The sequence below is a fragment of the Pongo abelii genome, chromosome 3 (genome assembly GCF_028885655.2).
Source record: "Pongo abelii isolate AG06213 chromosome 3, NHGRI_mPonAbe1-v2.0_pri, whole genome shotgun sequence".
NCBI classification, from domain to species: domain Eukaryota; kingdom Metazoa; phylum Chordata; class Mammalia; order Primates; family Hominidae; genus Pongo; species Pongo abelii.
Genome location: NC_071988.2, coordinates 147,486,691 through 147,558,779, shown reverse-complemented (window position 1 = coordinate 147,558,779; position 72,089 = coordinate 147,486,691).

Genomic DNA, 72,089 nt, shown 5'->3' with positions numbered 1-72,089 from the left:
TTTGATAGCTAATGAGCAAATGTGACTGCTTTTCTAGCATGTGATTTAAAAGTTAAAAACCAAATATATTCTGGATAAATACAGAAAATAAGAACTAGTGATTTTAGGGAGTTGTGGGGAAAATAAATAATTGGTTCTTATTCTATATAACATAACTTTTCTCTTTATAAGCAATTTTAAGAACAAGGTACTCTCCTTGGGACCATAAACATACCTTGTATACATAATTCTTGAGAAATCTGACTTTTTTCTTTTTCTAATGGTCAGATTGCAAAGCTATCCTTTGGTAATTCATTTGGTTACCTTGTTCACAGAAGTAATTTTTATACTCTGTATGGAGATAGGTATGAATGAGTATTGTTCTATTTTTTATAGTTTTGCTCATATTTTCCTTTCTCCCCCTAATGTTCAGTTTCGTCCTATCTCTCACAAGGAGTTGTTTAAGAGGAGAAATCAGGGACTACCTTAAAGTTTCTCTAAATCTCACTATGTTTTGTCACTTTTGGGATTTGAAACAAATCAGCGAAACTTGCTGATTAAATTTGATGTTATGATTTTAAAATTCACCTCCAAAACATTGCCATCTTTAAGATTCAATTGTGAATCAATTATGATTAGTTGTGTACATTAGTTATTAAGCTATTTTTATGCATTTTTAACCCATCTTTCTACAAAATGATTTATGATCCTGGAGCTGGGACTCTGTAAACCACAATCCATTGTTAGTTGGACTCCTCTTAGGATCTACTAATACAGAGAGTTAAAAAGAGAATGAGGGGCTGAAATTATTCCTCTCTCTGCTTTCTTTGACTTCCTTTTCCATTCAGTGGTGCACGGCTTTGCTTCTTCAGATCAGCAGTGGTGATTCATTTCAGTTACAACAATTTGGAGTTTTTTCAGTACTTGCATTGGTGACCTCTCAATGACACTGGCAGGAGCCAGCCAGCATTCCTTCCTCCAAAGTCTGAGTCCTAGCCTCTTAGGGCACCCTCTCTCAAGCTCTGAGATATTCCTGCTAGCCAAACAGTGACTCTGGGAGGCTAGAGTTCCATTTACCAGGACAGGGCCCCCTTCTCCAGACTTTAAAGCTTTAGTGTTCCCAGCCTCTTCCTTTCGTTCTCCAAGTTCTAGGGGTGACATATGCTTCCAACAGTTACTTCCAGCGTGGTTCCTTATTTTCTCTTTTATAATGTTTCCATTTTTACTAGCTACTTACATATTTTTTATGTTAGGTTCTCTTTGTTAAAAGAATTGGCGTAATTGATACCTCTTAACTGGAGTGTGACTGATCTGAGAGTCCTTTGGTGTAATCTTTACTTCTTTCTGGATTTTGCTGAATGTCTCTTTAAGGTATTATTATAATAAACTTTAGCAATATTTAAAGGAATAGACAGACAAAAGAGTAGGAGAACACTCTTTTCTGGTGTCCTGCTCAATGAGAATTTTATGTGATCTTTATTGCATTTTAGACTATAAAAGTTATATCTATTTTTAAATTACAAGCCGTAAGCATCTCCTATGTAACTTATTACATTTATTCTAAATTTGTAATAACTACAAAAAATGAAACAATACATCTTTTCACAGTAGATATCTAAATTAAATAGTACTTTATTGTTTTACTCTGTTTCACGGTGTCCACATTTCATATGTCTCTCTCATTCTCATTCCACAACTACATGCTGAAATATCACTAGAAACTCATTTCTGAATATCTACTCTGAAGGAGCAAAGATAGGACAATAATATACATGGTATATATCACTATTATTATCATAGATAGAGTGCCCTTGGAACAAACTGGTTTTAATAAATAAACTGAAATTAGGTTATGCTCTTTCCTAGGTAAAACTACATAAGAATACATTTTCCAATATTGACCCAGAGGGCTTAATTAAAGTCAGAAACACACAAACAAAAATATTTTTTGATAGAAGAATCTGTAACCAAATGATTAATATCTTAAAAGGAATCTGAAAGTTTATTCTGGGAAAGTTCAATTAAGAATACAGCAGAAAATAATGAAGTTCAAAATGTCCCCACTTCCTTTGTAAGAGATCTCTGTCTTCTACTGTTTCAAAAGCAATTACATTTCAATGACATTTCTCTAGGTTAATGCATTCAGTAATTTTCAATAAGTAACCATCTCCTGTATGTTCAAAGGATGATCTTCACTGGTCAATGACAGTCTATCTGCTTATGAAGAATATGTCCAATACACCACAAAATTAAATCATTCTAAAAGATTTTAACGTCTGATTTGTTCTTTGCTAATTCCCATTGAAAGATACTCATGTTAAGGAAACCTTACATCAATATCAACTTATAAACTATATTGATATATAAATTAACTTCATTTCTCCTTGTGATAGTTCATAAAGCATCCATTAGGAAAAATGAAACCATCTTTCACTTTTTTTTTTTTTTTTTGAAATGGAGTCTCACTATGTCCCCCCAGCTGGAGTGCAGTGGTGAGATCTCGGCTCACTGAGGGCTCTGCCTCCCGGGTTCATGGCATTCTCCTGCCTTAGCCTCCCAAGTAGCTGGGACTACAGGCGCCCGCCACCACGCCCAGCTAATTTTTTGTATTTTTAGTAGAGACGGGGTTTCACCATGTTAGCCAGGCTGGTCTCGATCTCCTGAACTTGTGATCTGCCTGCCTCAGCCTCCCAAAGTTCTGGGATTACAAGCGTGAGCCACCATGCTCGACCCATCTTTCACTTTTTAAGACTCTCCTTCATAATTGCCAGGAAATAAACATACATAGTTTACCTGGGTCAGGTATTTCAAACATGCAATAAAAGAAGCAACGATATTTCTTAAAGTTAATAACTACCAAAAAAAATTGTTTGACAACTCAGTTATTGACTGATGGTTAAAATGGGTGACATTTGGCTGGGGTAGAGTACATACTTTTGGGACCCAGATTTTTTTCCTTCAGTGCTTCCTAATTTTATATCTTCAGAACATATTTCAATTAATGAGCGGCAATAAGACATAGACAAGAGATTTCGAAAATCAAACTGGAAAATGAAGAAAGCATTTTTCGAACTTATGCTATAAAATATTTTATTTAAATATCAGTTGAGTTATATGGCAACGTAAGATTTTAGGAGAGAAATCTGTTGAATTCTAGGGATGATAGGCTGACATACTGAAATATATTGAAAATATGGGAACACACAAAATGAGAGCATAGATATAATTACAAGGCAAAGCAAAACACCACAGGGAACACTAATATTTACAAGGTGAGCAGAGAAGGGAAATTATAAAACACAATGAAAAAGGGTAGTTAAGAAGGTAGAAGCACCAGGAGAGGATGTTAATTACACGCTAATTGGTAAGATAATTGTAGGAAGGAATTATAAAGTGTTAAGTATTATAAGGAAGCAAATTTCCAAGAAAACCAATAACTAGTCAATTAGTAATTTAAATCTTTATCAGCAGTCTTTACTAAAATTATATTAGGAGAATTTTTATGGTATATAGTACAATTGGATAATTAAAATGGAAAAAATAAAATATAATGATAATTAAATATTTTTAGGCAAAGAATATAGATTTGAAACAAGAACATATGTAGATAATGCAGTAATATTGTGTTCAAAATGGTTTAAAGAGAGCATGTTGAATACTTAAGATTTTTTCCCTTGAATAAAAAAGTCTCCAAATTGAACATTGAGACATAAGAAAATCCTGAATAGATTGGAATTATTAATAGTCTCAGTCCTTTGGACACTCTTGTATTCACTTCTGTTTAGTGTCTTAAGTGCTAGAGGCTAGTAGAATTACCGTAACAAAAAATGGAGCTGCTGGGGGTATAATACCCGAGAGCACTAAAAGTGCTATTTATTGTCAAGTCTCTTGTATTTTCATCTTGGAATTGGTTATAGTGATGGTGGATAAAGGCATTAAAAGAACTCTGATAATCTTTATTTTTATCTCCCAAAAGTAATGTTAAAAAGATATAGTATAAAAACACATGAAAACTAATGCTTGCTAATACGGCTATAAAGCTATGCCTGGGATCCAACCCCATGCTGAAATTAAACAATTGTATTTGCTGGCTAACCTCATTTTAAATAACAGTTTTTCCTTCCCTAAGGGAGGCATATATGAAATATAATCATCTTTTCATTATGGGCTTTCAGGTTTTATGTCTTATGGATCCCTAGTATAAGTATTCTCAAGCCCTATATTAGAGATAACTAATTGGAATATTTTTACTCATGATAACTTTCTCTCTCTTCTTTAATCTCTTTTCAGTAAGGGTGGTAAGGATTCTCTTTTGCCAGTCTTTGAAAAGAATTGCTGCTCTAGTATGAATATCACTTAAAAAAAGAATGCTACATTTATCATCTACTTTATTACTTCTTAGTTTTTAAGTTTTCCATACTCTTTCAAAACACTATATTTAGGAATGTCTGGCCTTCAAATCTGCTTGCTTCTTTGTGGTATTATTGAACCTCTTGAGTATTCCTTTATAGCTTTTATCACACATATTATGGTTTTTCTTTACTTGTTTTTCACTGCCATGGCTTAGGAACAAAACTGTAAACTGTTCATATTTGTATCTTTATGAGCTACCACAAACCCTGGTAGATATTGAAGACAATGTAAATGTAGAAATAAATTGTGGGTTGAGATACAGCTCTCACGTTTAAAGAAAATTTTATAAATAAAATTTACTTTTGAGCAAAACATACAGTTTTATAAAGCCCACAAATGACTGAAAAACACACACAAGGTGTTTAGCATTTTTCTTAGAGAACTGCAACTACTCCATTTACTTTTTGGAATGAATATTCTTAGAGTTAAGATGTGGAATAGCCTTTCTACATCTGTTCTTGTTAATTAAAGAAACGCTCTGGAAGGCTACAAGGAAGGCAATATTATAACCAACTATTCAATTAGCTAAACTAAATTACCTTTGACAATAAACAAGTTGACGAATGTACCCACGAATAAAAATTTATTGAGTAGATGATATTTCAAACTACAGTAAAACTCTCACAGTACCAAAATACAGATTATGTGGTATTGGTAAATAGTGCCAATATTCTGGCCATTTCAAGTTCTCAAAAAGAGGCAGGGCAAGTGAAAGCTAATTTCTTCTTGGTAGTGATGGGGGAAGTAGAAAAAAGCATTAAGAAGTGACTGTCTCCTGATCATGTGAGGAATTCTGAGTTCAGTATAAGGGGTGTACTTTCTTTATAATTATCAGTCCTCTTTCTGCTTGGTCTGATAAATAAAAACAAATAAACAAGGTATTTTCCCCTTTCCCTTTACAACATAGTAACTAAAAAAACAACTAAAAAAGTATTGGTTTTTGTTAACCTTGTAATACCACTACCCTACATTTTGTACAATTGAATATTTGAAACTTATTCAATTATGGCAGAGTCTCACCATTTACCCAATTTAAAGTAAATTTTAATCATTGGAAATACCTACTTATTTCATGGGTAAGCTATGTTTTATCTTGCAATCCTGTCTTTGCAAATTACAAAAATTTCATATCATCCTGAATGTCTTAGACATAAACAATACAATGATTGAAACAACCTTTAACAAATTGAAACTTAAGCAAGTATTTCTACCAGAAACAAACATTGGTTTGAGTGAATGTACCCAAATATAATTTTGGTTTACTTAAACAAATATTTTAATTCACAAATATTTTCCAGGGCACATGTGGTCATATAGTAATTAACATATAACATGGTTCTTCATAACGAGGACTTCTTTTCAATAAATATATTACTGGAAGAGTAAGAATTTAAAAATCTAATTTTATATGAGAATTTGAAAAATAAATTTCAGAAGTATTAAATCCACATATCAGCATGGAAGAGTGAATGATAAAAACTTTAATTCCATCCTTGAAGATCCTTCATTAAAGGAAAATAAACCAATGGGCAGGTGAAAATATACAGGTGAGTATTTTTTCTACATAAGCAAATTTTTTTTTATTATTCTTTTATCACATATTAGTTCCACATTTAAAATTTTTGTTCCAAATGTAAACTGCTATTATAGTTTCAGTATGTATAAAACAACATTGATTGATTGGTGTGATAGAACTGCATTACAACATTTGCCCAGGTACTGAATGGGTAAATTATTTAATATGTTTGCAACAAAAGCTTAAATTATCTTAAGACATCTCAAATGAATTTCATGTTCATTTTTATTTTTTACATAAACTGTAAAAAACAATTTATTATTTAAAAAATAATTTGTGTCTTCAAGTTTGCTTTGAGATTCAGTTTTACATATGCGGTTATCACAACAAAAGGAAAGCACAAGAGAAATCTAAGCTAACAATATTTTTAGTTATACCAATTCAAAAAATTCCTTCCTAAGCAAAGACCTGTGTAAAATTAGCTACTGACGAAGCAGAAACTTATGCAGAGAGCACAGCTTTTGTGTATTTAGGGGAAAATATTTTTGACTGGATTTGGAATGTTTTTCCGGGCAACCATTACAATTAAGCATATTAAACTCTTTCTCCTTTTTTGTCCAAGTTAATTTCTATTTCACTTCAAAAAACATCTTTATAGTTAAATACAACTTTATGAAAGTCAATGCTATTGCTTAGTCATTTGTTTTTATACAGAAAATGTCTTACTTCAACAACATTACACTGTTGAAAAGTCAGCTGTGTTCCTTTTTAATAAAGGGAGTTTTTCCATCATAACATGAAAATATTCAGATTCACAGATTTGGAAAATATCTTGATCTCTGTCTCTAAAACTTGAAACATCTTCTTCAGTTTGTTCTCTCTCTTGTTCTCTGTCATCTCACTGGAAATTTTGGTTAGCATCCTTTGTGGATCCACCTCAACATTTCAACATCTAATTACTGGATTAACTCTAAATATTGTTTCCATCCTTACCTTTCTTGTTTTATCTTGTCACTTCTGTCCAGTTCTTCGAGTGCAAAGATTTCCAAATTTAATTTTACGGCCCTAATGTCCCCACTAACCATACACATCTAACTCTATACTTGATATCTACTCAGAAATATTGTATAGCTCAAACTTACGCCCAAACAAAATTTTTCTGTTCCCCACCCTTCAAATTCACTCTTTTCACTTCAGAAAAATGGTTCACCATTCACGCATTTATTCTGGTTAAAAAAAAAAAAGAGGACATAATCTGTCAACTACTGTTTCTAGTTGCACATCTTTATGACTAAAGATCAGAAAATTCCCTCAGCTCTACCTTCAAAACATATCCACATTCTGACCACTTCCCTACCCTCTCCAGTGTTACTATCCTAGTTATAGACATGTTAGATCCACCACATGGAACCCAGTTCAAGGAAAGACTTTCTTCTTAATGTCAGGTAGGACAATCAGGAGCTTCAGGGTCTACCTCCACTGCAGTGAGCCACTGCCTTACAGATACTCCCTTCCCAGAGCAGCTCACTTTCTTATCAGTGGACTGAGCAAGTTGGGGGCATAAAGCCTAAAGATCGGCCTTCTAATATTAATGCAGAATGCTTAGATACATGCACTCCAGATCATTATTACTTAGACTATATGTAGAATAATAAATAATGAAATGTAAAGCACCCATTTTTGTTCTCTATATTATCCAAATTCTGATGAAAGTTAAGAGTGTGAGTATTGTATAGTCTCCTGCGAGTTTCTTCCATGAGTATATAAGTTTTTAACAAGAAGCTAATTTTACTTTAGTGTTGTATTGCATTCTACGATTTGAAAATTTTATGATAACCACTAATAATAGAAATATCACTGCTACCGTAATTCCTAGAAGCTTTATTTTCTGGCAATTCTGAAAGATTCATCAGTACAAAACAAGAGAAATATATCATGTGATGGTTTTGTAAAATGATTTTCAGTTTGAAAAATCATTATTCAAGTACCTTCATTTGCATAAATTCTTTGTAGTTGTCTCAAAAATTATAAAGCATTTGGGTTGTCTCTTATTTGTTCCGTAAATTTTTCTTCCTTGCAAACTATTATAATTAAAAACCCCATGGGCTTAAATTTCTGAAAATAAACTGTCGAATAGAATAGTTAATCGTTTTCTTCTTGTTTGAAGGTCTAAATTTTTATTTCCTACAGCTACCTCTTTTAATCCAACATGCTTGCATAGCTACAATGTCATACCAGAAGGGAAAACCAACTACATCTAGAACAGGAGAATATGATAAAAACTGTCTACTTTTCTACATGAATTTTCTAAATTTAGATTTAAACACCTATAAGGAACAGATATAAACAAGAACAGAATTATAATTAATTGTGTGAGCTTTTTACAAGTATTTGTTAAATATTTCTTTAACATCATGTGGCTTTCACTCTTAGAAATTTCCACTTATTATTGTGGAAAAATAAATTATTTAGAAAAAGCAAATTATCAAATAGATGAATTATTATCCTATCATTTCAGCCAGTTCAGCAAATGAGCAATATACTGTCATAATTACGGTATCTCACATAATCAATGTATTCCAAAATCAATGTTCTTATTGTTATTTGGTGTCTGACGCATTGCTTTATACGTTATACATATACCAGCTTAATTTTATTTCTGCACATATCTCTTAAATCAATTTAACAACATATTTACCTCTTGAGTTCAATACGATTGTTGGAAGCTGGCAGGAAGTACATGAAGGAGATGACTTCCCTAAATTAATTTTTGTGGACGTTTTAGGTGTTGCTAGGATTTTTATTAGCTCATTTACAATAATATAAAGACACCTATGTGAAGCCACCTGTATACTTCAAGGTTATTCTTTCTTGGGGGGAATGTCCTGCAAGGTTACCCTATAGAGAGACCCTGCTGGAAGGATTCCAAAAACATAGATTGCAAATGATTCTAACTTTTATTTAGCCACAGAATATTTCTACAGTGGCTATGGGATTTATTCCTAACTCCCACCCTCTAAGTGGGAGAGAACATTCTTTCTGTCATCCCAACCCTCCTTCCCAGTCTACACCCCAGACTGATGGATTCCCTCTGTAGGCAATTTCTGCTGCCAGGGGAAAGATGAAGTTCAACATGTGTACCTCCAGTGGTGTCACAGTGACATATTTGTCTTATCATAAAATATTAAATTGCTTATGTCTATTCAGAGCTAGGTTGTTCAGATGTTTGGGTTTCTAGAAAAGCAGTTTTCCTTATTAATGACTTCAGTTTCTTTTGTTAACTAGATACTTTGTCATTTATAAAATGGTATCTTGGAAACTACCACAGTGAGAGAACAGTTTACTCTCTATATATACAAGGCATAAATCAGAACTAATGATTGTTTTAAACCACTTAAGGATATGTATCACAAAAAAAGGAAAAAAAAGCCCAGCTCCAAATGCTATGTAGTTTTTAAAAAATGTGCTCTTTGTTTCCACTAGGATATTAGAAGGGCTTTAAAACAATATAGTTTAAAGCCAGTCAATATATGATGTACTTTGATGGGGTGATTTAAAAATGGGAAGTATATACAAAATACACAATTATTCCATGCAATACTGTGAAGCGGGTGCTATTCACATAGGCATCCTCTCCTGTACTCCACTGTATTGACATTGAATGTAGAGGTGGACAAAGTCTTACTAAAGGGGTTCTATGGTGCAATGGTTAGCACTCTAGCCTCTGCAGATGCCTTAGCATTTATCTTTTTATGTATAATAAGAGTTCCAAATGATGATATCGTAGTCCAGTGATGTAAATTTTCCAAGATTATTTTTAGGTAACTAAAAGTCTGGATTAAAATTCAAATGTCCCAATATTATTTTCTGAGCTCTCATTCAGCACAACCATGCTGGGTCTACCCTACACAAACTTGCCCAGCCTTCTTCGATTCCTCACTTTCAGATTTCCTCTCAGCTCTGTAGAATTCGGTTTTTCTTCTATATAATGCGAACCTTTCAGCTCAGCTGGTTGTAGTCATTAACTCTTCCTTACTTCATCATTATCTCAGTCCTTCTGTTTCACCTTTATCAATCCAAATTTTGTATAAAGATTTTTTCTTTAAATCCTTAAGTAGGACACCACAAAATCTTCTGTTCCCTGTGAACCTTTCCTCAGAAAAATTTTCTAAGAGCCACTTTCTTATCCTCTTGCTTATGAGGACAAGAAATTCTCAAAAAAGTCTCTGCAGACAATGCTTTCTCCCACAAGCATAGATAATTTCAATCTATTTCTTCCTTTCTGGAGTCACATCATCTGGAATTCCATTTCGCTTTCTCCTTTGTTTTTCACTACAGCCACAGGCAAGTTCCAACCACTGTACCTTAAAAGTGTGAGTCCAGAAGTCTAGGCCACCTCTGGGAAAAAGGTGGGGCATTTTCAAAGTGTTTACAAGGGAATTTTATAAAAAGAAAATTTGATAACATGCTAAGTATACTTACAATGTGATAATGGAAGACACGCTTGCTTTACCTTTTTTTTTTTTTTTTTTCGTAACCCTCCTGTACTCGTTATAACTAGTAACCTAAAAAGGGCTGGTTGAAAGGCTATAGAGAAAAAAATTTATAATCAAGAACAATTTTAAAAACTGTCAGATTACATTGGGTCCTTATGAATATCTACAAAACCTCAAAACAGAAGGCTAAATGAGTCAATAACAGTTTATTCTTGCAGCACAATCTGGCCCATTTTAAAATAATATTTTCTCTGATTATCTTTTATCTTAGTGGTCACATGCATCCAACAGGAATAGCAGTTTCTAGCTTATTTGAAACAAACTGCAGATAGTCTACAAAGTAAATCAGGAAAAATATCATGCAGAGATACATATGAAATATCCCACAAATGAAAAATAAACAGATGGCTGAAAAAGAGCCATAGAATAAATGGGACTTAAAGTCGTAAAAGATTAGAGTTCTTTATGTAAAAAGTAAAACAAAAGAAAAGCATTTTTTACCATGTTATCTTTGAAATTACCTAGACATTTTATTCAAGGTAAACATATGGTCTCTGAGAAAATTTGACGCACCCTTGATATAATCCAATGCAATTTTTCTTTCAATCCATATTCATTATTTTCATTCGAATATTTTTCAAAAATTTAATTGCTTTATTATAACAGACTAAAAAATTTTTCTAATGTATTTATCAAGCAATTTAGAAAATAAAGTTCTTTTATAAGTGGAATTAAAATTTTGCTGTAACAACGACTGTCTCTTACAGAGGTCCTATTTAAGTCATCCTAATTAGTCCAATAGTTTTCATTTATCAGAATGTTAGATTTTTTGTTAGGTTCTGAAATTGGAACATGACATAAGTGTTCCATGTCAGAACATTTAATACATACTCTGTTCTACTTCATAGAGTACCTGTTTTTTTAGAATGCCAAGAAGAGTACTGGATATATTCTACAGTGTGTTACATGTTAATATTATGACTGAAACTAGTAGTTAAATTTAGTTCTGATCTGTAGTTTCTTGGCTGAAACTTGAAATAGTAGACTGTATTGTCTCGTATGGCATTTTAGAACTTTTTCTTTTTCCTGGTTTGTTCATTACATTTAGAAAGGGTTTATTTTTCAATTGTATTTAAACTTCATGTGTTGTCTCCTTTCTTTTTATTAATTATCAATATTTTATCTAATGAATTGTTTATAGTTGGTAATTTTCTAAAACTACTGTAAGTTCTTTATTTACTGGCTTAAAACACACTGTGTGGGTGGGCAAAATAATATTTTAGAGCCGCCACCATGCCAGCTGGCCACCTCAGTGTCTCACGGTGGGTGTTCAGCTCTGTTTTGTTGCTGTATGACATGAAACAGGGCTTTGACCCTCGCGGCCCTTTGCTTGTAAAAGTGAGCTAGGCTATAAAAATTGCGATGATTTCATCAACAGTAGATCCTCCAATGATACATTCCATGCTTTCGATTATTTACTGTACACGGTCAGCAGACTAATGCCCTGTCAAAGTTAGTAGTTGGAGAAATATTTAAAAGGACTGGAAGTCAGTTATGGTTGCTGAAGATTTTCTTAAGACATTACAGATAGAAAGTCATTATTAATTATCATATCTTATAATGCATCCTAGACCAATTTGCTATTTATTATAAGTCTCCTTTAGATTTCAAATGATGCCCTTCCTCACTGTGAGAGATTTCATAAAGCTCTTTCTAGAATCTTACAGTTATTAGAATATACAGGATACCTGTATGCAGGTATATGGATACAGAATATCCATTACCAGGATAAAATTTTGTAGTCTGGATATTGGTTTTATTCTTTTTTCCTTCTCTGTACCATATTTTCAAGCAATGTCAATTCAAATAATGCATCCTGAGAGTTTACGTGGAATTATACTAATAATCGCAGTATTGATGTTCTAGGAATTAATTCTTCTCCTTGTTTTGTCTAGGGATCTACGTGTGCAGACTCATAAAGAGCAGATGGAAAGCAGTTAGGGCAAGAATATGGTGATACTAGCTTATTCAAGAAGGGCTGGTAACCTTTTGTTTTTTCCAACCAGTACAAAGTAGATATTCTAATGGCCTTCTGGTGAAATGAAAACAAATACAAAATATTCCTTTATAATAGCACAGAGAAAAATTGTTATACTACAAAAGCCTGTTTAGACACTTTAAAATATAATTCTGATTTAGATGTGAAAACAGTATGCTAATAAAAGGACACACAGATGCAGTGGGAGAATAGTATATGTGGTAATGCAGCACGAAACTGAATCTCCACCCGAGGGGTGGAATAAAATGGCCTTCAGTGTCTCTTCAGGTGTTGTTCATATATGTTCTTAGGATTTGATGACAGTAGATAAAATATTTTACATTTTACTATCAGTCTCAAGAGATTCCTAGTCTTTCTGCATTTTTAATATGTGATTTTCTAAACAGTAAGAGTCTATTTATTGGCAAGGAAACAAAACCAGAGAAATAGAAATCTGCTTGAGTCTGCCGTGGTAGAACAGGTACTGGCATCTTTCCATTTCTTTTCCCAAGATGCATATTTTCTCATTGTACTCAGAAGATTTAAGTCAATGAAATCTCTACATTTAACTCACAAATAGTCTATTTTCAATAAGCTCCTTCAGCTCGAGCGCCTATGTTACTTAGCCTAGTCATTCCAAATTTTAGTGGACCAGTTAGAATTTAAAAGTACACTGAATGCCTTAATAAGGAATAATAGGCTTTTGTTACGCCGAGTAAGAACACCAATAAATCCATTACATTCTCAACTTGATACACAGTTTTTTTTTTGTTTATTCTGTTTGGTTTGGTTTTATTAATAGTTCTCTGTGGATTAATACAAAGAACACCAAGGGAACTTATGTCAAAAGTTTCAGAAAATTTTACATATGTGTATATATACATACACATGTATGTAACATACACATACACATATATGCATACACATACACATGTATATAGAATTCTCTGAACCATTAAATATAATTTTATATATATATAAAACTTCATATATACATATTTTATATGTATACTCTGTGTGGAAAGTTCCTCACATTTGTGGAATCTGAGCCATGAAATTTACACAGGAATTCTTTGTGCTGATATTGCCATAAGTCTAATTATTTCAAAATAAAATGTTGAAAGAATAAATACAAAGTTAGTCTCAAAATTCATAATTGACAATTGACTTTGCTTGTGCTTTATTTCCTAAATAAACAAATAACTGTTTATTCATACAAAGTGAGAATAAGCCAGTCATAGTTCTTATTTTTCAAGTGAAAATTACAAATAAGCATATCTAAAATGTCCAATACATCAGTGTGTAAGCTCTTACCTGCTTAACCCCATTGTCACTATTTTCTGTGTGTTTCCAGTCTTGACCCCCTTCAGACCCCCAGCAAGACGGAAATACCCCCTGGCTACTGTACACCAAGCCCAAATGCACCAGAAATATGCTGACCTGAGGAGGTTGGTGAACATGCTGAATACCTTGTACCTGACCTTTTCAAACAGGCGTTGTGGTGCCTTAGGGATAGGCTTAGAAAATTTGCAACGATAGTATCAGATAGTACACATCTCTCTAAGACATCATATTTATTCTCAAATTAGGTCAATATTTTTTAAAATACATGTTGCCATATCTTGGTCTTAAAATGTTACTTAACATCTATCTTTAAAGATGGTGCCATATTACTGACAAAAGAAATATAAAGACTCAAAAGACATAATGAGTTTAAGAGTTTACTGCCTTTGAATCAGGGAAAATGTGATTCAAGAAAAACAGATTATTTTGCTCTATACCAAAAGATTGTCAGATTAACATCAAATAATAACTCAGGAGGCTTGCTTAAATTATGCTCTCATCTGTACCTATAGATGAGACAAAGGAATCCATGTGAAGATGATGTTAGACCAAACACAAGGATGAGGCTTAGGCTCAGAAACACAAAAGCTGCATGTTTTTCAGGGGAAAACGAATAGTTAAAGCAAACAAGTCTCTGCTATATTTAGAACTGGTTGCTATAGCATTGCTTGGTGTGACATTTTTGAATAAGTAGATAAAATCTAGCACTATAATTGTCACTTAAGAAGAGAAAGAACTATAAGGGGAAAAAAGAAAGCAGTAAACAACAACCCCCCACCAAAGAAAAACTAAAACTAGAGCAAACCGAACCAAACAAACAAGAATCACAAAATGAAGTTTAAAGAAAAATGCCAAATGCATTGATCTTTAAGATTCTAGAATACGCAAAAAACACCATAGATAAGAATTTCATTACTTTTAATCATTTTAATGCCTCCCTTGAAAAAACCCACTTGCAGTTTACTAAGGCAGTATGCATCACTGAGAAAGCAGAATGGCAAATTGCTTAGGAACAAAATGCTGAACTGATTATTTTAAGTTTAAAAATATTTATTCTACCCCAGTTATAGGATTAGTATAGAACATTTAAAGCACTTTGTCTAATAAAATTAGCATCATTACTGTTGGTGACCATCACAATAATGGATTCTTATTATTGGATGCTTAATATTAGATGATGAATGCTTGAGGAAAAACAGGACCTTTACAAAGTCTCAAAGCAGCAGCCAACAATATATTTATTGCAAAAGAAACACAGTTACTTTACAATAGTGAAATCTTGCAGTGCCACTATTACCAAGTGACTTATTTAATATGTCTAAGAAAGGGACAAATGAATATCATGTGCCTCCTGATAGGTTATACTGAGAAGAATACAAAATCACTTCTACGATATTATATCAAAATACGAATGCTGAATGTAACCATGAGAAAATATCACACAAAGCCAAACTGAGAGACATTGTGTATCCTTCATAAGCGTTAAGGTTATGAAAGACAAAGAAAGACTAAAGACCTATTTCAGATGAAAGGATATCAAAAAGATCTGACAGCTAAATATAACATGTGCTACTGGATTAAATCCTAGACCACATAAAAGATATTACAGGAGAGATCATCAAAATTTGGATAAGCGCTACAGTTTAGGTAATTTTATTATATCAGTGGTGACTTTCTGATTTTTATCATTATACTGTGTTTGTATAAGAAAGTTCTTATTTAGAAAGGCATAAGGCATATGTTTGAAACTTATTGTCGAAAGTTTCAGAAAATTTTACATATGTGTATATATACATACACATGCATGTAATATACATATACACACATATATGCATACACATACACATGTATATAGAATTCTCAACCATTAAATATAATTATATATATATATAAAACTTCATATATACATATTTTATATGTATACTCTGTGTGGAAAATTCTTCACATTTGTGAAATCTGAGCCGTGAAATTTACACAGGAATTCTTTGTGCTGATATTGCCATAAGTCTAATTGTTTCAAAATAAAATGTTAAGAGAATAAATACAAAATCAGTCCCAAAATTCATAATAATTACAAATAGGTAGTGAATCCTGAGAGATCCACACTTTTAAATTTACTATAGTCATAGCAGTTTTGCTCAGACATTGCTGATTTTGCTCCCAAGAATTCCTGACTAATGTTTTTGTCAGTCACACCTCACATAATTTTGTCAGTCATGGTTCACATGTTTTTGTTTCCATAAAATTTTATTCTCACTATTGATTTTATTAGAAATTCCTTGGGTGCAAAATAGTTTTACCTTATCCAGAAGAACACATTTATCAAACATTTCCTTAGTCCCTTCATCTGGAAATCTTGACATATTGACTGTATCAGCTGAGGCAAAAGTGAAGAGAAGATAGCAGGTAGAAATGTATTCTCTTATGGAAAATGAAAGTCTAAAGTAAATTTTCTGCAACTCTAACAAAATTTCATAATCACTCACATAACTGCCTCGGAAAAATCAAATTATTTGTAGTACATCTGCTGGGACACCCGTATTTCTATTATTGGACCCTTGCTTCTGGCCATGTCAAATTAGGCCAGAGTATATATTTGACTTAAACATGGGCAACTAATTTGCCAGCTAAGAAGCAGAACCATCTTTTAAAGCAGTTTAACTCAAGACTCATATACTGAAAGCTCTGGAACTGAAGTTTCATTTAGAGCCAAGGCCTGAAACTGCACCATAATAAGCCTAATAAAGTTAAGGAGAAACAGAGACTATGAACCAACAGAGACATCAAATTTCTGAATTGGAAAGTCAAGTAGAAAAGAGAGGCAGTATTTCTTCCAATAGTAAGTCAAAAAGAACAGATGCAGAATAGCCACCTCCCATCCTGATAACACATTCAATCCTTGTTCTGTATCACCAAAGTCACAAGTATCTTTCCTGTGAAACTCTTAGTGTCCTGTCAATAAATTCTACATCTGGGTGGTCTTAGTTTCTTTTCCTTGAAACAACAGACTCTTAACTAAACTTTTCTTAACTAATCTTTTCTACTCCTATTGCTCAAAGATAGTTTCTAAAACAGTAACCAAATAATAAACAGCAACTTTAAAACCAAACAAAACAGACAGGTAGCCGGTTTACAAGACTCTTACATATAATACACTTGTGTCCAGTTAGGTAGAGGAAATATAATGCTGAGAGAATATTTGGGTTATGGTCCTCGTTCTGTCACTTGTCAGCTAAATGGCTTTAAGTAATAATTTAAATATATATATATATATGTTAATACATTTTCTTCTATACACTGAAGAAAACTCTCATTCATATTACTGAGTGCTATGGTTTTGGCTGTGTCCCCACCTCAAGTAGGCCACGGGGGCTTACTTGAGGGTGGAGTTTGAGAGGAGAGTGAGAAGAAAAATACTACCTATCAGGAACTATGCTTTTTACCTGAGTGACAAAAGAATCTGTACACCAAACCCCTGTGGCACACAATTTACCAACATAACAAACCTCCACATGTATCTCTGAACCTAAAATAAAAGTTAGAAAAAAGTGCCTTGGGAAGGCCTATGATTGGCAGCCTTGGAAAGGCCTTTGATTGGCAGCCTTAGAAAGGCCTGTGATTGGCAGCTTTTGGCAGCCCATGAATCCTGGGCCCATCATTTTTGGACTCAGAAAGGTGGATTTAGGATTCTGAGGGAAGGGTTGCTATACCTAGAAAAATAAAGGAGAGGGTGATGTTTTCTCAGAAAACACCAGATTTCTGTTTAGGAACAGTATCCAAAGTATTTAACAACTGGTAATTCCTGGGCATCAGTCAATCAGAACAGAGGTGTGATGAAACTGCTGGAGAAAATTTTGGAGGCTCCCTATTGGACAGACTCATTAGTTGCAGGCTGACTCCTTCCCCTCCTTCAGATTTTATTAAAATATCAATTGCCCCCAAGTCCTTCTTTGACCAACCTCGTCTCCATAGTAACCTACATATAATATACTTAAACTATTAAAATGTTATTATATGTGTACTCCAACCACAATGTATCTTCATGGTGTCAAAGATTTGGCTCTTTAATGCTGCATCTTTGGAATCCAGATGAGTACAATCAATGATAGACAATCAATAAATACTTATTAAATGGATTAATTATGTTCTTTGTTTAGAATATTGTTGAAATTATTCTCCCTTATTACTATTGGCCTCTCAAGGGCGTTATACAAATGGCTTCATTCATGAAGGTCAGAATTAGGTATTAATAAAATACCTAATTTCCATAGAAAGCTGGAAAACATAGCATAAGCTAAGCAATTTACTCCTGTGTGGAGAAATTTGTTATTTTTGTAAATTAAAAAAAAAAGTTTAAATGAGGTCGTATTTTGAAATTTGGAGATATACATATTATATATTATATATTTTTGTATTAGTCAAGGTTCTCTAGAGGAACAGAACTAATTGGACACACGTATATATGAAGGGGAGTTTATTAAGGAGAATTGACTTACACGATCACAAGGTGAAGTCCCACAATATGCCATCTGCAAGCTGAGGAGCAAGGAAGCTAGTAGTGGCTCAGTGCAAGTCCTAAAACCTCAAAAGTGGGGAAGCTGACAGTGCAGCCTTCAGTCTGTGACCAAAGGCCCAAGAACCACTGGTGTAAGTCCAAGAGTCCAAAAGCTGAGAAACTTGGAGTCTGATGTTCAAGGGCAGGAAGCATCCAGCATGGGAGAAGGATGAAGTCCAGAAGACTCAGAAGGTCAGCTTCTCTCACCTTCTTCTGCCTGTTTTATTCTAGCCACGCTGGCAGCTGATTAGATGGTGCACACCCACACTGAACACTGAGGGTGGGTCTCCCTCTCCCAGTCCACTGACTCAAATGTTACTGTCCTTTGGCGACACCCTCATTGGCACACCCAAGATCAATACTTGACATTCTTCAATCCAATCAAGTTGACACTTAATATTAACCATCACAATAGTATATATATAAAGTGTATATTTTATATATCATATATTTTATATATCACATATATTATATATCATATATCATATATTGTATATATCATATATTTTATATATCATATATTATAAATATAACATATTTATTATATATAATATATTATATATATTGTATATATGTTTCTCTCTCTTTCTCCTTGTCTTTATGCTAGAATCCTAATCTATTAAACAGGAATCTCCATTAAATTCAAGCAAAACAAACCTCATGCTCGCCTTTGGAGCCATAATCAAAGTCATCATAGTGGAGACTACTGAAGCAGAGTTGAATATTTTCAAAGCAGGCATATGTAGTTCCTAGGAGAGAATGGCCCCTAGGGAAGCCCCAGTACATGAGGTAACAGAGACTGATCTGTAGTTCTATGTGTTTATTTCTCCTCCATCTGCTTTTCCTAGTTTCTCAGATCTCGATTCAGTGACCAACAGGTGCTAGCCTGTCCCAATTTTCAAGCCAGTATAATACATGCCACAGAAAATAATTATGCTAATAGTTTTCACTTACTTTGCCTCCAATCTCTCCCATTTTGGGGGTTTTAATATAATCTTTTTGCAGGGGAAGGGAGCTTAAACTGTTATTTTTATTTTAATATTAGTCTTGCTTTGGGTGTAGCCGTAGAACAAGTACAATAACCTGAGATTTCTCAGGTTTCTGTCTGCTGCTGGACCATTCAACCAGATCCATAACCAATGCCTAGTAATGTAGTGATTGGTGTCCGTGCAAATGCTAAGACTCGGGACTGTTTATTTGATCTCTTTTCAGGATACTGTGTGAAAGCCCATTAGATAAGCCTTCTTCTTAAACACTGCCACTTTAATTCATGCCCCTTGTGATATGGCTCCAATGAGTGAAGGAACGCCAGGGTTCTTCGTCTAGAATCAAATTGGATAAAACAACACGGACACACGTGGAATGGTTTTAAGGAGCGGAGAATTTAATAGGCAAGTAAGAAGGAAGAAGCTCCCCTGTACAGAGAGAGCTGGGCTCCAAAGTTGAGGGAGGAAACCCTGTGTGCAGTGGAAAAGTGGCTGCTCATATGAGGAGGCTGGAGGAGGTGGTGTCTGATTTGCATAGGGCTCAGGGGACTGGTTTGACCAGACATGTCATTCACATAACCCGCCCCTCCCACCCTAGTCTTTTAATATGCAAATGCAGGGAGCCATGATGCTCTAAACACTTGGGGATATGTGGGGGTGGCCATGTTGCCAGGCACAAGTGAGGGCAAGGGCAAGAGAAGGAGGATGGGAATCCTCATGTTTGGGTGGACCCAGTTTCTAATGGATGGCATTTGCATATCAAGGGTTGCCAGCCCAGCTCTAAGAGCTGGGGATTTCCTGCTAGACAGGAAATGTTTCTGGAGCTGCTTCAAAAAAAACGAAAAGTTCCCAAGGACCCTTTTTTCTCTCTATCTGCCTAAAATAATTTCTTAATAACTCTTATAACACTTGCTGCTTAATAATCTAGAACCATATTCGGGATCTCAAACGTTTTGGCTGAATCCTTAACACACAACTAATTCTTAGTTATGGGAGTAAGCTACATTAAAACAAAACAAAACAAAAACTTTCCTGGAGTGAACCTTTTGTGTACATTGCTACTGAGTCTTCCATCTAAACCTAAATTTCCTTACTTCTAATCTGCCTTGTATGGCTATTGAGAGATTTGGGTCTTTTCCAAATGCCACACTCAAGTACAACAGCATGAACTGAAGTTTAGAAAAGCTATGCAATTTGACTCAAGGGACAATTGTTAAGCCTATTGCTATTAAAAACAACATAAAGAAAGGCAAAAATGACCAGGCATAAATCTAGTAAGAAAATCATAAAATGTGTAGAGTAAAATATATTTAAAACATAGTTAAAAGATAAAGTTTGAAAATAAGAAAGTAACAGCAAAATGCAAAATGAGTGAAAGGCATGACTGAAGATTCTCCTGAAAACAAAATAGAAATGTTAGCTCCTAAACTCATAAAATAAAATTAGCATTACTGATGGAATTAAAATAATAGCAAATTAAAACTACATTAAAAAATTCATATCAGTTCATCAAAATAAGCTTAATAATATTTTGCTTTCAGTGGTGGTAAAACCCTACCTCAAATTTAATTTTTGGATATTGTCAATATATTGTCTTTAGCAGGCCATTTGAAAATATCAGACTTATAAAGGCAAATCTATTTTGAACAAGAAATTTCAATTGTAGAACATATTTTATGAAACTACTCATGGGTCTACACATATAAATACATGTGAATATGAGGATATTGATTATAGTATTGTTTGATTTCAAAGGTGGGGAACAACGAAAATGGACAGACCTGCTAGTTTAAAACGCAGTATATAATATGTATTAATAAAAAATTATAAGATACGCTACTGAAATACATGTTAAGATATGTGGTTAAGTAAAAATTAAATAAGATTAACAACTATGTGATTTATCTTTTATGTAAATAAATAAAAGTGATGTATACATGTATGTTTACATATAATTACATTATCACTGGGGACATAAATTGGTAAGAAATATGGACCAGGATAAAGATAAGATGTACTTTTCATTGTAAACATTTTTATACCTTTTGACGTTAGAGAAAAAAATATGGGCATAGAATGTGTATTCAAATAAATAAAACTTACAAATGTTATTTAAGTCAATATACCAATTAAAAATTGGTTTAAAAATTTCTTTTTTTTTTTTTTTCGAGACAGAATTTTGCTCTTGTTGCCCAGGCTGGAGTGCAATGGTGCAATCTCTGCTCACTGCAACCTCCACCCCCTAGGTTTAAGCGATTCTTCAGCCTCAGCCTCCCGAGTAGCTGGGATTACAGGCATGTGCCACCACACCTTGCTAATTCTGTATGTTTACCAGAGATGGGGTTTCACCATGTTGGTCAGGCTGGTCTCAAACTCCTGACCTCAGGTGATCCGCCTGCCTCAGCCTCCCAGGGTGCTGGGATTATAGGCATGAGCCACCATGCCCGGCCTAAAATTTCTTCTTTTGGGTGAGTAGAGCATAGATTTTGGAGTCAGAAACACTTGGATTAAATTTCTGGCTTCAAAATAATTTATAAACTGTGTTGATGTGGCTAATGTTCTCAGTCTTTATGAGTTCATTTTTAGCTGAAAATTGTGTCAACAAAACCATTTCTGAATGTTTGGGAGGATTATATTGATAAGGCAGATAATTAGTTTAGTTCTCTCTGTTTCTCTCTCTCTCTCTCTTTTTTTAATTAAAAAAACACATCATTTTCATTCCATAATAATAGGGTCTTCTACTGGGAGACCTGTTAAATCAGTGATAAATTTGCAAATTGGAGATTTATTTTTTCTCTAGAAAAATGAAGTTCTTCATGTTATTAATGTGCTTTGCATTTTCTTCTAATAAGTAAAGTTATTCACATCAATAATAACAGTATAACTTGATATTTCCACATTAAAAAAAGAACATAGTTTAATTTTTGTTTTAGCATTTAATTTTTACCCATCTTCTAATTTACAGAAAAGTTGTATAAGAATTCAAAGAACTCCCATAAACACGTTACCTAGATTGACCAAATGTTTACATTTGCCCAACACATTGTTCTCTTTTCATGTATATATACACACACACACACACATATGTATGAGTTTTGTGTATACATGTATTTTTTTCCAAATATTTTGAGAGCAAGTCGAAGACATTCCACCTATTTACCCCTTAAATCCTTTATGTGTATTTCCTTAGAAATAGGACATTGTTTTATATATTTCAATTACGCCATTATGAAAATCAGAAAATTTTACATTGACACAATGATTTTACCTAATTTACAATGGAAATTCATACTTCATTAACTGTGCAAATAGCTATTTTTATAATAACTTGTATAGCTTTTTTCCTGCAGTTCCAAGATCCAATTCAAGATCCTACTTTGCATTACCTTTTCCAGTTTAGAATGGTTTCTCCCTTCCCTCCCCTCCCCTCCCCTCCCCTTCGTCCCCTCCCCTCTCCTCCCTCCCCTCCCCTCCCCTCCCCTCCCTTCCCTTCCTTCTTTCTGCTTTCTTTCCTTTTTTTAATTTGACATATTTGAAGGGTGCATGTTATTTATTTTTTTGAATATTCCTCAACTTGGGTTTGTCTGAAATTGTAATTTATTTATAATCAGTCTGAAATATGACATACTTGATATATTGTTATTTTTAGTCTATCATTACCAGAAAATATGTGGTGTCAATTTGGCCAAATAGGAGATGTTAACTTATCTAAATTTTATTGTCATGATGTCTAACACATTTCTCCACCAAAAAGTTATTTTTTTCATTGTAATTAATATTTTATTTTTATGGAGATACCTTGAGACATTGTAAATATCTTGTTTCTAATTGACCTTTCAGAAATTAGATTTAGAATCCATTAATGATTTTGTAGCTACGTCATTCTGTTGAGCACATCTGTAAGATATGACTCCCCCTCTTTGTCATTTGCTTATTCATTACTTCTTTTATATTTCTACCCACTTTTAGTAATTTTTCCCATTGAAATTTTAATGTATTTCACTTAAAAGATTTTTTTAGTTGTTTCCTTGAGTTTACAGTATATACTTACATCTGATCCCAAGTTCTCTTTCAAGTAACACTATACCACTCCACAAGTAGTACAAGTGCCTCATAATAAAGTATCCCCAGTTACTTCTACCCATCCTTCATAACATTGTTGTCTTTTATTTTATTTATTCAAAAACTATAATCACTGAATGCATTGCTGCTATTATTTTGAACAAAATATTATCTATCTCAAGAATAACAAAATATTTTATTTTGCCTTCATTTATTCTTCTCTAAGGCTCATTTTCTTATGTAAATCCCAGTTTCTAACCTATACTGTTTTTCTTCTTTATGAAAAATCATTTTATTTCTTACGTGGGAAGTCTACTGACAACAAAATTGCCTAAATTACTGTTCATCTGAGAATGTTTTTCTCTTTTACCACAAAGCGATTGTATCATGTTACGCTGCATCAACAAGTTACTATAAAATTCTCACTACCATTTGGTCTTAGGAATCATTTTAGTTTTACCATTCTAGTGGATGTGTAGTGGCACATTCCTGTGATTTTAATGTGTACTTCCATGATGACTAGTGATATTGAGCAATTTTTAATATACTAATTGATCATTCAAAAATATTTCTACTTGAAATGACTTTCATTTTTAAAATTTTTTTTAAACTGACGCAGTATAATCATTACAGATTTGTGGGATGCATAGTGATGTTTCAATACATATAATGCATAGTGATCAGATGAGTATAATTAGCATACCTGTCATCTCAACCTTATTATTTTTTTGTGTCGAGAACATTCAATATACTCTTTCTGTTAAAAGCTATGAAACTATATATTACATATATTTATGTATTGATAATGTATTATTGTTAGCAATAGTAATCTTATATTGGTATAAAACACTGGAGTATATTCCTTATATTTAGCTGTAATTTTCTATCTTTTAATAAATCTTTTCCTATCTGCCTCCAACCTTGCTTCCTGCTACACTTTCCAGCTTCTAGTATTTTCTGTTCTACTTTGTACTTCTATAAGATCAACTTATTTTAGCTTCCACACATAAGTGACAACGTGCAATCTTTAACTTTCTGTTCCTGGCTTATTTCTTTATTGGGATGTTTGTATTTTAATTATTAATTGTATACTTGTGTGTGTGTATGTGTGTGTGTTTGATCAATATATTAATCTTTTCTCAGCTATTTTCTCCTGGTCTAATTGGTTAACTTCATAATTTTCTTAGCATTGTCATTTGACAAAGTTTCATTGATCATACATTTTTCTTGAATGGTTATTCATTTATGTGTTCTCTTTAAAATATTTGCCTACTCTCAAAATATAAACATGTACTCATTTTCTTCTAGAAATTTTATCAATTGTGATTTATCAATATTTTATAAATCACAATATTTTGTGATTTATCAAATCACAAAATATTGGTTTATTTTTGCTGTCAGGTATGAGAAGAAGTTCATTTTTTAGTAATTAGATATACAGTTGTTTTGGTGTAATTTCTTGAAAAGACTTATTTTGTTTAATTGCTTTGAAGCCTCTGTCAAAAGTCAATATACCTTGTAAATCTGGGTCTGTTTCTGAATTCTTTATTTTTTCTATTGATCTATTTAGGTTATTATTATGCCAACATAGTGATATTTACCTTAGGTGTGTAGTTTATGGAAAACCTTGAAGTGAGTTTTTTGTTGTTGTCGCTCTTTGCCCAGTCTCCCTCTTTGCCCGGGCTGGAGTGCAGTGGCTCTATCTAGGCTCACAGCAACCTCTGCCTCCCGGGTTCAAGGGATTTTCCTGTCCCAGCCTCCCGAGTAGAGTAGCTGGGATTACAGGTGTGTGCCACCATGCCTGGCTAATTTTCGTATTTTTAGTGGAGACGGTGTTTCACCATGTTGGCCAGGCTGGTATCGAACTCCTGCCCTCAAGTGATCCACCCGGCTCAGCCTCCCAAAGTGCTGGGATTAAAGGCATGAACCACTGTGCCAGGCTGGAAGTGAACTATTTTAAGTCCTCCAAATTTGTTTTAATTTTCAAGATTGTTTGACTATTGTAGATCTTTTACATTTCCATACATATGTTAGAATGAATTGCAGAAAAACTTGTCATTTTCCATAAAAATTCTACTAACAAAATTGAAAATTTTAACAAAATTGAGTTTTCTAACATGGGAATACATTTATTTATCCACTTATTAAAGTATTCATTACCTTTTCTTGGTAATCTCTTGTAGTTTTCAGTGTACAGGAACATGTTTCAAATTATTTGCTAGATGAATTTTTGCCATTTATTTTTGGATGCTATTGATAATTGGATTTTTAAATTCCATTTTTCTTATTGCATCTATTTGATTCTTCTCTCTTTTTTTCTTTATTAATCTTGCTAGCGGTCTATCAATTTTGTTGATCCTTTCAAAAAAACCAGCTCCTGGATTCATTCATTTTTTGAAGGGTTTTTTGTGTCTCTATTTCCTTCAGTTCTGCTCTGATTTTAGTTATTTCTTGCCTTCTGCTAGCTTTTGAATGTGTTTGCTCTTGCTTTTCTAGTTCTTTTAATTGTGATGTTAGGGTGTCAATTTTGGATCTTTCCTGCTTTCTCTTGTGGGCATTTAGTGCTATAAATTTCCCTCTACACACTGCTTTGAATGCATCCCAGAGATTCTGGTATGTTGTGTCTTGGTTCTCGTTGGTTTCAAAGAACATCTTTATTTCTGCCTTCATTTCGTTATGTACCCAGTAGTCATTCAGGAGCAGGTTGTTCAGTTTCCACGTAGTTGAGCGGTTTTGAGTGAGATTCTTAATCCTGAGTTCTAGCTTGATTGCACTGTGATCTGAGAGACAGTTTGTTACAATTTCTGTTCTTTTACATTTATTGAGGAGAGCTTTACTTCCAAGTATATGGTCAATTTTGGAATAGGTGTGGTGTGGTGCTGAAAAAAATGTATATTCTGTTGATTTGGGGTGGAGAGTTCTGTAGATGTCTATTAGGTCCGCTTGGTGCAGAGCTGAGTTCAATTCCTGGGTATCCTTGTTGACTTTCTGTCTTTACTGTCATATTTAAGTGTAATTGAATTTTATAGAAGATGACAAATCTTGCAACCTTGCTGATTTTTAAAATTATTATTAAAAAAATTTAGAGCAGTTTTAGATAAATAGCAAAATTAAGAGGAAGGTACAGAGATTTCCCCTATATCTCCTCCCCACACACATGCACATGCATAGCCTTTCACATTATCAGCATCCCCCAAGGGGATGGGGTGAAATGTGTCACCAGAGTCGTACATTTTTTACCATTGGTTAACCTACACGACACATCATTATCACTGAAAGTCCATGGTTCACATGAGCATTCACTCTTGGTGTTCGTTGGACACTCTGTGGGTTTGGACAATGTATAATGACTTTTATCCATCATTATTGCATCATACAAAGTATTTTCACTACCCCACAGACTCTTTGTACTTTGCCTATTTATCCTCCACCTTCCAACCCTTAGCCTGACAGTTTTAATGTCTCTATTGATTTTTTTCCACCAAAATTTCATATATTTGGAATCATACAGTGTATTGCCTATTTAGATTGGCTTCTTTCACTTAGTATTAGAAATGTAAGTTGCCTCTGTGGTTTCCATAACTTGGTAGGTCATTTATTTTTAGCACTGAATAATATTCCATTATCTGAATGCTTCATAGTTTATCTGTTCACCTACTGAAGGACATCTTGTTGCTTCTAAATTTGGGTAATTATAAATAAAGCTGCTTTAAACATCTATGTTCAGGTTTGTTGTGTGGACATAAGTTTTCATTTTATTTCAGTAAATACCAAGGAGTGCACTTGATGGATCTTATGGTAACAGCATGTTTAGTTTTGTAAAAAGCTGCCAATCCGTCTTCCAAAGTGGCTGTACCATTTTGCGTTCCCCTCAGTAGTGAATGAGATCCTGATGCTCCGTATCATCACCAATGTTGCTGTGGTTCGTGTTCCAGATTTTGGCTGCTTGAGGCCTCACTTCAAGGCTTTCCATAAACTACACACCTCAGGTAAATATCACTATGTTGGCATGATAATAAGTTAAATAGATCAATAGAAAAAATCAATAATATTGTGTAGTGGTATCTCCTTGTTATTTTAATTTGCATTTCCCTGATTTCACATAATGTAGAGCATCTTCAATGTTGAAAACTTGAATCATTAATTCTATAGCTGTAGATATTTTAGAATTTTCTATGTAAACAACCATGTGTCTGTAAATAGTCATTTTACATATTTCTTTCTAACTTTTATGTTTTTAATTTTAATTTTATTTTCTCTAGTTTTTATTTATTTTTCATATTTCTTGATTTATTTTATTTATTTTTTGAGCTAGGACTTCCAAACAATGTTAAATAGAAATGGGAAGAGCAGGTGATCATGATTTTCCCCAAAATTAAAGGGAAAACTATTAATATTATACCAATATGATTGATGTTCCCCATAGATTTTCACACCCATCTTTCTGATTGTGGACAGTGTATGCCATATTCACAGTTACTAAGTGTTTTATTATGGAATGGGTGTTGAATTACATCTATTGAAACGATTATATGTGCGTTTTCTCTTTATTTTGTTAATATGGTGAGACACCATTAATACATTTTTAAATGTTCAGATAGCCTTGTATTAGTGGGATAATCCTCATTTTGGCAAGATAATTATGTTCCATTTTACATATTGCGGCATTTGATTCACTAACATTTTGTAAATGATTTTTGTTTATATGTTCATTAGGGCTATTGCTATAATTTTTTCTTTAATCTCTGTATCAGATTTTAATATTAGAATTTCACTCACTTTATAAGTACATGCTACAATGTGTTATTATTTACATGCTTAATAAAATTCACAAGTAGATCATATAAGCCTAAAGTTTCTCTGTGGAAAAATATCTTCTCATATTTTTGTTAGTCCTCATGGTTGTTATATGAGTTGTATCTTTTTCTGGTTTCTTAAGTTGAAATCTTCAATCTTCAATAATTGATTTTAAACATTTTGTTTGTTTGTTTTTTTGACAGTGTCTTGCTCTGTTGCCTTAGCTGGAGTTAAGTGATATAAACATGGCTCACTGCAGCCTCCATCTCCTAGGCTCAGAAGAGCTTCCTGCCTCAGCCTCTCGTGCAGCTGGGACCACAGGTGCACACCACCATACCTGGCTATGTTTTTAAAATTTTTGTAGATATGGGATCTCACTTTGTGGCCCAGGCTGGTCTCGAACTCCTGACCTCAAGTAATCCTCCTATCTCGGCCTCCCAAAGTGCTGGGATTACAGGTGTGAGCCACTGCTCCCAGGCAACTTTTTTTTTCTAAATTAAGCATTTGTGTTGGTTTCCTAGGACTGCCATAAGGTGACGTAAAGCAACAGGAGTATCTCTCTCACATTTCTGGTGTCTAGTGTCTGAAATCAAGGTGTTGGCATGGTCATATACTCTCCAAAGCTTCTAGGAGAGAATCCATCCATGCTTCTTCCAGCTTCTGGTAGCCTTAAGCATTTGTTGGTTTGTTGATTGGTGACAGAATAATTCCAATCTCTCCCCATCTTCACATGCCCCCTCTGCATCTCTCCTCTCTTTTAAGGATGTCGGTCGTACCGGATTAAAGGTCCACAACACTACAACTGGAAGGTTAAGCAGTTTATAAAGAACAAATCTTCATATTGTTCTTGGAGGCAGAATACCATTTATTTAAGTAAAGAAGACAATTTTGTGGTGATTTCCCTCTGAGAATAGAAAGTAATATAGCATGAAAAATAAATTATTGATTTTTGTTTGTAGTTTACAAATGCAATGTAGAGTAGAAGATTACTCTGTGGGTCAGGTACATTGGCTCACGCCTATTAATCCTAACACTTTGGGAGGCTGAGGTGGAAGGATCACTTAAGCCCTGGAATTCGAGACCAGCCTGGGCACTTTCTCTACAAATAATTTTTAAAAAAATTAGCTGGGCATGCTGTCACACACCTGTGGTCTCAGCTACTCGGGAGGCTGAGCTGGGAGGATTGCTTGAGACTGAGAGTTTGAGGCTGCAGCAGGCCTTCATGGCGCCACTGCACTCCAGCCTGGGTGACAGGAAAAAACCATGTCTCAAAAAAAAAAAAAAAAAAGAAACCCAAAAAACAAAAACGGTTACTCTGTGAACAATAGTCCATTACTTTAAAAAAAAAGAAAGTCATGATTTCAAGCAATATGTATATATACATCAAACATTCATGTATCATAAATAAGGACTCTAGATAAAAATGTTACCATAGTCATTTTACAAATGATAAAATTAATTAACAATGTAAACATTCTTGCTAAAATCTAGTACAGTAGCTTAGAACTAAGGTGCTTTTGACGCAGTTCAATTGGTGAAAACATTATGCATTAATTTCATTAATCAATCAGGCCAATTATCAATTTGATACAGTACTTAATTTTGATAGCTAATAAATTGAAATAAAAGCTATATTAATTTTTAAAATCAATTTACTTCATTAAAGAGAAACATGATGAGTACCAGAAAATAAAATGTGATTATCTTTAAGAGATGAAATTTTGTGCGACTTAAATTTTTTTTTTTCCAAATTTTTACTTGTTTCTCCTTATATTTATTCTAATAAGAATGTCTTGTCTACATTTTTGAAGTAAATATCAATTAAGGGATGACATCTTTATTACCAGCAATTAATGAAAATAAGTTATTGATGTAATTAACATTCCCTACGTCTTGATTCCATTGGTCACAATATATTTTACAGCAGGCTGTGGAACTATATCATGGAATTTGATTTTTATTGTCTCTGTATTCAGTGCCAAGTAACTGGATAATTTTACTATGATCAAAGCATGTAAATCAATATCTTAATAACGTCAAATAACCATCATTAAATTATACTGAAATCGTGGTTAAAATTAAATATGTAGTCATAAATTAATGATAGACTGTTTCACATATGTGAGGTATGAAAAGTATTTATAATAAAACTCAATAGAAAACAGACTTTACCAAACATATTCAACAAAAATTGGCATTTGTGACATTCTAACCTCATACGTAAAATAGAGTCTATGTGGAAATTTCTGACAGTGTATAAACCAACTTGATACCGATGAAAGCCAAAATGCTACTTGTTCATTTTATAACTCTAGACATACATCTTTGTTGCTGGAAAGTGGTGTTGGATGAAAGATTAAGTAAGTGTGTATTCCCTTAGGATTCTGTCACAAAGCTGGTATTTCTTTTTAGACCCCACACACAATGTAAAGATATAGATTTAATAAACAAACCATTTCTGATCTCAGCAAGGATCTTAGCAGGGATTTTGAAAGTCAAACACACAGGAGCCATGCTTAACTGTGTTGGTAAAAGTAACATCTGCCTGAGAGGTTTAAACAACAGACTTTTCAAATCACTTTTAAAGCCACAGTAGGAGATGTGACAACCATAAGCAATACCCCAACCAGACCAGAAACATGAAAGCTGGAAGAAGTCAATTACATTCAAATACTAAAATAATCCTTATTAAAGGGAAATGAGAAATAAGTTGAAGTTCCTGTTTTGTTCTGTCTACCTAAGCCTTTTTGTACCCTTTCAAGTCTTTGTTAGTGAATGTAAACTGACTTTAAAGAAAGAAAATAATTGAATGTTACCACTGATAAATGGTTAACTTCACATATTTAAGTTAGATGAGTCATTTACTTCCAAGTCACATTTTATTTCTTAATTCAGTACTTTTATGTAGGATTTATAGGACATCAAGTGACAGGTAATAATTACTACTGTACTGGATAATAAGGGTGTAAAAAGAAAGGTTATGATGAACTAACAAATATCTGAAAAAGCAAGGTAAAAATATAACTGAAAGTACATGAAGTCTTTGAAATCCATTTAAATTTGTTTCATCTTCTCTATTGTATCTGCAAACAAAGAAATACTTGTGAACATTTCATACATCTTTTAACTTCATCTGTTGTGGTGCACTAAACCTGTGACTAGATAATTCACTTGTTAAAACACCATAAATGGAGCTTAGGACATGAAGTAAACTCCAAAGAAGAAAAAGTTACTAAGAAACCTTCTCTTGTACCCATCAGTAAAAAGGAAGAAAATTATTTCTTATCTTGGCATAAATTATGTGTTTAGATGTCAGAAAACTATACACGGCATGACTTTTCTGCTGCATGTAGTAAAAATAATGAAGAAAGCAATGACTTGAAAAGGGAGGAAACAGTTTTCTCCTATAAATAAAAAATATAGTAAATATATGCTTCCCCTTTATACTGTTTCCTTGGAGAATACTTAATAATAACTCAGGCACTCCCCATGATATCTCACTAAATCTTAATTTTAAAATGACCTATGTGATGACATAGTTACTAATGTCAAAAATGTTCTCTATGAAAAGTTCAAATATGAGAATACAGTTTAAAATACAATTAGCCATTTTCTGTAATAGATGATAATTTCTCTTTTATTTCTCCATGCAATGATCATCAACCAATCTGAGGAAAATTTCCAACACACTCATACCCACATACACACATAAAATTTCACCAAAAATAGTCACAAATTCTTCCAAGAAGTGTTTTGAAGTGTTCTTCTCTGTTAACTATACAATTGCTGAAGATATACACTCTTCCATCTGCATGAATACAATGTGCTTAATTCATTTGCATTTAATTGAGGCTTGTACCAATGCAAAACATTCTTCTGAATATTATGACCATTTACTAAAAATTATTGCTTTAGGCTGAAAGACCAATTAAGTTCAAGGAACACAATGAAAAAGTGATTATTTGATATCTGGGACTGGAAAAAGTTTTAGGATACCGAATTCTGTAATATTTCTGCTATATCACAAATAATAATGTATCTACTATGATAAAAATATCTTGATTAAAAAATACATATTACATATCTATATGAAGATTTCCAAAAGAATTACTAGATTATGAGATCAATAAAATTATACTTTATAATTTTTCCATGTTTCTTATGAATGTATAGATAGATGGTTAGACTAAGTTAATTGATTTAGACATTTATGAATCTCTAAGGAATATATGTAAGTAATTTGTTCCTGGAAAAAAATCAACTGAAATTTTAAAATATTATAAAATTTCTACTCATACAAATATGTCTACTTATAAAACCTTGCTTTTTCAGATCTTTGTTAGTTCATAACATTTCTTTTTACATCCTTATTATCCAAGCCAGTAGTAATGATTACATGTCACTTGATATCCCATAAATCCTGCATAAATTTCTACTCATAAGAATTTATGAGTCACCCCTCATAAGAATTTTTAAAATTTTAAAATTTCTGGCTGTATATAAAATCAGAATCATTTTGTAACTATCAAGTAGTCAATCACAATGCTTTTCATATTTAACAGACAACTCTTCCTTATTATTATAATTTCTGATTAAAGAAAATTCAGATATGATGGAGCAGAATACTCATTCTTTGAACTTGTTTGGGATCCCCTTAGATTAAGTTAATGTCTTTTCAGGGAAGCTGAATATGTTTTCATACATACGTCTCCTTCTAAAGATGGCAATATTTTACAAAACAGGATTGATATAAAACTGTCAATTAGGTTAAAAGATGAGGAAAATTCCAGAACTTTCAAATCATCTCTTAATTGTAAATATACCTTGCTCACTTTTAAAATCACTAAAAACTCATAAAGAATATTTATATGAAAGATATTTTTCTCTGGAATATACAACATAAACATAAAACAATCATTATCCTTGCTTCCACTACTCCGAAAATTTTCGAAGTTGTTTAAAGCATATCTAACTGTCTGAGAATGCAGGAAACAAAACAGGATTCTAGGTACCTTCAGCCCCATCTAGTGATGTCAGATTTGGCAACAGATAACACCTGCATTTTTACAGAATACAAATATATTCATACATTTTTCTTACTTTCTTTTTTTCTTCTTCATACCAGGAATATCTGTAGATCTGAAGTCTTGATGATTTCTAATAGTAACAGACATGTCATTATAATTATCCTGATTTTCATTACATACTGAGGATTGTCTCAAAAATGCAATGTCTTATCAGATTCTAAGAAAAGCATCAACAGAATACTGTTAGTAATTCAGATAAAAATGAAAGGTTCTAAAAAAGTGTTACTGGATAACTTTTTCTGAATAGGCGTCTGCATCGTTACTTACATGACAGACATTCATAGAAACCTGTAAAGAACAACCATTTATTATCAATTCAGGTTTATGAATAATCCCTTTAAGACTGTAGGTATGAAGGATCATACATCTGACCTTTTATTTTAAAAATAAATATCAATATTTTTTGTTTTCATCTTTATGAAAAATTATTGGCATAAGTATTTAATTTTTACATGTCTTTATTAACACTACTTAAACCTTTTATGAACACTACTAAACCTTTATATATGATAACTGGTTGTCTAACAATCAGAAACAGTAGTAGAATTAAAATTAGTATTTTTCAAATACAAGTATCAATGTTTTATTTTATTCAAAAGAATTTCCATATAAAAATTCGATGTATGAAACACCATTTACTAATATATCTTAGAAATTACAAAAAATATTCATTTCATCCACACTTAATATTTAGCACCTTGTCTAGTCCTTAACTATATAAGAAACTTACAGTTTCTTGAAAATTAAATTAAATTGGAAGTGTGAATTTATATTCTGAACCACACTCATTGTGACAGAGGTGAGGATAGGCCACAGTATACACATAAAGGAGAATCACTTGTTTTAATCCACAGACTTATAAAAGTTCTAAGAAATAGAATTATAAAGGAGAAGCATTTGTTTTAATCCACAGGCTTATAGAAGTTCTAAGAAGTGGAATTACATTGAATTTTTAAATGAACAAAATTTTTAAGGTTGAGTGAATGTTATGTAAAAGATATGTCAAATAACAAATAGGTGATGGGTATTTTTAATATCTTATCAAAATGTTGCCTTTGAGAGTCAAGGCAATACGCTATCGGTTGTCAGGTGATCACAATAGTGTCTACATAATTATTATTTTGTTGCACTCTTATAGACCTCTGGTATGTTATGATAAAAGAATGTGGAAGGAAGAGCTAACCATTAGGAGGGATCACATTAAGTATGATAAAAATAAATTTGAAAGAAATAATTGAAAATCAGAAAACCCACAATAATGAATAAAATTGTATAGCATACATCATTTTTATTCAAATCACTGCCTAAAGACAAACAAATTTGTTAAGCCATGAAAAATAAGCATATTTGTATAGAGTGATAAAGGAAAACTAAGGTTTAAAGCAGTAGAAGCCTTAAGGACTTTGGAGAAGAGTCAAAATTGATGATGCAAAGAAACTTTGACTTCACATATAATATGGTTTAGCTCTGTGTCTCCACCTAACTCTTATGTCAAATTTTAATTTCTAGTGTTGGAGGAGGGGGCTAGTGAAAGGTGATGGGATCATGTGGGTAGATTTCCCCCTTGCTGTTCTTGTGATAGTGAGTGTGTTCTCCAAGATGTGGTTGTTTAAAAGTGTGTAGCACCTCCCGCTTGGCTCTCTCTCTCTCTCTCTCTCTCCTGCTTCACCATGGTAAGAAGTCCTTGCTTCCCCTTCATCTTCCACCATAATTATAAGTTTTCTCCCAGACATACTTCCTCTACAGCCTGTGGAACTGTGAGTCAATTAAACCTATTTTCTTCGTAAATTACCCAGTCTCGGGTGGTTTTTTTATAGCAGTGCAAAAATGAACTAATAAGTAAGGGAGCTTTGCCATAAAGATACTTGAAAATGTGAAGGCAGCTTCGGAACTGGGTAACTGGCTAAGGTTGGAACAGTTCGGGGGGCTCAGAAGAAGGCAGGAAGGTCAGGAAAGGTTTGGAACTTCCTAGAGGAGTGTTGAATGGTTTCAACCAAAATGCTGATAGTGATATGGACAGAGAAGCCAGACTGATGAGGTCTCAGATGGAGGTGAGGAACTTATTGGGAACTGGAGTAAAGGTCAGGCTTGCTATGCTTTAGCAAAGAGACTGGTTGCATTGTGCCCCTGCACTAGATAACTGTGGAACTTTGAACTTGAGAAAGATGATTTAAGGTATCTGGTGGAAGAAATTTCTATGAAGCAAAGCATTCAAATTGGCCTGGCTGCTTCTAAACTCATACACTCACATGTGTTCGCAAAAAAGATGGTCTGAAATTTAAATTCGTATTTAAAAGGGAAGCACAGCATAAAATTTTATATTTGCAGCCCAGCCATGTAGTAGAAAAGAAAAACCCATTTTCTTGGGAGGAATTCAAGGCTGCAGAAATCTGCATAAGTAAAGAAGAGCCGAATGTTAGTAGCCAAAACAATGGGACAAATGCATCCAGGGCATGTCAGAGACTTTTGAAGCAGCCTCTCCCATTACAGGTCTGGAAGCCTAGGCAAGAAAAATGGTTTTGTGGGCCTGGCCCGGACCCTGATGCTCTGCACAGCCTCAGGACATGGAACACTCAGTCCCAGACACTCCAGCTCCAGCCAGGTTTAAAAGGGTCCAAGGTACAGCTAAGGGCCTTGCATCAGAGGGTGCAAGCCACAAGCCTTAGTGGCTTCCATGTGATGTTGGGCCTGTGGTTGTGCAGAGGGCAAGAGTTGAGGCTTGGGAGCCTCTGCCTATATTTCAGAGGAGGTAAGGAAATGCCTGGATGTCCAGGCAGAAGTCTGATGCAGTGGCGGAGCCCTCATGGAGAACCTTTACTAGGACAATGTGGCAGGGAAATCTGGGGTTGGAGCCCCCACACAGAAACCTCATTGCAACACTGCCTGGTGGAGCTATGAGAAGAGGGTCACCATACTCCCGACCCCAGAATGGTATATCCACCAACAGCTTGCATTGTGCACCTGGAGAAGCAGTATGCTCAATGCCAGCCCATGAAAGCAGCCACTGGGGCTGTACCCTGAAGAGTTACAGGGGTGGAGCTACCCAAGGCCTTGGGAGCCCACCTCTTGCATCAGCATGGTCTGGATGTGAGACATGGAGTCAAAGAAAATTATTATGGAGCTTCAACATTTAACAACTGCCCTGCTGTGTTTTAGACTTGCCTGGGGCCTGTAGCCACTTTGTTTTGGCCAATTTCTCTCTTTTGGAATGAGAGCATTTACCCAATGTCTGTACCCCATTGTATCTTGGAGCTGACTTACTTGTTTTTATTTTACAGGGTCATAGGTGGAAGAGACTTATCTTGTCCCAGATGAGATTTTGGACTTGTACTTTGGAGTTAATACTGAATGAGTTAAGAATTTGGAGAACTGTTATAATGGTATGATTATGTTTTGAAATGTGAGAAGAACATGAGATTTGGAGGGGCCAGGGGCAGAATGATATGATTTGGTTTTTGTCCTCACCAAAATCTTATGTCAAGTTGTAATTCCCAGTATTGGAGGAGGGGCCTGGTGAGAGGTGACTGGATCATGGGGGCACATTTCCATTTTGCTGTTCTCATGATAATGAGTGAGTTCTCTTGAGAACTGGTTGTTTAAAAGTGTGTAGAATCTCCATGCTTGCTCACTCTCTCTCCTGCTTCACCATGGTAAGATGTGCTTGCTCTTCACATTTTGCCATGATTGTAGATTTCCTGAGGCCTCCTAGACATACTTCCTGTACAGCCTATAGAACTGTGAGTCAATTAAACCTCTTTTCTTTATATATTACCCAGTCTCAAGTAGTTCTTTATAACAGCATGAGAACAGACTGATACAATATAATAACCCTTTTGTACTTGATGTATTTTCACATGAATTTAGAAGCAGTGTAGTAAATGCTACAGTAAGTTTAATTACGTAAAATTTTCACTGTAATAAATACTACAGTAAATTTCATTACATACACTTTTCTTACTGTAGTAAATACTATAGTAAATTTTATTACATATAATTTTCATAGACTTTTTAAAGCAGTTTTATGTTTCCAACAAAATTGAGCAGATGGTACAAAGATTTCCCATATACTTCCTCCCCTAACATGCAGAGCCTCCCCTATTATTCACCATTATCAATATCTACCACAAGGGTAGTGCATTTGTTACCATTCATGAACAACCTACTTTGACACCTCATTATAACCCATAGTCTACTGTTTACACTAGGATTCACTCCTGGTGTTGTACAATCTATAAGTTTGGGTGAATTAATAATGACATGTATCCTTAATTATAGTATTATAAAGAGTAGTTTCATGTATAATTCTTTTCACATCTTTAATTTGAGTGTTTATTCTATAAACACATGAAAACTCTAGGTATATGTTTTTATTTGGTTTATATGTTCAATTTTACTTTCTAATTTTGCCCCACATTTTAATTTTTATTTCAGACTTTCTTTGATAAATTATTTTTTACAGCTGCTGATTTGATAGTCTAACTTTTCAAATGATCATTTATAATCATTTCCATTTGAAAATATTCCAAAAAGCAAAGACTCTGAATTTATAAACTTTTGTTTTCTACTAAAAGCTGGTGAAAAATTGTAAATAGGGACTAAGAAGATAGCCATTCCAGGCAACCACATCCCATGCCAATACTTTAAATATGGCCTATGTGCAAAAACTTTGATTTATAATCTTATCCACCAAATAAAAGGTCAGCAAAATATCATATAATTCACTAAGAAAACTCAAGAGGGCTTGGTATTTAATATTTTCAAATAATTAAATGACACTTCTTACATTTGAGTTATAAATACCAAAGTTAGCCACAGCTTTTAATAAAATAGAATATTTAACTTGTGTGTGTAATTTATTTTGAATGGTTTAGACATAAAACATAATCCTGACCATCTTATTTTCAAAACAGTATTATACAACTAATGATAAACTCCACTTTGAAATATATTTTAAAATGGCACAAAAATAAAACCACCACCATTTATTTCCAAATTGATTTCATGTATAGTATTGGTAGCTATACCTAGAAAGATTAAGGGGAAAAAATGGAAAAATTTTTAAAGGAGCAATGAATCTGACCAAGGAGGTAAAGTGACTGAGAAAATAGAAATTAAATAGAGTTTATACTGATAATACATAAAAAGGGCAAAAAACTTGTCCACTAATTGTCATAATGATAATAATCAAAATTCATATGAAATCATTTTCAAGCAATTTAAAAAGGAAAGAGACATTCATTTCTCAGGAACTTTTAAAATAAATGTGTTTTATTTTGATTATTATATAACTAATAAAACTACAAATACGCACAAAAATTATAAAATATGATTATTAACAAAATATACATATGTGTAATCTCTCAACTTACTGATGACTATTGGTATCATATTGGTATATTTATTACCAGTCTTTTTTCCTTTAATATATTGATTGTACTACATTCTAATCTGTTGTAGTTATGTTCACTTAGGGACATTTATAATTATCATGATTTTCTTACTGATATTCTCACAATGGGATAAAAAGATCAATGACAGCCTTTATATTTATAGCAAGCTAGGTTTAAAGGAAAGACAGGAATGCACCAAAAATGAAATTACTGGCCAGGGATCAATGATTTTGTGGGTTTGGAATTCAGAAATGAGATTTGAGAGCCAGGTTGTCAACGTGACCAATTTAGGTAAAGTACAATTAATGACACTGTTTTAAAACTTGGGACTGCAACAAGATAAATGATGACCTCTTGCTTTCAAATCATGCACTAAATATGAGCTGAACTTTAAAGGGTAATGCAAAGTGTGCAGGTGGACATGGAGATCATAAACGTGTAATCTGCTGCCAAAATTTTCCTCCTTAACTTACCCTCACTCTCCTCTTTAGTATCAGCAGGCTCTGTTAAAATTATTTCAATTAAGAGAAAAGTAGTAAAAGTAACAAAACCCCTCACAGTTCCCTTGAAGTCTTAAAGTGTGAAAAGAGATAGGATAAAACATAAACCAAAAACAGATGAAGCTTTTCAATTAGATGAATTGCACTTGTAATTTTTTAAAAAATACTTCCCCATAATCTCAACAGCAATATACAAATTATTTTAAAGAAATTAAAAAATAACTAATGATAAATGAAAGAAGAGATAATTACTCTTCATAAAAGGGAATACAAAGTGAGTAAGAAGAACTCAGAAAAAATTTACAGTAAAATTAAATCATTTCAAAAATTAACATCATATTAGAAGGAAAAAGGAGTAAAATAAATTTTGCTGAAAATTGAGTTAGGCACAGATAAGTAAAGTCACATTTAATGAAATAGAAAACAATAGAGGAATAATGCATAAAGGTGATACATATAAAAGTCAAAAGAAATCTATTCTCTACAGTTAGCATTTCTGCACCAAAGAACAGTGTTGAAGAAAAATATTTACAATAATGGTTTTCTTAAATAAAGAATGGACTATTTAAATCACAATGTACAATGTGACTGTACTAATAAAAATTACTAATAATTACTTCTCATACATTTTACCTTGGTAAATATTATGAACTTCAAGAAAACAACAACAAAGATCTCCAGTTGATGTAAAGAGACACCTAACAGACAGGGAATCAGGCTAATTTCAGATTATCTAGAGCATCATTCCCTGACAAAAGAAAGTATAATGATGTCTGTAAAGTTCTAGAAAAAAAGGAATATGATCTAAGGGTTTTATGTTCTCATGTAAGAATTCATAGATCACAGTTCAACAAATTAGTCTTCGAAAAACTATTAAAACAAAAAGGCAAAATATAGGCAAAAATATTCAGCCAAAGATGAGATGAATCACAATGAAGACTTCCATAACAGAGAAAGAAGTAAAGGTTAAAAAAATAGTGGTAAGTACCAAATCCCACTAATAAAACCTAAGAATAAATAATTGAGAGAAATGTTAAAATAATTTAGAAATGTTACAACCCAGAGCAAGGTATATTTAAAGTTAAGATGGCAAATAGAGGTAGATTGAAATACAAGTGTTCAAATTTTCTCCTTTTTTATTCTAAAAAGTTGTTATTTATTAACAAAAATAAATGTGGAATTATTAGTTTTAAGTATATTGTTTATAATTTTGAGGAATAGGAGCTATAATCAGTATACCTTCTAAAGCCAGATATAAAAATTAAAATAATATAGCTCCTAGAAATAGATAGAAAATAAATAATTACAAAATATAAAATGAGACTTATGGCAAAATTAGAAAAATTCATATTAAATTTATTAATATTAAATTTTTAAAAGGCAAAATTAAATATCTAGTGCCAAATGAATAGATGCAAAGATGTGTGATAAATCTAAAATAGTTAAAATGCTAATTGTACAATCTTAGTGATAGATATTTAGGCAGTCAATGTAAAATTTTAAAAACTTTTCCATTTGTTTGAAAACTTTCATAGTAAAATGCTGAAAAAGTCTTCTTCATTTATTAAGCTAAAATGAAATCTAACTGCATGAAATATATAAACACCGAGGGAAAATATAGACGATCTAGAGGAAACCATGAAGAATCAATGAAAAAAATAATACCATAGATGGTATGAAAACAATTTCAAAGTCAGTATGAGACATCTGCTCCGGTTCTGGCACACATCCCACCTGATTCTTATCACACGAAAGTTCCTTCCCAGCACTTTGGGTGGCCAAGGTGGTCAGGAGATCAAGACCACCCTGGCTAACACGGTGAAACCCCATTCTCTACTAAAAATACAAAAAATTAGCCAGGTATGGTGGTGGGCACCTATAGTCCCAGCTACTCAAGAGGTTGAGGCAGGAGAATGGCATGAACCTGGGAGGTGGAGGTTGCAGTAAGCCGAGATCGCTGCCACTGCACTCCAGCTTGGGTGACAGAGTGAGACTCCATTTCAAGAAAAAAAAAAGAAAGTTCCTTTGTGAATCTAGGAAAGATGAATACATGATAAATTGATGAAACTTTGTCTTTAGAGACTCCAATCTTTTAAAATATGTATTCTTTTTGGAAAAGCATTACAATTGAAAAGGAAGAATTTTTTCTCTATATTATTTACGAAGAGAAGTGAGTGAGAGAAACAGCGTCTGGGACCATAAGTAGGTCCAGACTGCTACATCTGAGATAGTAAACAGACCTCTCAGACTGGGGAGATAAACTGTGGTTAGCATCCCCTTCCCCAGTGCAGGACTTGAGTAAAACTTTTCTCACCTTGGAAAATAAAGAAAACCCAGATTCAGCCTAAGAGCATTCCTCAGTCAACCCAATCTGTAAACAGCACCTCTAGTTATGTGAGACTTAATTGTTTCTAATTGCGATTCCTAGAAAGAAAAAAGAGCAAGTACAATCGTAAAATTATTGAAGAACCACAAGACTGAATAGTTAAGCAATTTTGAGAAAGAAGAACAAAGTTAGAAGCCTCCTATTCAAATTATATTACAAAAGTACAGTCATCAAATGATATTGTACTGGCATAAAAGCAGAGATAAAAACAAAGGGAGCAGAATAGAAAGCCCAGAAAGTAACCCAGGCATATATAGTTAAGTAATCTTTGGTAATGTGACAAGAATACACAAGGATGAAAGGAAGATCTTTTCAATAAATGGTGATGGGAAAACTGAATTTTTACAAACAAATATAATGAAATTGGATCTTCTTCTTACACAATAACAAAAAACTAAAAATTGTTTCAAAGACTTAATTGTAAGACCTGGAACTGTAAAACTTCTAGAAGAAAACATAGGAGAAAAGTTCTATGACAGTGGTCTTGGCAATGATTTTTTGGATCTGATACTGTATTAGGCTATTTTTGCATTGCTATACAGAAATACCTGCGACTGGGTAATTTATAAAGAAAAAAGGTTTAATTTGGCTCCTGGTTCTGTAAGCTATACAGGAAATGTGTTACCAGCCTCTGCTTCTAATGAAGCTTACAATTATGGTGGATGATGAAGGGGGAGCAAGCATCCCACATGGTGAGCGCAGTAGCAAGAGAGAAGTGGGAGTTGGCACTCAAATCTTATGTCCTTCTCACATTGAAAAATGTGATCATACCCTGCTAATAGTCCCCCAAAGTATTAACTTATTTCAGCATCAAGTCCCAAATCCTAAGTCTCATCTCAGACTCATCTCCTTCTACCCACGAGTCTGTGAAATCAAAACAAGTTATTTATTCCCAAGATAAAATAGATATGCAGACATTGGGTAAACATTACTGCTCCAAAAGGGAAAAGTTGGACAAAAGAAAGGGGCAATAGGCCCCACACAAGTCCAAAACCCAGCAGGGCAGTCACTAAATATTAAAGCTCCAAAATAATCTCTTTTGACTTCATGTTCCACCTGCAAGGCACTCTGGTGCAAGCAGTAGGCTCCCAAGCCTTTGGGCAGCTCCACCACTGTGGCTTTGCAAGTTTCAGCTCTTGCAGCTACTCTCATGGGTTGGAGTTGAGTTCCTGTGGCTTTTTCATGCTGGAGGCAAGCTACCAGTGGACCTACCATTCTCAAGTCTAGAGGATGGTGGCCCCATTTCCACAGATCCACTAGGCAGTGCCCTGGTGGGGATTCTGTGTTGGGGCTCCAATCTCACATTTTCCCTCCACACTAGCCTAGTAGAAATTCTCTGTGAGGGTTCTGCCCCTGCAGCAGTCTCTATCTGGGTACCCAGGCTTTCTTGTACACCCTCTGAAATCTAAGGGGAAGCTGCCAAGCCTCCTTCACTCTTGCATTCCATGCCCCTGCAAACTTAACACCACGTGGACACCACCAAGAATCATGGTGGCTTGTACTCTCCAAGAGTGGGTCAAGCAGTATCTGGGATCCTTTGAACTGAGCCTGAAGCTGGAGCAGCTGGGATGCAGGGAACAGTCCCCAGGGTTGTACAGGTCAGTGGGTCCCTGGGCCTGGCCCACAAAACCATTATTTTCCCCTAATTCTCTGGGCCTGCGATGGGATGGGCTATCTTAAAGATCTCTAAAATGCCTTTGAGGCCTTTTTCCTATTTTCTTGAATTTTAGCAATTGATTTCCCTTTAGCCATGCTAATCTGGCTTGCAAGTCATTCCTCCACAGCCTGCTTGGCTTCTCTCTCTGCCAGATGGTCAGGTGGCAAATTTTCCAAATTTTTACACTGCTTCTCTTTTAAGTTCCAGCTTTAAGTCCCATAGCTGATCATAGATTGTTAGAAGCAGCCAGGTCACTTCTTGAACACTTTGCTGCTTAGAAATCTCTTCCCCAGATACCCTGTCATTACTCTTAAGTTCAGATGTCCACAGATCCCTGGGACATGAAAACAATGCAGCCAAATTTTTTTTCTAGGGCTTAACAAGGGTGACCCTCACTCCAGTTCCCAATAACTTCCTTATTTCCATCTGAGACTTTATCAGTCTGATGTTTGCTGTTCATATTTCTACCAATATTTTGCTCACAACTGTTTAACCCATCTCTAAGAAATTCCAAAATTTCCCTTATCTTCCTGTCTTCTTCGGAGCCTTCCAAACTCTGCCAACCTCTGCCTATTACCAAGTTCCAAAGATGCTTCCACATCCTTCAGCACCTTCATACCAGGAGTGAGACAGTGTTGTCGCATACTCCTTGTATGAATTTTCTATGTGAGGCTATGTTTGCATTTCTGTAAAGAAATACCTGAGACTAAGTAACTTATTGAAAAGTTTATTTTGGCTCACTGTTCTGCAGGCTATGCAGGAAGTGTGGTGCCACCATCTGATTCTCATGAGGGCCTCAGGAAAATTACAATCATGGCAGAAGGTGAAGGGGGAGCAGGCATCTTATATGGCAATAGCAGGTGCAAGAGAGAGAGGAGGGATGTGCCACATGCTTTTAAATAACCAGATATCACAAAAACTCACTCATTATAATTAAGACAGAACCAAGCCATTCATGAGAGATCCTCCCCTGTGACCTGGAAACCTTCCACTAGGCCCCACTTCCAACATCGGGGGTATATTTTAACATGAGATTGGGAGGGGACAAACATCCAAACTATATCAGGTACCGAAAGCAAAGGCAACAAAAGCAAATTAAACAATGAGACTATACCAAACTAGACAGTTTCTGCACAGCAACTAAAAAAGGAAAATAAATCAACAAAATGAAAAGGAAACCCACAGAATTGGAGATGTTTGAAAATCACAAATTTAATAAGGGATTAATATTCAAACTATACAAGGAACTCATATAAAGCAGTAGCAAAAATAAACAAACTAGTAATGTTAAGGAATAATGGGCAAAGGATGTGGATAGACATTTTTCCAAAGAAGACATGCAGATAGGCAATATATATTTGAAAATCTGCTCAACATCACTAATCATCAGGAAAACACAAATCAAAATCAAAATGAGATATCACCTCATACCTGTTAGGATCACTATTATCAAAAAGTGAAAACATAAAAAGTGTTGATGAAGATATGGAGGAAAAAAGAAACCCTTATGCATTGTTGGTGGGAATATAAATTGGTACAGCTGACACAGGATTTTTCTTGGCTCTTTTTCCAGGCTCACAGCAGGAGGCACCCTGCCTACTTGGCCTACTGGGCCGCATCTGGCTTGTGCTCTGGTACAAATCCCATGGCCACAGTGACTGAGCACTCAGCCCTTGGCAGGAGGTGGTGTGTGAGTGAGTGAATGTGAAGTCCAGCTACCATTCCAAATGTTGGCAGGGGCAGGCTCCATGCAGGCTCCAATCATGTCACCCTGAGGGAAATGTGGTGGTCCCCAGTCAGGAGTGTCCATGACCTCAAAGCCCCAGAAGGGGTGTTACAATGTACTAATTGGCTCTTTTAGTCCATCTGCCCACAGCCCAACAGACAGCAGCATGTTAACAGCTTAATCAGCCCCTTCCCCTACTCTGGGCTACAGCTCTATGGCCAGCTCAGCCCTGCTGCTGCTTCCCATCACTTGGGGCAGCTGCCTTACAATGGTGGAGGGCAGAGTGTCACAGTATTATAGCCTTCTGAGTACCCGCATTCAAGAAGATCTTTTCCCACATCCAAGAAGAATGAAGTCATGCTGACAATTGATGGGTGATGAGTACAGAAAATTTTATTGAGTGACAAAACAGCTCTCAGTGGAGAGGGGATGGGAAGATGTTCTCTCACCCAAAGTCGGGTATCTCTTCAGTGTGGCTGAGTCTGGAGCTTTTATAGGCACAGGATGGGAGAAGGGCAGGCCTTAGGTAGTATTGAAAAAGGCAACACTTTTTTGTTTGGTTTGGTTTGGTTTTTTTTTTTTTTTTTTTTTGAGACAGAGTCTTTCCCTGTTGTCCCAGCTGGAGTGCAATGGCACGATCTCGGCTCACTGCAACCTCCGCCTCCTGGGTTCAAGCAATTCTCCTGCTTCAGCCTCCTGAGTAGCTGGGATTACAGGCGAGTGCCTCCATACCCAGCTAATTTTTGTATTTTTAGTAGAGATGGGGTTTCACCATGTTGGCCAGGCTGGTCTCACACTCGTGATCCACCCACCTCAGCCTCCCAAAGTGCCGGGATTACAGGCGTGAGCCACCAAGCCCGGCCATGAAAAGGCAACATTTCATTGGTTAAAAAGCATTATTCAGAAAGAATCAATCAGGAAATGGCAGGCAAACAAGAACAGAAACTCTCACTCTGGGTAGCAGCTTTCATCTGGAACCAGCTATCCAGTCTTTCAGACATCAGATTGTTTTTGGCTTGAAGGCAGGGTTTCACTGGGGACCCACCCCTATCTGCCTAGGCATTTGTCAGTCTCCTGCTACTATCACAAGCATATAGACAACGGTATGGAGGTTCTTCAAAAAGTTATAAATAGAACTGCCATATGAACCAGCAATTTCACTTCGGCGTATATATCCTTAAGAATTGAAAGGCGGATTTCATAGAGATGACTGCACACTCATGTTCATTGCAGCATTATTCATGATAGCTAATACATAGAAACAACCTAACAGTCCATCAGTGGGTAAAAGGAGAAAGAATATGTGGTATATCTACACAATGGAATATTATTAAACCTTACAAAAGAAGGAAATATTGCCATTTGCAACAACACGGATGAAACTGAATGACATTTTGTGAAAAGAAATAAGCCAGACACAGAAATTTAAATATTGTATTATCTCACTCATATGTGGAATATAAAAAATTTGAAATTACAGAACATAGAGTAGGAGGGTGATTACCAGGGTTGGGGGAAATGGAGAGATGTTGGTCAATGGTTAAAAACTCATATTTATTATATGAATAAGTCTGGAGACCTAATGTATAGCATGGTGATTATAATTAATAATAATATATTGCATATTTGAAATTTGCTGAGAGTAATTTTAAGGATACATACTACACATGCAAAAAAAGATAATTATGTGATGTGATGAAGATGCTCATTAGCTTGATAGTGCCAATCATTTCACAGAGTACATAAATATTAAAACATCTCATTGTACACTTTTAATATATAAAATTTTTATTTATAATTTGCAAGTGTCAATTTTATTTGTCAGTTTCTCAGTAAAGCTGGGAAAAAAAGGATACAGTTGATAGGCAGAAGCTATTAATTATCAAGCCACCAGCATTGGACTTGATAGGTTTCATTTTTATGATAGAAAAAACATGTCAGCATGATAGCAGCCTGATGGCATAATTTTGTCTATATTCCGTGTAACAAATGATTGAGTTTTCTCTAATTGACTGTATATTATTATTGACACTAAATTTGATTCAATTATATTTTATATTATGTAGATGAGACCACTTTCAATAACTTTTTTTATTAGGTGGCACAGATTGTATCAAAATTATTTATCATTGTTTGCATAAACAGCTGATCATGTTTAAATCATGAAAGTGATCTTTTTACATTAGTGTAAAGGGACAAATAAATAGATTTACTCTGTATGACTCAATTCATTAGAATTCAGTAAATAATTTAATTGTATGATTTATTGTAAGTAAAAGTAAAATCTTCCATAGATTTCTAGAATAATTCAGTATGAGTTTTTTTGTTTATATCATATTTGTTTCTCTATTAATTTTTATAGTTTTAGATAATCTATAGGTTTATATTTATTATAATGTCATATCTCACTGTATTTGGCATTTGCATTTATATATCTGTTTGCTTGAATTATCATTAATAATTAACATAGTCCTTAAAGTGGGAACTATAAATCTATTTGGAATCCAGATCTGGTGATCTCTACTGCATGGCAGTTCTCACTAGATAGCAAAGCCTTTTCCTTCATACAGAAACCTACCTACCTCACCCAAGACAACAGGCTGCCTGTTTGAGAAAGACCTGAAAAGTGTTCACAGGTTCTTTCCAACATCTCTGCAAGATATCTTCCAGTGACTAATCAAGAAATAAAGGCAGCTTTCATTATTCTATAATGGCACATTATTTGGGTTGCCTTTCAGCAAACCATTAGTCTAAATTACTTTTAGTGAACTCCACAGTTTACTGATGGTGGGAAGCAATGGACTGTATAGCAAGAATTGCCAGAAGGCTCTTTTTCCTAATAGAACTTTTTTTGTTGTTGCTATTGTTTTAGCTTCAACAGCATCTTGGAAACTAGTCCATTTATACAAGCAGTAAATAATGCAAGATGAATGACAATTTCAGCGTATAAAATGCAGCTATTCACCAGAAGAATTTAGATATTGCCATGTACTTTTAACAGGCTGTATTTTTTTGTTGTTGTTTTTTGAGAATCAGTGACATAAAGTACTCAAGACAGGAAGAAGGCTGGTGAAGAGGTGCCTTTTTCCCTTTCATGGTAATGTTAAATAAAGAAAGCAGTGAAAAATACCTCTGGGCAATGCTTTTGACCAATGACAGGCGAGAGTGAAACATCTGTCTTGAACTTTCATAACAAACTATGATGGTCCAAGAGACAGCTGGAGCAAATTCATAACCCTTTTAAAGACATATCATGGCAAAGAAAGACTTTAAAAAAGATCCCAGAATATTTTTTGTAGGATTTGGAGAAAACGGTCAGCAGTTTTGTCATTCTTTGATTAATGACCTCAAATGAACAAAATAAAGGTCAAGTATAAGATCAGAGAATATTCCAAGAGAAAAGAACCTCCAGATCTAATTGCTGATAGGAGTGAAGTAGCTTATTAGCAATAAACTGGTAGTTCAGGCCGATCTGTAGAAGGAGTTATTGGGTAATAGGATCTTGTTGTTAGCTTAACAGACCAAGAATATTCATATTATGTGAGATACATGTTACATTAGACTAAGAAATACTAACAACAACTAAATGTGCAAGATTTTGACAGATACACAGTTTGAAATTTACAATGATAAACACAAGTTTTGAGTAGACTAAGCCTATTGATCTAATACTATAGTCACTAGCTGAATGTGCCCACTGAGCACTTAAAATGCATCTACTACAAAGTCAGATGTGTTATAGCAAACTTATAGGTAAAAAATGGACATTGAATTTCAGATATTTAGTACCAGAAAAATGCAAATATATTATTAATTTTTATTTATTATAAATTAAAATACTGTTATATAGATTGAGAGGATATAAATGTCATTAATTATACCTGTTTTCTTTCCTTTTATTAAATATTGTACATAGACAATGTAAAATCACACATATGGCTTACATTATGCTTCTACTGACAGTGCTGGACTAGACGATTTTATCCATTTGACAAGTGGAGACCCTTTATATGGTAACTAACTTCCTTGGTGATTTCATACCAGGCAATATAAGTTATATAATTTGAGGGCAACTATACAACTTATAATTACATACATAATTATATTACATATAAATATAGGGCAATATGAATTATATAATTCAACTGTTTACTGGCTTTAGGCTAAGTTGATCTAATGCACCTATTTCTATATTAAGAATATACTTGTCGAATGGACCAAGTGAGTGTGAATTCGCTGATGAGATGACTCTTTCCTAGAATTTGCTGAATAAACACCACCAGATTTTATTACAATAACCATTCTTTCTCTACCTTTCTATGTTGAACATTCTTTTCTGCCAAATTATTCTTTCCTTCACTATCTGTGTCACAATATCATATGCCTAAGGATGCTAATAGTGACTAATAAGCAGGTGATTAAAATAAATGAAGAGCCCCATGTGGAAATTACTGTGAACTGGGGAGTTTACAACACTAGGGAGTTTCTGCCCAAAAACACGTTGATGAAGCTATATAGGTGCTATATTGTTAAATGAATACATAGTGGATGAAAGTGTATGTATATTTTAGTAGGAAATATGTGTTAGTTAATTCCCGAATAACTCACCCCCTGCACAGATAGAGACTACAACATTAGAGATGAAACGGAAGGCACTGGCAAAAAGAGGACTGACTAAGAAAGAGGACCATGGATTGAAGTATTTATTCCCAACCTTCATAATCTTCCTTCCTCCATGGAAGGTGGTCTCTAACTATGGACACAGGTCTCACTAGACAGGCCTTCTCCCATGGCTGCAACTTTTTCTAGGTTGATTAGAATGAACATGCATTATAAGTTGCCTAGGAAAAATCCTGGCTAATGCCCCTAACGTATCAGGTAAAAAGCTGTTAATTATTTTGAGTATCACCTTTCAGTCTCAAATGTGTCTCTATTCTATAACAAATTATATGGTCTGCCTAATTATCCCTTCATAGAGGGACTTTCTACACCTCCATGTTTATGTACTTTCTCTTGCCCTCAATTTCAAGGCTAAAGACACAATGATATATTGCCCTTCCTTCTTGTAACAGTGAAGGCAATTCTTCCCAGAGAACACCAGGCTCAAATCAAGAAAATTCTTCACTGTCAGTTCAAGGGAGCTGTCTGGAATTTCAGCCCTGTGGGATTCTATTATTCTTATGAACCCACGGCTACTTAGTACTTCTCATTATTTCCATTTCTGAGTGAAAGATTTTGTTATGATTATCCTCTCTTGTTGCTGAATATGCATTTATTAGAGAGAGAGAGAGAGAGAGAGAGAGAGAGATGTTAGGGGAGGGAGGAATCAGATAACATATATTTTAGTTAGGAAGTCACTAATTCATAAGGAGCCTCACTCATCTGGAATTAATCGGGACAGATTCCAGACCTTGAGCCAGAGATATTCTCTGGATGTAGTATTGGGTTGTCTTCCTCGGAGATAGAGTCATTGTATCTATGTATGGGAGGAAGAATGAATATAGATGAATGATCAAAGATATGACTATGGCAGACTACTAGTTACACAGGTCAAACCATTAGCCGGCAGCCATATACCCTTGCAACTAGATATAACCATGTGCTATTCTTACCCACAGAATAGGAGCAGAAGTGTTATCTACTGTTTTTTGGATCTAAGTTTCAATACTACATGCATGTTCAGCCACAATCCTTTTTCTTCCTGCCCTTTGGAACATAGATCCTGGTAGAAATACAGTGCTAGAAATTTGACCATTTTAAAAAATAAGATCTTATGAGGTGTTGCCATAAAACGGAAGAAGATGGTGCCCCTTAATCATCTATTAGTGTAGCGTTATCACACCATTAGGCTGAAAATATTGACTATCAGAGAGAAATAAACCTTTCTTCTTTAAATTACTCAGGGAGCCACTTTGTTACATAACAAATACATCACTGAAATATTAAGATTTTCCATTATCATCGGTATGAATTGCAGACTACAGACAGATGGACAATATAGTTAATGGCAGTTTTTACATGTATAGACTTTTACATTTTTGTGATTGTGAGTCATAACAATGTTTCCTCAACTGATTCCAATGTGAGTGTTTTTCTTGTATAAATACAAATATTAATGAATATTTTGCATATGAGCATTGTGTTAATGACATTGTGATTATGACTGTAAAAATTTCTTACTATTACTCAGTATATACACAGTTAAATTGAATTATTGCTGAGGGAAAAATTCTATAAGTCAAATATTTACTTTTTTAAATAAAATCAAACAGTTTTTTTACCTTTATTCCTACTGAAATTCTGAAATTACTTACTGAAATGGATAGATAATTTAAAATTAATACAAATGTTTTATTTAAAATGTAAATATGTGTTTGAAGGTAAACACAATTTTTAAATAAAAATGGTGAAAAGAACACCTGTAAACTTATAACCTCCCTGCACAGCACAAAGGTAGAACAGTCCAGCCAGCTTGGTCGAGATGGTATAAATCCAAAGGCTGTTTGCTTCCTCATCCTGTTGTTCGGTCTGTGTGTGCTGCTGGCCAAATAAATTAATCTCCCTGGAATATCTTAAAATGAGAATAATAATGAAGCATTTCATAGAATTGTCATGAGAATTTAAAGATAAATAGTATGAGAAAGAAAAGGAAAATGTAAGTATTATAGAAATATAAACTAACCAGGTGGAAAAAATACTTGAATAATTATACATTTAGTGAGCACAGTTAACAATTGCCCAAAATGTTAACAATTCATAAATTTGAATCTTTGATTTTTGCATAATAATTATTTCTATTTCATTTCACTTTGTACATACCCATCTGAATGGGAACATTTGGATTGATGTAAAGAGTTATGACTGCTTTGTTTTTAATCATTCTTCAATTAGCACAGAGCAGATGAATATTATAAAGGAATTATTGTTTATTTATTATTTATATTCAGTGGAATTTAGTAGTTTCAAGTTCTCTAAAATTACTCTTTAAGGGCTCAGTATACAGAATTGTGGATTCTTTAAAAGCAGATTGAAGAGAGATCTAGGCTTGTAAAGTCAGTTTTGTCATTTATGATTTTGTAAATTTGGACAAGTTTCTTAATCTTTCTAGGGCTCAGTTACTCAAACTGATTTTTGAAATATTAAGTCAGTGTGTAGCTATGAATCAAACTTGGCACCAGACTTAGCAGAATGCATAGATCTTTCATAATATTCAGTTACTAATTATCAATACTACCTTAAAAAGTAGTAATATAAATAACTAATCAATGCTCAATATATACTACCTACTACTTTTCTTTTTAAAAAATAAAACAAATAGCTTGTATAAAAATGGTTTCATTTATGTATAGCATCATAATTTAATTTTTTACAATGTAGTTACTCTAAGATGTACTCTCAAAGAAATGAGTAACATCTTTATTGTAAATAAAGTTGTATTGTTAGAAGAAATATGTCAAATTGCAAAGATTAAGTTTTTCCATTGCACTTTAATGACATTAAATGATTTTAATTTATGATAATAATTCATGTTATTTTTACCAGCTTTCAATTTAAACCATGTAATATTATTAAATATCTGTCCATACAGTGCTTTTATTTTAAAGATGGAATATACTGGTATAGTTTTGCTCTTGATAGTTTTTTTTTTAGTTCTTTCCTCATAAGAAATGCACATAACCTATTTTTGAAAAAAAAGAATATTTTTGATTTATATAAAAATATTGCTTCTTAGGTACCTTTACTATGCTTTCTCGAATACAACAGAATGGATTAACTTGTGAAACGTTAATTTTAAAAAGAAAGAGAGGTTTGACATTTTTACCTTGAGCTTGGAAATTATAAACAATTTCCAGATTGAATAACTTGCACTGAGTATCTTAAGTCTTTGGTCCAAATGTGAAAAACATATGAATAAATGAATAAATAAGTAAACTGAAATTCTGAATAATTTTATAGCTTTTATTAAAACTCAGCACTATAAAGTTTGCCTAACATATCTTATACCAGAGGGTCTTTCTGTTACTTTACAGTCCTTGAGCTGAATCTCTAATAATGGTTTTCATTCTTTCTTCCATTCAAGGCTCTGCTGTCCGCTATGTTGGGGTATGGCATTGTTCACGTGGAAGAACCTTGCCTCTCCACATTCATTTCATCCACAGAAGCTATGTTTTATATCTTTGGCATATTTAGTTTCTGAATCACACTTTACTGAAAAAATGATTGGGGGAAAAATGTAATTAAACACCTTTAACATTATTGATAACTGATATTTTTGCTCTAATAATTACTCAATAGGCTTATTTTTGTCTCTCAAATGAATTATAAATTTGGTTAATAAAGAAACCATACTTTCTAGTTTCTCATATATATATATATACATACATATATATGTATACGTACATACATATATATGTATATATATACCTGAGCATTCATATATGTATATACAAATATGCATTATATGTATGATGTGTTTATGTGCAAAAGGAAGCTGTTTCAAACTTTGTCTTCACCCAGAGACTTTGCTTACCACATAATATAATCATAGAAATTTCAATTAAATTAAATTTTTAAAAGCTAGATGTGAGCTTGTAATTCTGACATAGATGGAAGAAATCTAGGAATGGTCTCTTAGAAACTTGAGAGATTATTGTGTTTTTATGGTTGAGAAAACTATAGCAGAGTCAGATATTAAAGAGTGTATTTGAGTTTCTCAAATTCAGAAACTCCCTAGAATTTTCACATTCACAGTTACGAGTTATTCAAAGTGTTTGTAAAGACAATCTCTCTCTTTTCAATGCCATGGCTTCTGTATTAAGATGGTGTAATAACTCAGACAGCCATTTTTACTTTTTGCATCCAGTGCAATCAGATTTCTTATAACTTTCTAGAATAAATCTTAGAGCTTATTATTACACTGACTCCAAGAAGTTGGTGGTGACCAAAGTAGCATATGTAATAAATCTAGACTTCGTCAATGTGTCTCCAAAACACTGAGTAGATTTCGTTTCAAAATAGTCTTGGTCAACACCAAATGAAGAACAGTGTATTAGCTTTGCAATTTATTAGCTCCATAAATTTCATCAGGTCACCTGACTGCTCTTTCCTCACTTCTTCATCTGTAAAGTAGAAATAATACCAGACTCAGAGTGGTTATGAAATTCAGAAAAGTTAGCATGTGTAAAGCACATAGTAGTTGGCACATCATAAGTAATAATGTATGTCTCAGTTAAAGAATCAATCATTGGGAAGTTCCCCTCAAATACTGTTTTGTTGTTGTTTATAACTTTTATTCAATACACAGCCACATTCAGCATCCTAAGGAGCTGATTTTTCAAAACTCTCACCACCAGCTCCTTCACCATCTCCCCCAACAACATCAGATTAAAAATATACTTTGTACTGTTTCTTCTGGCAGCTCACTCTGTACTCTTTTCATACAGTCAACAAGTATATGTAATTAAAGCTTTTGTTATGTTTTAAGGAAAGGATCTTCCAATTTTTGCCCACTTATTGAAATAAATATATAGTTTATATAAAAGAGAAGAAAATATATCTTATATCTAAGTAATAAAAAGACATGACCCCCTTCATATGTAGTGCTATGTAGTGGCCCTCAAATAAAAAGCAAAGCAACTTTGAGGACACCAACTACATCAAATTATCCATAAAAATCAAACTTTAGATATCCTTTCCTTTTCTAGAAGGTGGAAAGCTAAGAATTCTATATGCTTGGTAGTAAAATCTTTCCACCGGTTCTACATTCTGAAATGATTTTTCAAGCCTGTGTAACAATTTTTGAAACATGTAAATACTAGTAGACATTCATAACCAAATCTTAATATAATTGATATAATCCCTTATGGCTTATGTTCCAGTATAAATTAATTATAAATTAAATTCATTATTCTTCCATGGTAATTATTATATTACCTAATAACTTTTATGTAAACTAGTAAAAGTTTGAGATATTGATCTTATCTAAATTAGGGCTTAAAAAAATTAAAAATCCTAAGGTCATTGGAGCCAAAACCAAGTTTACTTTTTTTCCCATGTGATAGTAGATTAGCAGATATTGTTCTGGAGACTGATTCTCAATTATGCTGAGCCAGAATGGTTTGAATTGGTTCCATTTATTGCAGCCTGTCAAGAATTTTGGCTAAAAATCAACTGTGACTTTGATTTCAGATCAGTCAAGTAATTACTCATTAGGCCATATACAATTTAGGCATTTACATTTATTTTGTGATTCATTTACCAAAGAACCCCTAAAATAACAATTCCCATTTTTCTTTAGCCTGAATTTATCCCTTTTATGCATTCTACTTATTACAATTTCTAAGAAGTGCTTTTTTATATATCTCCTCATCTAGTCTCCACCATTCTGGAATGTCCTCTGGACATCATTAAAACCAGATGTTTTTAAATGTCATCATGCATATACTGAAATGATTATAAAATGAGAATTTTTTTTCCAGACGGTTTCTGTTCAGACAAGAATGCCAGTTTCCATTGGTTTGGAGGACACTTATTTGTAATAGCATAAAGTTGGTTATGATTCAAAATATAGATTTTTTTAGTGTCAGGCACAGTCCAACATTGCCTTTAAAGTGCTTTTTAAAATAGCACAAATTTTATTATAATTCATGTGTTTTTGTGCATATAATGATAATTTTGGTGTTTCATTTTTATTTATAGGACTATAATTTTGTCTTGATTTACACATCCGGAGATTAAACCAAGAAAAATGGTACATTTTAACTCTTTGAAACTCTTTGGAATGAAGACTTGTTATTTTCCTTGTCTGTTATATTTTAGAAATTAACATGGCTTGACCACTACAATGTGCCTAAAAGGAATTTAGTGAAACTATTCTCTACTTATTTTCTCAACCTTATCATACTCGATGGAATATTATGTACTATTTAAATGTTTATAGATTCTCACTGTTGGCCAACTTAGGGAAGTAACTCGCTTTGATTTCTCTGAGATACACATGCACTATTAGCTGTTGACTGGTTTTCATACATCCCACATGTAGCTATGGACCATTAAAACAGAAAGGTGCATAAAATACAATTTTTAAAATAATTTTAAATGATTAACAGATGTAGCTACCAGTCATTCTTTTTATGGAAGATCCAAGGAAAGTTAGTGTATAAATTAGACCATTTCTACCTATGATGGGAAAAAAAAAACCAGATTTTCCTTCTTAAAAGAATGTAAGATTCAAATTTAAACTAGCAATGCAGAATGATGGCAATTATTACTTTGAATAGTTGGTCTATAATGTTGTATTAAATGATTAATATATGAATTATCTAACTTTTCGATTTTACTTTAATGCATAAGCAGTTACAATGTGAATAAAGCTACTGAGTTACCACTAATTTTTGAAGATTCTGTACCAATGATATTAATAAAGAAGAAAAAAGGACAGCTGAAAAATTTAGCTCAAAGTAGTTATTTGATATATTTTTAAAATAGCTTGAAAACATTCTTCCACTGTAAACAATACAATTTTACTGTAGTAAAAAGATTAAAATATATATTTTATAAATAATATGGTAAAATTAGTTTATTTGACTACTTAGAAATTAACATTGCTATCATTTTCTAATTGGCTAGTTGTAGACATATTTATAATTTGTAAGAAAGTGAAAACTAAAAGCCATATAAAATTTGTTTTTAAATGTATTATTTGTTTCTTTTTTAGTTGCTATATTTTGATGAGAAATACAAATAAAAGCTTAATGTTTTACATATTTAAGGAAAGTATACATAGTTCAGATAAAGTTGAAGAGCTTTAGACAAAAATCATTCTGAAAATTACCACTAAGATAAGCTTTAATTGTTCAACTGCCCGTGTTGCTTACTTGGATACTGTCTTATAATTAGTTTCATAGTTTAGGAAAAAAAATCATGTGAGTAGTTGTTGTGAATTTGGAAATGACATAGGTAAAAGTGTCCTTGTTGATGCTTTTACTGAAATATTTTATAATTTTTAAACCAGCAGTAAACATCTCATTTTCCCCTACTACTGTCTTTGCTAATTTCTGTTTATGTGACTTTCCTTGAAATTAGTCAGCATATGCACATATTATAAGCAGCTATTGCTCAGGGAAGCCTACATTCAAACATGACAATCTGTCTGTTCTTCAACAATTGGAACATACTTATCTAATACGATGTGATACAAAAGGCTGAGATCACCAACGACTACACCAACAGATTTACATTGAAAATTACTAGGCATTGTGAATATGAAGATGATATTTAATATCAATGATGATATATTCTTATTCTTAATTTCAAACACAGCAGAATAGAACTATAGTACACTTTATAAGAAAGAAGTATGCTTTCGAATAAAGAAAGACACATTTCAACCATTGTCTTAGCCCGTTTGTGCTGCTGTAACAGAATACCATGGACTGGGCAGTTTATAAACAATAGAAATATATTTCTCACAGTACTGGAGGCTGGGAGTCCAAGATCAAGGTGATAGAACATTTGGTGTCTGGTGAGAGGCCAGTCTCTCTTGCAAGATGACACCTGTGGCTGTGTCTTCTGGAGGACAGGAATGCTGCATCCTAACAAGGCCGAAGGCTGAAGGGGTGGAAGTGAAATAAAGGGTCCAATTCCCTCCATCAAACCCTTTTACAAAGGCACTTAATTCCATTTATGAGGTCAGACTCCTCATGACTTAACACTTCCCAATAGGCCTCACCTATTAATACCATCGTACTGGCCATTTGATGTTCACATATGAATTTTGGAGGGGACAAATTCAAACCATTGTAACCACACTGTTTTCTTGTCAGACTCTGCCAAGAGAAATATTTTAATTTTTGATTATCACCATTGCAAACTAGATTAATTACAAGAGAGTGGACAGAGTTGTAAAGGAGCTGGAAACCTTCATAGATAAAAAAATAACAGAAGAAACAATCTCCTTTTCACTTTAATGGGAACACCTATGAAGAGAATTTTGAAAAAAATTCCAAAAAAGTTCCAAATACTTTTAGGAGTTGTTGCCTTGAAAAGTATAATCAGACTTTCTAATGCTCCAGTGCTATGTTAGAACATACACTAAAATATTTTAGAAAAATTGATTTTCTAATCATGACAATAATTAAACAATGGAAGAAACGGTTTTAAGAAGATTGGCCAACATCTTTGAAGAGTGGAGATGCTTACACTGTAGGTGACTACAGGCATAAACTACCTGGAAGACCAATCCTCAGAAATGTTTAAGAGGGAATTACTGACTTATCTGACAGAAAGTGATGAAAACAATATTATTCATCTTAACTAATATTTTAGGACACCTGTAATTCATAAATTAACTCACTGAAGGAAAAAATACAACATTATTGTTTTTCAGATTCTTTCTACTTTTAAAATTTCAGCATGAAATCATTAATGTTATTAACAGGGCATCTGTAATGTTGGGAAAGTCGGGCAAAAAGTAGAATGCATTTTCAAAAGACAATGCACAAAAAAGTTGAACAGACTTTTCCCGATGAAGTCCTCTCAAGAGAAAAATCATGTTTTCCTTTCTATTTCCTGGCATTGATGGATCATTTATAGCAGAAACTGCTTTGGCAAATGACTCTTTTCGGGGAGTTTTGAGTAGAATTATTTTGATATTGACTACAACACTGCTTTATTTTACATGCTTGAATTATATGATTCCTGGCAGTGAAAATAGCACATTACACTTTTGAATTCATTTGACTTGAGACTCAATATCAGAAATGAGCTAGTAATTTCTGGATAAATAAAAACAAAACATGTTTGTATGTTTAATTAAAACCTGTCAAACAAGGGTCAAAGAAACACAATTTTCTCTGGATTTGGCAACACTAATATGCTGATTTATGTTTTAAACTCTAGAGACGGTATTATTTGCGGAGCTTTCTATGTTTATGCAAATTTTTTTTAAAGATATTTCAGAAAATTTGTAAGAAATTATTTGTTAAATGTTTACTGAAAATGTGATATAAGTTACAGACACTACAGTAGAGTCTAATGCCTCATTTTTTTTGCAAATGGTTTTAATTAAATACATAATGTTCCTCATTTCATGTCATTAAGTATAGTTCATAGTCTACATAATATAAAAAGTACAGCTGAGTTATTTGTTTATATTTTGGTTTGCAAGAATACTTTTCATACTGGAGAGTATTTTAGTAATATATTTAAAGAAAAAACATTCAAATCTTTTTCAAATATTGCAGACACAAAATGATGTCTACATTTTATGATAAGCAGTTTAAAAAGACAACAATAAATTATAAGTGAATCAATTACTATGAGTAACCGTAAAATGATGAGCTATTAATATACCTGCAGTATCTTTTAATGAATTTTAATCAAAAAAGTTTTAAAAATGATATACGATGTTTTATGTGGGCAGATCTTAGAATCTAAACCTACACCAGTGGAGACTGTATTTGAATTTTATTTGAATCTTAAAGTATCAGCTTGAATGAAGACACTATATATTTTTTAGCATTTGTGGTAAAAAGCCGCAGTGCCTCATTAAAGTAAGCATTGATGTTTACTGGATCTTATCTTAAGTATCCTTCACCATTGTGTAGCAGTGAATATGCCATCTAGTTAACATTACCCTTTATGGTTATAGAACTCTGAATGGTTCCACACCCTTTTTTTCCTTTTGATTCCTCATGCCTCCTTTTCAGTCATGTTTGAAAGTTAATGTAGTCCACACATACCTTTTTTCTTAACTGTGTGGAAATGTATTTGATATGTAGGCAGGGTGCTTAGCCCTAGAACTTTTCAGGCAATTGCCTCTCATCGCCCATCTTACTTACTGATATCATGATGTTGAACAATGTGCTTGATCTAGTGCTTATATAAAATTTCTAAATATACAGAAAGAATTATCTATGATCATCCAAACTTATTTTAGTATATTTTGGATAAATCTGCCAAGAAAGAAATAAACTACCAATATTCCATGGAAGTGAAAGTGTTCAAATTCTTTATGGATCCTAAGATGAGTTAAAACCATATTAGATGGTAAAGTTCTTGACACAATGGTATTTGGTCTGGCTATTATAACCAATATTGGAATAACTACTCAAATAGCTATATAGATTTTTCTTTAATATCTGGTATCTCCAAGAAATGTCAAAATGATTATAAATTGCTATAGTAATTACTATGACCTTGAGGTGAAAGAAGAAAACGAATATAAAAAACACTGAAGCTTCTAACTCCCCAACAGTCTCAATAAGTTAATTTCCGAAGTCTCATTGAACTTTATTTCATCAAACCATACTAAATATTTCTGATTTTGAAATGTGGTTTTGTTTCTACTCCAAAGAGACAGACATAATCTTTTCCATTCAAGAATTATTAGAGAATAAAGAGATTATGATTATAAAATAACAATATTTTCATTTTTATAAAAAATAAAGCCAACTTTATGGAGAATTTTGATTTGGGAATGATTTTTTTTCTCAATGGTTTTGTCTACCCTGTATTCTAATTCATGTATTATATCGGTTTGAATAGAAACCCAAGACTTTGAAATTCTTTCCTAAACAAAACACAAAGTTTCTGTTTTCAGTTATGTGTTCAAGGGGATTAAAGGGTTAACTAGATGAATTAACTAGTCGAACTGATAGCGAGAGTTTGTTGTCCTAGATAAAGCAACATCTTACATATTTGAAACACATTAAACTATTTTTAAATTGTTTTGGGAAGTGAGACAACAAGCAAGAAGATTTGAGTGTGGGCAATGGTACAATGAAAACCATTTTGTATTCTGACGGGTCTAAGGACAAATTCTTAACCACTGAATTAACTTTTAAATGCTGATAAATCTGAATTTTTAAGTGTTTAAAATGAGTACATTGATCCCTATAACTGCCTGTGTTAAAATGTGCATTACTGGCCAGGCGTGGTGGCTCATGCCTATAATCCCAGCACTTTGGGAGGCTGAGGCAGGTGGATCACCTAAGGTCAGGAGTTCAAGACCAACCTGACCAACATGGTGAAAACTGTCTCTACGAAAAATACAAAATTACCCAGGTGTGGTGGCGCATGCCTGTAATTGCAGCTACTTGGGAGGCTGAGGCAGGAGAATCCCTTGAATCCTGGAGACAGAGGTTGTAGTGAGCCTAGATCATGCCATTGCACTTCAGCCTGGGCAACAAAAGTGAAACTCCATCTAAAAAAAATGTGCATTATGAATTAAATTCATTTATTGATAATATTGTTTAACATGTCAAAGTCATTTTTTTGGCTGAATGAATAGCACTATATATGTTTGACAAAAGTTCTGGTTAACTGATTTTATATGTCTGCATTTGAGTGCTCAAGAAGATACCTTGTAAACAGATGTTGGTTATAATTAATCTTATCTTAAGGGAATCTTTTGACTAGAATAAATATAAGTACAATTTTGCAGGTGCTGGTTAATTAGTTTTGAAAGCATAAAATAAAAAATACATATAAAGAGATAGTTTACCATTTGTAAACCTGGCTCAAATATTCATAAACTTAAGGAAGGCAGACATGAACAGGTTCAGAACTTAAAATGATAGAATAATAGAAAACAAACTCATGAATATGCAGCTATCCTTTGGAAAAACTTACTGAAACATCATTCTTTAAATTACATCATTGCCTGGGAGCCACATGGACTCTAAGCCAGCACCTAGTTGTCCTGCTTATGACTGCCAAGTGAGCCGCAGTCAACATCAGTCAACAATTTATATACTGATCTTGCATTGCTCTTGTCTTCCGGATTTGTTTCTTTGTCTGCCTTCCATAGCCTCTTTTTTTCTTTTGAGGCTAGGATAGAAAGTAACTACTTTAATATATACATCATTTTAAAATTTTACCTCGAATAATAATGTAACAATTAATAGTTAAACATTTTTACTGTGATTTTTTCATGATATATGGCTCCCTACAGATATAGAAGAATGGAGTCTGTTAAAACATAAGTGGAGAAATTCAGTGAATGTAAATGAGGGAAAACACAGCAAATGCTTTGAAGAATAGTACCACAGTATAGGTTTACCATCTAACAATTACACCTACCTGATACTGCCCTAGATAATCCCTATAAGCCCAGATGAAGCCTTACAGAGTTCTTGAGATAAGAATCATCTTTATCTAAACTACTGTTCAAACTGAGGACTATTCATACAAGGGAGACTGTTAACCTTCTGATTCCTTCCTTCTAAACTTTGGAAGCTGAATGATATTGTTTCTTAATTCTAACATTTACATTAGTTTGGTGCAAAAGTAATCACAGTTTATGCCATTAAAAGTAATGGCAAAAAGTAATATATTAAGTGCAAATAATGTGTCACACATTTCTTTAGAAAATAGAGCATAATGGTGAACTAAACCAATTTATTGCCCTCACGTGGTATGAACTCTGTTAGTGGCGACAAAATAAATGAAAAAAAAAGTAATATAATGCCAGTAAGCATTATTTTTATGAAGAAAATTTGAAAAGATAAGATAGAGGGTGAATTCTCTTTTACATAGCAAAGCAGAGAACAGTTCACTAAAAATATGATACTTGAGCTCTCTCTATATAAATAGAATGTATTCACTATCTTCTTTGCTGTAAGGTTAATTAAGTAAGAAAGGCAGCACCCACCCAAAACTCTAAAGGACTCATTTCTGGGATAATTCTCTTGGTGAAGACTTCTGAGGAGATTATTAGTTATTTAGGCTAATAATGGCCACATTCTTAATGATTCAAGGGAGCTTTAAAACCATTAGCAGGCTCTCAAGGAGACAGTGCTTTCATCTGATTATAGCTTCTGAGCAATAACAAGCTGAGAATTGCTCAACATTTTGTTAATTGCCATGGGGCAGAAATCTTCTGGCAGCAAATGAACAGAAATTTGCTAGATTGGAGGCTGGTGAACACAGGTAGCATGCCCCAGTTTCATGCACTTAAAAGTTTTCTATGTATCCACCACATCCATACCCAGAAGCATCTCTGTCTGCTGATTATTGGCACATTACTCACTATTCAATTGATAGATTAGGTAAGTGCTGCTTAAACATTAGTAGACAAATATCAACTAGTTTGTTTAAACAAAAATTAATTTTGTTTAAAATGTAGATTCTGATTCAGTAGGTCTAGGACAGGGCCTGAGATTCTCCATGTCTACTACGAGATGATACCTATGCTATGAGTCCATAGACCATACTTTAAGAATGATCTGGGTAGTGTGGAGTAGAGGTGATTTGGACTCTAAGAAATAAAGGAATGGGAAATAGAGCATGTGGTTCAGGCCAGTAGACAGTTCTTGACGGCTGATGTAGATAATGAAGCAGAGAGCTAGAAAAGATGAAACAGAAAATGGCTTTGGGGTCAATTCAGGCAAAAGAGATAATGTAAGTTTTGGGTAAACTGTCAAACAATTATCTAAATAAGCATGAAAAGTCAGAATTGCCTAAGTCATAGAGCTTTTAAATTCTAAGGAAAAATGAGATTCTAATGTTCTAGGGGTTTTTAATTAGTTACCAGTATATTTACATACTGTCCCAGCTAAGTAAATATACCAAAATGGTATCAGGCCCTAATATACTTAGAAAGACAAATCCTTTTCTGGGAAACAGGAAATGGAAATTTACGAATACAGAGATAGCCAATGTTTTTAAAATATTGGATAAAATAGATGTTCATTGGTGTATTATTAAGGAAAATTAAAAATATATCAAGAACTATATCACAAGGAAGAGCAAAAACATTAACATAATTCTGGGGCAACAGAGTGAATGTGCAAAACTCTGCATCCCAGGAAATTGAACTGCTTTTGATTCTCTTTATTGATTTGGAATAATGCATTCACTGTATCAAGAACAATATAAGAAGTGCCAGAGTCTGTGTAGATCTGATAAAAAAAATTCACCACAATATCTTGGATTGAGTTTACAATGGTAGCACTATAATAGTATGATATCATCCACTGTGATTCATGTATATATTGTAGGATTCATACTGGTAAAATTAAATGGAAATAAAATATAGAACCATCTCTACATCTCTTATGTCTTTGAATGTGACGCCAATCTTGGCCATTTCACTATGAGATACAGTGCCTCTGGTTCACTAGCTGGAGTGTGTGTTGTATTTGTGAGAGAGAGAGACAGAGAGGGGGAGAGAGAGACAGAGAGGGGGAGAGACAGACAGAGAGGGGGAGAGAGAGACAGAGAGGGGGAGAGAGAGACAGAGAGGGGGAGAGAGAGACAGAGAGGGGGAGAGAGAGACAGAGAGGGGGAGAGAGAGAGAGAGAGAAGTTTCTGTTTTTCTTACTTGGCTTTTAAATCATGATGGCTGGCAGGGCGTGGTGGCTCTTTCTTGTAATTCCAGCAATTTGGGAGGCCAAGGTGGGAGGATCCCTTGTGCCCAGGAGTTTGAGACTAGTCTGGGCAACATGGTAAAACACTGTCTCTACAAAAAAAAACAAAAGAAATGAGTCAGGCATGATGGTGTGTGCCTGTAGTCCCAGCTACCGGGGAGGCTGAAGTGAGAGGATCACTTGGAGCTCAGGATGTTGAGGTTGCAATGAGCAGTGATCGTGCCACTGCACTCCAGCCTGGGTGACAGAGCAAGACCTGGTCTCAATAAAAACAAACCAAAAAAAATCATGACTGTAACATATCATGGAAACAATATGAGAGTTCTATCTACAACCAATTATGTCAATACCAATCATGCACTCAGGAACTATGGAAATTAACCACAATGTGAGCTATGGGTCTGGTGGACCCACTGAATTCACTGCAAGTTAAATATGGTTCAGGACTCCATTTATCACCTGACTGAATATCCCTACTCTAACAAAGAGGAGATAATGGTGTTTTGGCACCCTTGGCGTTAAATGTCAGTAGAGATTTTATGTCTAAGAGCCCTTGAAATACGTATATACCTTTTACTCCTGTGTACCATCACTAAGATAAATGTCAGGGGAGCTCTGGTGAAAGGATAGGGAAAATATATATTTCATACTCCTGCTATAGAATTGCAGAGTTCTCCCTCAAGTGGCCCTGATCTCCACTTCAGTATAACTTCTGGATCTGAGCACTGGCTTAGTTTAGTAAAGTGAATGAGGGATAGTGGTTTTTCATAACTGTGGCTGATTTCACTCTTCTGCTTTCCAGATCTCAATTACTTTTTATTATGTTAGCCAAGCATTAACATCATCTAGCTTTGTGAATATCATGACCATTGCCAGGGATGCTGAAAGATCAGTTTCCTAATTCCCATTTTTGCCTTGCTTTTCATTATGGTAATCATAAAACTTTGCTGCTGGTGATTAAATGCTAACATTTGCCTTCTCATTTTTCAAAATCATAGCATCCCTATTCAGAGTAGGAACTCCAGATCAGCAACAGTATCTCCTACCATTTATGTTGGACTGCAGTAGACAGCTACCACTGAGCTTCTCAATGATTTCATTGCCCCCTTTCTTAACATTTTAGGGAAGGGATTGGCTTCTGTGTTCTCTTGGGAAACATAAACAGCTGGTGGCTATCTAGCCTTATATTATCAATCTACTATAGAGCTATCTTTGTGAACCTTCTGTATTCTTCTTTAATATTTTGCCAAGGCATTTCATCATTGCTCTCTCATTAACTCTAAGTCGTCTACAAAGTGAAATATATATTTCCTTAAAGGTACTAAGTTCAGGCATCTTTGTCATGATGTTAAGTACGGATTCATGACAAAATGCCACCATGTCAATAAACTCTTCCCTCTCTGACCTTAACTTCTGTCCCTTACCTGACCCAGCACTCTAACATTTCACCTCCACATACGCATTTCTAGTTACTGCTGATATATATTCGCAGCCTTCTGCAACTCTTTCAGAAGTCACTTCTTCACCCAAACAGGATAACACCTCTTTTATCTGCTCATGCGGAGAAATTAGTATCTGCCACTACCTCCCCTTATGACTTTAGAAGAAATAAGGGGAGGTAGTGGCAGATATTAATGAGGACAAACATAATATGTGATTGTTCTGCCCTGTTTAAGGAAATGGGAAGCTGTTCTCCATTAGCAAAGGACAGGGGAATCTGGGGAATCAAGTTGTTCACGCACATTCATTCAAATGGTACCATCCCAGCTCTCAGGGTCTTTCTTTCACTACATGGTCTCTGATTTTAACATAATAGCTTACTGAGACTGTGAATTAATTTTTCTTTGTAAATCTTTCACTGTTCGCATCAGTCTTACCCCAGAGTTTCAGCCCAGTCTGCCCTCTGATTATGAGATAATAACATCTTTAAATGCTGCGGTGGAGACTCTAGTTTTCACAGAGTATCCTGAATAGAAGTTAGCTGACCTGAGTTTCTCTTTCTCTTTCTCTCTTAATCGTTTCTACAGGACTTAACACAAGCCAAACAACTCCACAATTACTATATTACTTCTCCTCAATAATATTCAAGAGCTTATGCTCTTGCATAAAACATTGTATGTCTCTGTGTATCAGTCCAATCCACCATAGGTGACAGTCTAAACATTATTGTGATACCAGAAGTATTTGAATCCTGCATACCACTGGCATGATAATACTCATGATAAATGACTGATAAGTAGCCCAATTCCAGAATTCTATTCTCAGGCTATGACCTCTGGGCACATTCCATATGCCAAATGACTTAAGAGGGGCTATGCTAAAAGCAGAGCCTGAAGTCAGCATCTGAGGAAGTTGCTTTGGAAGGTAAATCCAGGAAGCAATGGAAGGGAGTGGGAGAATGAAACACAGGAGGGAAGAAAGTCATAACAGGTGGGTTATACTTGTGGGTAACTGGAGCTTAATCCCACTGGAGACCTGTGTAGGAATATGCCTCAGAATTGTGCCAGCATTTGTCCCTAGTCTCCAGCGTGAGCCAAGCACCTTTTATAGCCAGAAAGCAGCCTAATGCAGAGAAACACGTGAAGACTTCCATGAGTATGGGAATTATCTTGGCTTCCTCCAAGTAAGCAGAGATTATGTGAGTGAGACATTGGCAGAGCCTGCTTCAGTGATTTAGCACTTGCTTTTACTTGTCTAATCCCAGTTTCCTTAGTTGTAAATTATGAATAATAATAGGAATTGCCTCACTAAGATAGTAAACCAGTCCTTGAGATATTTCAAGTGGAGTGCTTTACAAGATGTCTTGGACATAGAATGTATCTTATAAAATGCTAGCTGTTACTCTTTTACATCTTTCCTCCTTGCATTTCCTACACAGTGTACAAACATCCTGAATATGACCCTGAAATCCCACTATATATCTTTCCTCATTTCAGTGTGTAACTCTTACCTGTGATTTAAAGTCCACCCAAATGCTCTTTTCGCCATAAAGATTTCTATTTTCTAAAGAGTTTGATTTTTCCTCAACCTTGAAGTATTACTACTGTTTCAGTCTGCTGCTTTTGCACTTCTATTTATTATGGTCATTTGGACGTATATATACACATATATGGGTACACATACACATATATATATTATATATGCGTTATATATAATGCTTTAGATTTTAAAACCTTTGAAGGCCAACTTTTCTATCATTTGTGTATCTCCTATTGTACACAGCTTAATGCTTACTAACTAAACTAAATCTGTCTTTCTGATTCAACATAGTGCCTCATATATGACAAATTGTGGCCCCATTCACACTATTGCAGTTTTAAGTATAAGAATTGAACACTTTTGATGAAGTTCTACGGATGCCAGTGGTAGATGGATGAACTGTTGGATATAAATGAACAAAAATGAAATTGTAAATGTAATATTTATGCAGATATATTTAGGAATAGTTCAAAAGTTTATTATAAATTTAGAAAGGAAAGGAAAATAATACAAGATTATTACTGCAATTATTGCTCTTCAAAGACATTGAAGAGCTCGAGGAGGAAAAGTTATGGACATGGAGAGATTATTTTAAATAAGTTTAAGAAGACATGGTCTCCCTGATTGTATATGCGAGCCAATGAAAAAACTTCCTAAATCACTCCATTGACTGAGGTAAGGGGTTTTGGAAGGAAAAACAGTGTGGGTTGGGGGAGATGAGAAGCAGATCATTACATTTTGAATTGAGGTGAAGATGGTTGCCCAAGCTATGTCATAAACAGATGTTTATAAAAATTCTTGACTTTATTCCAAAGAGCTCTTGCTTCCCTCCCATCTTATTTCCACAGTCATTATGCAAGTTCAGCTCTAAATTGCATCCCACATATTCCTGAAATCATCTCCTACAAGGCTTTCCTAATCCTGGTTTCTTTCCTTTTTGGTACATTTTTAACTACCTTCCAAACCATTTTTAACTACCTTCCAAAATGACTCCTGTTTAGTATTTATTTTGTTAAATGATTTATTTCCACAAAATCTCCTAAAGCTTCATGAAATAAAATGGCCTCTATTTGGTTTTCTGGGTTTTGTTCCATTAATCCATTTTAAAAATATTTTATATTTTTAAGACTTCCAAACTCTTCCTTCTTTCTCCTGTCTTCTGCTATACTTTTTCCTTCCTTCCTTTACTGCATTACAAAGCCTATTCTCTTCTATTTTCTTAGTCCTGTCATCTGGTCATGAAGCAGCTACAGAATTAGCATGGGAACTTCCCATGTTAACTCTGGAGTCCCCCTGCCTGACTTGCAGTCCTAACTGCACCACTTAATATCTGTGTAATCATGGGCAGCTACTTACCTTTTCTGACTCAGTTGTTTAAATTATGAAATGAGGCTGCTAAGAATACCCACTTATGGTTGTTGAAAGTATTAGGTGAGATAGAACATATTAAGCATGTGGCAAATAGTAAACAATAAAGGCTAGTAGTTATTTTATTATCACTAACTACATTGTTACTCTTCTCTGAACCATTTTATTATAAAAATTATGTGCACATTGCATTGCTTTGTTGATGAGTGTTTAATGTGCATTGTTGTTATATTCCCAACTATATTATAAAATCTGGAGTACAGAATTCATGGTTTGTACTTCTATTTCTATTACAGCTAAATGCATAAGAAGTGCTAGACAAATGCTAATAGGCTTCATAAATGTTGAACCTGAAAATTGGACTGGGAATCATAAACCAATATGATTGTTCAAGAAATAATCATATAAAATAACTAATGGAAGTAAGTAGAAAATTATAAAAGCTGTTACAATAAGATCAACCTAAAAATTTTAGTTTTGTTGTTGACACACCACATTTGTCTTTGGAATAGTACAGATGGAGAAAAACACATGTTTAATGATCCTGGTAAAAAGAAATGAAAAAGCATTTTTATACCCTCTGAGCAATGGTCCTTTGATTTTCTTCTTTCCCATGACACCATTTCCAAGAAGGAAAAATATGAAGATGACTCTATTGGGAAGGTAAACTAAATACAAGTCAGGAAAAGTGGGGCCAAGTTAATTATGTCTCAATTCTCTATGTATAATTTAAAACTTCCACCTCCAATTCACATTCAAGAATGTGGAATGTGAGCTAAAGGCTGTGAAGCATTATACATGCAATCATAAATGTTCACATTTTGTAATGTAAAATTTGTTTTTACATATGCTTTTTAAAAATAATTAGAATGTTCATATTTTTAATAGGAAAACCAGTGACATTTCAGGAAAATGTGAATATGTGTTGTATACAAATGAGAGATGATTTTAATTATTTTTAAAAAAACTTTCTGTTTTTAAAAAATCTTTGTGGGTACATAGTAGGTGTATATATTTATGAAGCATGTGAAATGTTTCGATACAGGCATGCAATGTGAAATACACACATCATGGAGAATGAGGTGTCTATCCCCTCAAGCATTTATCCTTTCAGTTGCAAAAAAAGATCCAATTACAATCCTTAAGTTATTTTAAAATATACAATTAAGTTATTATTGACTATAGTGATCCTATTGTGCTATCAAATAATGTGTCTTATTTATTCTTTCTATTTTTTTGTACCCATTAAACATCTCCACCTCCTTCCTAACCCCCAGCCTTTGGTAACCACCCTTCTACTCTTCCCAGCCTCAGGTAACCATCCTTCTAGTCTCTATGTCCATGAATTCAATTGTTTTGATTTTTTAAATCCCACAAATAAGTGAAAACATGCAATGTTTGTCTTTCTGTTACTGGTTTATTTTACTTAACACAATGATTACCAGTTCCATCCATGTTGTTGCAAATGATTGGATCTCATTCTTTTTAATGGCTGAATAGCACTTCAATGTCCAAATGTACCACAGTTTCTTTATCCATTAATCTTTTTCTAGGCACTTAGGTTACTTCCAGATTTTAGCAATTATAAACAGTGCTGCAACAAACATAGGAGTGCAGGTATCTCTTCCATATACTGATTTCCTTTCTTTGGTGTATACCCAGCAGTGGGATTAGTTTTCTGAGGAACCTCCAAACTGTTCTCCACAGTAGTTGTACTAATTTACATTCCCACCAACAGTGTACAAGGGTTCCTTTTTCTCCACATCCTCGCCAGCGTTTGCTATTGCCTGTCTTTTGGATATAAGCTGTTTTAACTGCAGTGAGATGATATCTCATTATAGTTTTGATTTGTATTTCTCTGCTGATCAATGATGTTGAACACCTTTTCCTATGCAAGTTTGCCATTTGTCTTCTTTTGAGAAATGTCTATTCAAATTTTTTGCCCATTTTTAATCAGATTATGAATTTTTTTCCTATAGAGTTGTTTGAGTTCCTTATATGTTCTCATTATTAATCACTTGTCAGAGAGGTAGTTTGCAAATATTTTCTCCCATTCTGTAGATTGTCGCTTCCCTTTGTTGATCGTATTCTTTGCTGTGAAGAATCTTTTTAACTTGATGAAGTCCTATTTGTCTATTTTTGATTTGGTTGCCTGTGTTTGTGGGGTATTGTTTAAGAAATTTTTACCCATACAGATGTCCTGGAGATTTACCCCAATGTTTTCTTCCAGAAGTTTTATAGTTTGAGGTCTTAGATTTAAGTCTTTAATTCATTTTGATTTAATTTTTGTATATGGCCAGAGATAGTGTTCTCGTTTCATTCTTTTGCACACGGATATTCAGTTTTCCCAGCACCATTTATTGAAGAGACTCCTTTTTCCCCAGTGTATGTTCTTGGCATTTTGTCAAAAATGAATTTACTGTAGTTGTGTGTATTTATTTCTGGGTTCTTTATTCTGTTCCATTGGCCTATGTGTCTGTTTTTATGCCAGTATCATAATGTTTTGGGTACTATAGTTCTATAGTATAATCTTATGCCAGTACCATGATGTTTTGGATACTCTAGCTCTATAGTATAGCATACTATAGATATGTATAGAATAAATATAGTATATGTTGGATAATATAGTGGAGTATAGTATAAGTTTATAGTGTAAGTCAGGTAATGTGATTCCTCCAGTTTTGTTATGTTTGCTTAGAATAGCTTTGGCTATTCTGGGTCTTGTGTGATTCCACATAAATTTTAGGGTGGTGTTTTGTATTTCTGTGAAGAATATCATTGATATTTTGATAGGTATTGTGTTTAGTCTGTATATTGCTTAGGGTAGTATGAATATTTTAATAATATTGATTCTTCAAATCCATGAATATGAAATGTTTTTCCAGTTTTTTGTGTTCTCTTCAATTTCCTTCATCAATATATTATAGTTTTCATTAGAGAGATCTTTCACTAATTTGGTTAACTTAATTCCTAGGTATTTAATTTTATCGTGGCTATCGTAAATGGGATTACTTTTAAAATTTCATTTTTTCTTGTTCACCATTGGCATATGGAAATGCTACTGATTTTTTATTTTGATGTTTTTTTATCCTGTAACCTTAGTGAATTTGTTTATTAGCTCTAATAGTTTTCTCTCTTTCTTTCTTTTTTTTGTGAGACGTAGTCATACTCTGTTGCTCAGGCTGGAGTGCAGTGGCGTGATCTTGGCTCACTGCAACCTCCGCCTCCCATATTCAAGCAATTCTCCTGCCTCAGCCTCTTGAGTAGCAGGGATTACAGGCATGTGCCACCTCACCTGGCTAATTTTTGTAGTTTTAGTAGAGATGGGGTTTCACCATGTTGGTCAGGCTGATCTCGAATTCCTGACCTCGTGATCTGCCTGCCTTAGCCTCCAAAAATGCTGGGATTACAGGTGTGAGCCACTATGCCTGGCAGTTCTA